The following is a 72,089-nucleotide window of genomic DNA, read 5'->3' on the forward strand; positions in this document are numbered from 1 at the left end:
CTGATTTTAACTCTCGGCCAGTTTTTGGTGTGTAAGCATTGGTGTGAGTTTCCAACTCACCCGCTGCTCCAGAAATGAGGCACAGGCTATTTTAACTCCCAGACCTCATTTAAATCGTGCTGGCCGACGTCCCACCCGTTCTGGCCTGAAGTTGACGGGCAGCAGCGAAAAATCGTGTGACAAGAGCTGGTAGGTGGTGGCATCGGCTGTCAGGGCTGTCCCACCTGGGTCTCCTGATCAGGAAGTGGAGGAGGGGGGGCGAGGCCTAAGCTTTCCTATTCAGTCCCAGAAGAGCGCTCCTGCTCCTCCTGGCCGACAAGGAAAGTAAAAATGACTTACCTATTTGGGTCTGTTCTGGCCCCGATCTTCTTCCCCACTACGTTTACCTGCTGGAAAACTCACTGGGGCTTCCCACTCAGGCCAGTGAATTAAAATTGCATTCAGCTTTGGGCAGGTGCCCATGGCACTAGCTCAGTTTAAATCAGGAACCATCAACTCCCATAGTAGGTAAATAACCTGGGCAATTTTTAACTGCTCATCTGCCCAGTTTCTGTCAGTAACCCTAGATGTTACACCCCACTCACAAAAACATTTTAGCTTAACTTTTGCCATCATTTTCAATCCACAGTTATAAGACAGTGCAGCATACAAAAGGAAGGAAGGAAGGGAGGAAGGATGGGAGGGTGGGAGGGAGGAAGGAAGGAAGGAAGGTGGGAGGGAGGAAGGGAGGAAAGGTGGGAGGGAGGAAGGAAGGATGGAAGGTGGGAGGGAGGAAGGGAGGAAAGGTGGGAGGGAGGAAGGAAGGATGGAAGGTGGGAGGGAGGAAGGGAGGAAGGAAGGAAGGACAGAAGGAAGGAAGGAAGGGTGGGAGGGAGGAAGGGAGGAAAGGTGGGAGGGAGGAAGGAAGGAAGGGAGGAAGGAAGGAAGGAAGAGTTGCATTTCTATAGCGCCTTACAGTCAATTAAGTACTTTTGAATTGTAGTCACTGTTATAATGTAGGAACATGACAGCCAATTTGCACACAGCAAGGTCCCACAAACAGCAGTGAGTTAAAATACCAGATCATCTGTTTATTAAAAGCTTTTTAATCTAGTCTTATTAGGACTGCTATCAGTTTTCCTAATTCTACCGGCTGCCTCTCCCTAACCCATACTCCCAACAAGAGTGCTGTTATTACTAAGTACAAGCCCACCTCATTCCTCACTGAGGATACCGCCAACTTTCCTGAAAATATTAACATCATCAAATAGTCTATAGCCACACTTGCTAAAAGCACTACTAATGTTCAGGAAATGCTTTATTCATGAGTTTTTAGGCCTGATCACAGTTCTACTACTTCATTGATTTATGAAGAAATGAATTATGATTAGGCAACACCTTTTGACCCATTATGGTTTTATAGGTACTGGTGCAAACACAGAAACTGCTCTGTTATGAAAATACTAATGAAAAGTAGAGAATAATCAAAACTCAATAGAACAGTAAACTATCCTGGAGACTAGGCTGCCTGCTGCAGGATTGGAAATTCTTATCCCAAATTTCCCACAGGTATACAACTAATCTTCAGGGCACATTAAAGATTAAATGGAACTGTTCTAGAGGCATCTTGTGAGAGGATGGGAGGGAGGAAGGAAGGAAGGCTTTAGCTGTCTGGTAATATTTTTATTTGGTAGTTCTTGGTGAATAGCTGCTGGATAATACCTTTTAAGACCACTACAGGACACCTTTCCAAAACAAAAAATAACAGTGATGAGACAAAATGCCCAAAGTACACAAATATAGACTCCAATTAAAAATGCAAAATCACATTTTCACAAACATGTCTTTGCTACAAATCTTCAATTTAGGTAGGGTATTTGTTTCATTGAGATATCATTCAAAGAAATTATTCATGTAACTTTGTCTCCAGGAAAGGCTATTAAAAAAAATGTCTTTGGTCATCCCAATACTTAATTGGAGGAAATTTCTGCTCATCCAGTATTGGATGTCGGACAAGTAATGTGACAAATCAGAGGCAGTGGAGGGGTCGAGAGAGGTGGTGGTGAGGTAGAGCTGGGTATCATCAGCGTACATGTGGAATCTGAAGTGTTTTCGGATGATGTTGTCAAGGAGCAGCATGTAGATGAGGAATAGGAGGGGGCCAAGGATAGATCCTTGGGGGATTCCAGAGGTAACGGTGCGGGAGGGGGAAGAGAAGCTATTGTAGGGGATTTTCTAGCTACAACTGGATAGATAAGTATGGAATCAGGTGAGTGCAGTCCCACTCAGCTGGACAATGAATGAGAGGCATGAGAGGAGGACATTGTGTTCAATCGTATCAAAGGCTGCAGACAGGTCGAGAAAGTGAGGGATGGTGCACCATGGTTTCAGTTACATAGGATGTCATTTGTGACTTTAATATCAGGGCAGTTTTAGTGCTGTGGCCGGGATGGAAACTTGATTGGAGAGGATCAAACATGGAGTTGCGGAAAAGATGAGAATGGATTTGGGAGGCAACAACATGTTCAAGGACTTTGAAGAGGAAAATGAGGTTGGAGATGGGGCGGTAGATTGCAAGGACAGAGGGGTCAAGGATGGGTTTTTTTGATGAGTAGGGTGATGATGGCAGATTTGAAAGGGAGAGGCACAATAGCAGAGGAGAGGAAACCATTTACAATATCAGCTAGCATGGGAACCAGGTAGGGAAGTTGGGTGGTCAGCAGTTTAGTCTCATGAAAATAAAGCATTGTGAAAATTCCTCCTAACCTTTCAATATGATGAAGCAAAACTCTGGGATATGCACCCAACATTATAATACATGCACAGGGAGCATTATACTCCACAGACCTGAAAGAGCATTTAATCATCTCTGTTTATTGTTCTGATAAGGGCTAATTCCCTAATCCCACGCTCCCACTGGGGAAGCCACACTCAAAGTGGATTGGAGATAGGTATTGTAGCCTTGATTCTCCGACCTGAGCTCCCTGGGCACATGAGACCATGGAATTAGCCTGATAATTCTTATTCTTAAACAAACATTTATTCAGGTCCTTTAAAGGAGTTAATTAACATACGTTAACTGCTTTTACTGAGAATCTATTTGCTACCCGACGTACTTTATGTGAAATGTATTCTTCTAATCTCCAGTCTCGCTTGACTTGTTAATATGCTTGTAAAATTTGTACTTTTGTCCTTCAGTTCTGTAATCACAATCCAGGTTAAGGAACCTGCTTTTACCTGCACTATTTCACCATTTTAAAGACATGCATCACTCTCAATCTTTTATTTAAGTGCATACCAAAAAGTATAGTAAGATGATTTTGTTAGGTATATTTGAAGTTAGTCTTCATTTATGTTGTGCTGATTATTTTGATCAATCACTGTTCATAAGATAATAAATATCGAGAAAGTTTAATCACTTATGTATTATCCTGCTAACCAAAAAATGCTGTATCACCGCTCCCACAAAATGCAACATGTTAAGGGTTTCATTTACTGCCTGGGTATATTTTCCACTACCTTTTCCGCCCGAACTGCCGTAGTGCTGATGCGGTCCTCATCATCAAATCACACCTCGGCCTCTTCCCCTACTCCTCTGGTACCTTTGGCTCCTTCGAGCAACTCACCTCATTCCACCCCGTTGTCTCTCCTTTAAAATCCTCAAAGTCTACAGACTCTCGAAGCCCCACCCCAAATTTATCACTCAGATATCCTCCCACTTTCATACCTCAGCCTCTGCACTGGGCCAAACCTCATCCTCAGTGATTTCAATCTCCATCTCAGCTCTCCTTGCCCTCCCTTCTATGAATGCACTGTCCTTCTGTCCTCCCTAAACCTCTCCCTCCATATACATGGCCACCTCCTTGACATTGCCATTGCTTGTGCTCTCTGTACTCCCAAGGTTTCGATTACTGACAAGGTCACCCCTGACCACTTCCTTGTATCCCTTACCACCCAATCCCCTACTCCTTTCTAACCCCATTTTCTTCTGCATCCACCTTGGAAGAAAATACTCTCCCCCAAGTCACTTACAACTTCACTTTCAAACTCCTAACTGCCTAGTCTATGGTCCTCATTCACCATGATACTTGCAAAGCTGTTATCAGTTCAACCACCCACTCACTTTCTTTGATAACCTTGTCCCCAGCAAAACCTTTATGCTACCCCATCCTGATCATTCCCCCTAGTATGTCCCCAACTTTGCTCCCACAAGGCCAAGGGTGCAGACTTGCGTGTATCTAGTACACGACTGGTTCAGCTATCCATCACCAGCTCAGGCTGGACCACATCAGAGAGCTATCGAACCTCACTCTCTGCAAAACTGTCCACTACGCCTGGATTATCCTGGAAAGCAAAGATAACCCCCAGCTTCTGTTCTCCACTACCAATCATCACTTTAAACCCCTCTCCCCTGCCCCCTCCACTCTCACTTCCAACAAGTGTGAGGAGCTCATGGACTTCTTTGTTACTAAAATTTGAACCATCTGTTCAGCCGCCTCTGCTTCTTCCCCCTTTCCCTTTGCCTACCGAACCAAACCTCCCCCAGGCTCCCCCTGGCCCTAGCCCCGAACCTATGTCTTCCTCTAATTTCTTTCCTATCTCCCATTGTTTCTTCTCCCAGTTCATCTTGTCCAAGATACACCCTGCTTCCTTGACCTTACTCCTGGCCTTACTGCTAGCTGACATTGTAAATGATTCATTCTCCTCAGGTACTGTACCCCTCCATTTCAAAACCACCTTCGTCAGCCTCCTCCAAAAAAAAACCTTGACCCCTGTGTCTTTTCAAACTCTAACCCCCTTTCCTCTCCAAAGTCTGTGTCTATCTTTTCCCGCAACTCCAAACAGGTTTCCGCTCCCTGTCACAGCATCGAAACAGCCCAAACCAAAGTCATAAATGATATCTTCTATGACAGTGACCATGGTGCATTATCCCTCTTCATCCTCCTCAAACTCTTTGCAGACCTTGACATGGTCGACTACACCATCCTCCTCCACAGCCTCTCCTCTGTTTTCCAGCTCAGTGGGACTCCCCGCACTTAATTCCACACATTCTTATCCCAATGTAGCCAGAGCATCTCCACCAAAGGCTTCTCTTGCAACCCCTGCACCATTACCTCTGGGGTCCTCCATGGATCTATCCTTCTCTCCCTCCTCTTCCTCATTGATATGCTGTCCTGTGATGACATTATCTGCAAATGTGGGGTCAGCATCCACATTAGCGCTGTAGACACCCAGCTTTACCTCTCCAGCACCTCTCTCAACCCCTCCACTGCTTGTCCCACATCCAGTCTTGGAGGAGCCGTAATTTCTACCAGACTCAACTATTCCAGTGACTGGCCTTCCATCCTCAAACCTTTGTAAAGTTCAGCACATCCAAAACTCTGCTGCTCATATTCTATCCCATACCAAGTCCCGTCCACCCAGCACCCCTGTTTTTGTAGACCTACATTGGCTGTCAGACCCCCAACACCTAAATTTTAAATTTTCATCACTTCATGGCCTTACCCCTCCTGATCTCTGTAACCTCCTCCAGCTCCCTGTTCTTCGAACTCTGGCCTCTTGTATATTCCCCCTCCATTTGTCCCACCATTTGTGGCCGTGCCTTCATCCACCTAAGCCCCATGCTCAGGAATTCTCTGTCTAAACCCCTCCACCTTCTCGCCTCCCTCTCCTCCTTTAAGACCCTCCTTAAAACCCATCTTATTGACCAAGCCTTTGCTCACTCCTCCCAATATCTCTTTCTTAGGCTTGATATTCATTTTTTTTTTATTACGCCTCTGTGGATGCACCTTGGGACATTTTTCCACATTAAAGGTGCTATATAAATGCAAGTTGTTGTTGGTGTTGCAAAGAAAGGATTAGTAATCCAAGACGCCTATTTATAAAATACAGAGAATATCTGTTCAAATCTCACCAAGGCAGTTTGAGAATTTGAATCCTTGAAAATAAAAAGCTGGCACCGGTAAAAGTGACCACAAAACCTAACCGGTTCACTAAAGTCCTTTAGGAAAGGAAACATACTCGGTGTGGTCTATATGTTACTCCAGTCCCAAAGCAATGTAGTTGACTCTTAACTACCCTCTGAAGTGGCTTAGAAAGCCATTCAGTTGTATGAAGTTGCTACAATGCAACGGTTCAAGAATAAGTTCCACCAACATCTTCTCAAGGGGAACTAGGAATGGGCAATAATTGTTGACCTTGCCAGTTACGCTCACATTAAAAAGCACAAAAAATGAAAATCATTTTATCTTAGCCAACACCTAGGTGTGAATGAAGAGAGACACCTAAGCCTGAAATTCAATGGTTCCAGACCTGTTTTTTGGCGCTAATTGGGAGCCTAAGTATCCAATATGGTGGGCAGGAAATGCACACTAATTACGAGATAGAAGTGTATTGGTACAGGCAAAAAAGTAGACATCCAGGGCCCACGCCTGAAACAGGAATTAGACCCTATGCATATGCAAATAAGGGGCCGAACGCCTGTTTCAGGCCCTCTTTGCAATATTGGTTTGCCCTGAGGCAGCTAAAGCCAGTGATAGCTGCATTCAGTAAAACTGGGTCTACATGAAGCCTAACAGGCGGACCTCGAAGTGGCCATGAAGCTATCGGATTGTCGTGAAAACCAACTGGTTCACTAATTTCCTTTAAGGAAGAAATCATACCGTCCTTACCTGGTCTGGTCTATATCTGACTGCAGTCCCACATCGGGAGAGGGGATCAACTGGGAAGACACGATTGGGAGGGCAGGTCGTGGTGACCAGGACCAGGGAGAGCGGCGGCGGCAATTTAAAATTGCAGTTAGTCAGATCGGGGTTGGAAAGCAGTGGGGAAGTCCCCCACTCCATCTTAACACCCTCCCAACTGGTTTCCTCCGTGGTTGTGGGGTGGGAGTTAAAATCAGGGCCTGTATGTTTGGTATGTCTCTCAGGCACCTGTTATTACCTACGATCTTCTAGTTAGTGGCAGTCTTGATGTAGAACTGGCAATAGCGAATAGTGGGCAGAAATCTCCGTTCATGATGTCACCAGAGGTTTGTGCAGAATTTACTAATATAAGGGGAGTTCTACATAAAATGTCTACTGGGGATGAGCAGTTCTAAAGCTGTGTAACAAGGGGGTGATTGAGAGATACTGATAGGGGTGCCTATACAGCATACAGGATTATACAACAGTTTAGTTAAAATACACTTCTGCTTTGATTAAAATTTGATCATATCAGGGTTGTTCCTTAGTGAGCTCCATTGTACATAGGAACATAGGAGGAGGAACATGGGAAGTATAATAACGCTACAAAGTCTGTCCTGTATAATTAGCAAACATATTACAGTTATACCCCATTTAGAGTACTGCGTTCAGTTCTGGGCACTGTACCTCAGGAAGGATATATTGGCCTTCAAAGGGATGCAGTGCAGATTCACCAGACTAAAAGGGTTAGGAGGAGGCCATTCAGCCCCTCGAGCCTGCTCCACCATTCAATTAGATCATGGCTGCTCTGTATCTTAAGTCCATCTACCTGCTTTGGTTCCATAACCCTTCATACCCTTTCCTAACAAAAATATTTCAATCTCAGTTTCAAAATTTTCAATTGACCTTTGCCTCAACAGCTTTTTTGGGAGAGGGTGCCAGACTTCCGCTACCCTTTTATGTGAAGAAGTGCTTCCTGATATCACCCCCGAATGGCCTAGCTCTAATTTGAAGGTTATGCCCCCTTGTTTTGGACTCCTCCACCAGAGGAAATAGTTTCTCTCTATCTAACTTATCCACTCCTTTAATCATCTTAAATATTTCAATTAGATCACTCCTTTGTCTTCTACACTCAAGGGAATACAAGCCGAATCTCTGCGACCTGTCCTCATAATTTAACCCTTTTAGTCTGGTGAATCTGCGCTGCATCTCCTTGAAGGCCAATATATCCTTCCTGAGGTACAGTGCCCAGAACTGAACGCAGTACTCTAAATGGGGTGTAACCAGAGCTTTTTATAAATGTAATATGTTTGCTAATTATACAGGACAGAGTTTGTAGCGTTATTATACTTCCCAGCATTACAGATTTGGGGGGAAAAAAATTGGATAGGGCCTGTTTTAGGGCATAGGTAGTGTGATTCGCTATTACCCCACGCCCAATGCCCCTGTACAGGCAGGACGAGAGTTTCGTCAGCCCTAAGGACTTACCTGCAATCTGTGTTAGAAATCAGCATTGAACGAGGATTCCATGCAAATCGCACTTTCCACCAGCAGGGGGAAGCTCCAATCTCTTAAAGGGAGGCTGTCTCTTAAAAATCTCTTAAAGGTAGCTGGTACCTGTTATTTGCTGAAAATAACAGTCTGCTGTCTGCACGGAGCCTGAACAGAGATCAGATGTCGCATATGCAAAACACAGATGCAGCTCCCATCCCTATGTTTACAAACTGATGAGTTATGTTAAAACATTGAATAAAGGTTGCGCACTACTAAATCCCACATCCTCCAATCTGCATGCCAGACCTCACCAATCTGCCGATCTAAGTTTGTACCAGGCCTGCGAGAGTGCGTGCACCAAGGTTCGCTGATGATGCACTAGAGGCCTTGGTGCAAGAGGGGGACAGAAGGAGGGACATCCTATATCCACGGTGGGGGTGGGGGTGGGGCAATTAGCCGTCCAGACATATACCCAAAAGGAAGTGGGAGGCAGTGGGAGACGAAGTCAATGCCAGGCGCACAGCATCATGAACATGGATGCAGTGCAGGAAGAAGTTCAATGTTTTGACACGAGTGGGCAAGGTGAGTGAGGTCAACTGTCAAGTGGTGTCTCCTACCAACTGCATCACTAGCTACATCCACTGCTCCACGCACTACACCCCCCCATCACCCACATACCAACAAACTCTTTCCATTATCACTCAACTCTTCCAACCAGATGCTTCCTTTCACCCTTACATATTACCACTATTGCAAGCCGCACACCCACAACTCACAGGCCACAAACACTGGTAGCTATTCAACCATGACAGGCACATCACCCAAACATGTCTCGCTTTCTTGCAGGAGAAGGTGGCGCTTATCAAGAGGCAGCAAGTGGCAGTGGCATTTAGCCCCTTGAGCCTGTTCCGCCATTCAATGAGGTCATGGTGGACCTATACCTAACTCCATATACCCGCCTTAGCCCCATATCCCTTAATACCCTTGGTTCACAGAAGTCTATCAATCTCAGATTTAGAATTCACAATTGAGCTAGCATCAACTGCCGTTTGCAGATGAGCGTTCCAAACGTCTCCCACCCTTTGTGTGTAACAGCGTTTCCTAACTTCACTCCTGCACGTCCTGGCTCTAAATGTTAGGCTATGTCCCCGCGTCTTAGTATTCAAGTGTGGGAGACCTCCAAAATCTGTTACAAATGTTTCGGCAGCCAGAAGCAATAATCCAGCCACTAGCCTGTAAATCCTGCATGGTCCCTTTAAATAGCGCTGGTGATGGTCCTCCAAGCACTCTAAGCCACGTTCAGATGGTCAGAGTTAAGACTGTGCGTTGAGTTGAGCGTTAAGTCCCAAAATGGTGTCTATCACTTTAAATCAGCATTGCACACTGATTGTATCCATTTTCTCCTTACTTTACATGATTCCAGCGTTCATTATCTGCATCCGGCGCACGTCACACTGGAAACGTGCATGCGCAGTCAAGACGCCATCTTGGCACTTCGGGATGCCGCGTAATGCCGAAACAACGGGCACTACACGGCCCAAATTAGAGCCCATATTGACTAACAAACCTTTGAAATGTATAACCAGTTTCCACCACTCCATCTGTTAGCATTCTTTATTATTGCTTTTTTAATGAAACTCAATGAAATCCTAAAATCCCACCTGAGGCTCTTATTAAAAATCCATCTTAAAGTTTTCACTTCCCCAGTACTGTTTGAAGGAATTGGATGGTGACTGAACATTATTCATTTGGTTTTCTAAAAGACCAAAAAAAATATTCCATGTGGGACAGCCAAGACAGTTCATGATTTGCATGGAGGTCTCTACATCAAAAGTAGCGGGTGCACTCTCTCAAATATTAATGAGAGTCTCATCTCAAGTATCCTGTTGGCTGTCTGCCATGCTTTATCAAAGGAGGGGAAGAGTTAGATTTACATGAGGATCTTCGCAGCAGTCACTGTTAATAATGTCTTTCCATTTGTAGTCTCAATCTTCCAATGATTTCGTATAGTACAGCAACTGTTCAGAGATATCGTGCATTACATATATTTAGAAGACCTGTAGGCACATTTGTTCACTGTGGAGGAGTATTGATTTGTAGGGTGATAAATAACAGAGGGTCAGTGGCCAAACAGTTCAATGGAAGACTAATATTGGTAGTAAATGCAATTATGCTGCTGCAAACATTTTGTTTTTCAATAAGTGAGAAGAACACTTTTAACATATGTCAGTTTTCTTGAGGGCCATACGTCATTGTATCCATTGGGATCAAAGATCTAACACTGCAGTGAGCACATTTACATCATTTACACAGAGCTTAGGGGCTGGGAACTGCTCTAAATATGTAATGCATCTGTTGAGTAAACAGGGATTAGGGAAATTTGCTTCTGCTTCAAGTCTGTCTCGTATTCAGAGGTCGTGATGATCAGAAATCCAGGTCCAAGATCTAAAATTAAACAGGCAGATTCTGTACAAACAAAATGGGACAAGACTGGTTGGAACAGGCTGGTAAGGAGTATGTGAACTGAGTGTTGAAATGAAAGTTGTGTACAGTAATTCAGGGATGGGAGAAGAACAAGCATGCAATGAAAGTTGAATGTCTCAGTTCGGGTTAATAGCTAATAGTACAGTTATAGAAACCTCAGATTTCAATATCTTTTGTGTAGGACTATAAAGACCAGATTTTGAGGAAATGCTTTTATTATTCTATTATATTAGTGTGTGCTACAAGAGTATGATGTGCAGAAGATTTTATACCTTCAACTGAATTAATTCTTTACAAGCCAAGTTAATTTTCTTAGTTTTGAACAAAATTGTAAAAATACATTGTTTGAGTATTATATCACATTTTTTACTTTGTTTTCTTCTTATGTTATCTCAATATATCATCAACATTTGCGTAGCAAATATGGCTTATAAATAGAGGAACTCAGTAACTATGGGCAGACTGGAGTTGGCAGCAGTCAAGGTGTGAGACAGACTGCATATATAAGTAAGAAACTGAGAGAAGCTGAAGAAGACACCTTACTGGCATTTCGATAGAAATGTTTATAGACAGGCTGCACTGCAAGTAGTCACAAGATTGGCTTCAAAGTGAGATAGACTCAAAGTTACCTGTCACTCGTGCCTACCTGTCACAACTGGGACAAGTAATATCTTGCTCGTACACATTTTCCTATAGGTTCCCACAGAACGCCTCACTTCCATGTGCCTACCCATCCAGCAACTCATCTGAAGTGATAAAATTCAACTAACCAAGGTGAATGAGTTTGACTGACAGTCAGATGGACTAACACTCATGACCATCTGATTGGGAGCAAATACTCAACCATATGTTGTTGTATCTCTAATCGGTGCAAGAATAATTTGTTCCCTAAAAATAATGTTGGAATACTAGCAGCACAAAAAACCTCTCACTCCCTATGGCTGAAAGTTGCTGATATCAAGGTGACAATGTCAGATATATTGTAATCTTAGTGAATGTCCAACATTTGGGTAGCAGTGATTATCAGTAAACACCTTATAGTAAGTAACTTGTTACATTAAATATTAGCTCAATTATCAAGTAACTTATCACTCGAAAACAGGCTACTTGAAATTTTGTAAGTTCCTCACTATTGATTCATAACCCAGGGATCTATGTGTCTTTAATTGGGGTTATATTGTATTGATCTGTCTCGAGTTGTTTTCAGGGTTATCATGTTTCTGTGCCAGAAAGCAGGCAGCAACTTTACTTGGGCCATTGATCAGACACTTGTTGAAACGACTCACGGTTTGCTGAACATTGAGTAATTTGTGGTGTCGTGATTACCTGGTTCAATGGATAACAATCCCTGCAGCCTGTAATCATTTTTAAAACATTATCAAAAAGTAAACATCTACCATGTTAGATTATAACATTTCTCTGTTGTCAAATTAACAAATAATGATCTCTCTGCTATTTCTCCATCCCTTGCCTGTGCTTAGTCTATACATGCTCATGTGCATATCTGGACAAAATACTTCAAGAGGACTTAGAACCATTTAAAGCAAAATACACCTCCAGCAACCAAAGTTTGAATTTGCACAGCGTGAAATACTAAAACACAGACTGCGCTCTTCTAGTAAGTTGGTCTGTTGCTGTTGTGTTCAGAGTATCTGTGCATTGTTAGTTCAAACCACAGAGCTCCTTTTGGTAATCGTCAGTTGTAAGCCATTCATGCAATAAGGCGTTGCACAGGGGCAACAACTATGCAGGAAGGATCTTGCTTGATAAACAGTTCATGGATGTGTGGTTGTTCAATTTGGAATAAGTGAACCTTCATTGCCTGCCACATTGATCTGCACGTAAGTGGGCCCAGTCACTTCTGGGGCAGCAGCAGTAGCCATCCAATGGAGCACTTAATAAAAATTTCTGTCAGAATTAGTTTCATGCTTCCTATTGGATTTTCAGAGATTTTTTTAGCATGACACCATTATATGTCAGGTGCCTGAGTTGGTTGTCTTCTGGAAAAGCATTAAAATGGCAGCAACACCAAATGTAGTGAACCTATATCAATACTTACTCGGGGACTTCTTCATTAATCCCTCTGGGTTTTTACCTATCGACTTAACTAGGAAATAAGCAGGCTAGTAAATAGGATTTTTATTGAAAACAAATATACATCACTGGCTAAGAAATCTATTTCAGGGAATCTAATGCACTATCTATTGATTACAAAATATCCACCACCAACGAAATGGGCATAATTCAGGCATTCTATTTATTAAAACAGATACCAATAATCCAGGAAGCTAAATGAGGAATCTCTATTTCCCCAAGAATTATGTATTGATACACTTACTCCTAACAATGAGATTCTTTGTTATTCCTCATTGACGCATGTGATAATTACACATCACTATCCTAAAGTAGGAAGAATGCCTTTATTTTTCCAAAGTAGGTCATGTGTACACATAGCGATGCTAATTAAGCTAACTAACAATGGAGGAAGATTTGAGCAAACCAAATTTCACTCAGTACAGTAACAACTTAGCTAGCTAAAAAAAAATTCAAGGAGGAAGTTGTAAATTATATCTAAAGCAATCAAGTCCTGGGTTCTACACCCTTTCAAAACAAAGAGCAAGAATATGTGAATTCTGACCTCTTGATTACTCTGTCAGTGTTGTGGTCATCTTTTCATTTCAGTTTTAATTTTATTCTATTCCTATGTTTCTTTTTCCATCTTTTCCCATAAGGAACAATAGAGGAGCTATTACATTACTAGGTGTCGACTACAGGCCACCAAATAGTGGGAAGGAGATAGAGGAGCAAATTACAGAAAGAAGCAAGAACTATAGAGATGGAATAATGGAGTACTTCAATTATCCCAATATATGCTGGTATATGCTGGGATAGGAACAGTGTAAAGGATAAAGAAGTGGAGGAATTCCTGAAATGTATACAAGAGAACTTTCTTGATTTCCTGCCCGATGAGGAAAGAAGCTGTGCTGGATCTAGTTCTGGGGAATGAAGTAGGGCAGATGGAGAATGTTTCAGGGGGGAGCATTTGGGGAACAGTGATCATATCATCAGGTTTAGAATAATTATGAATAAAGGAACAATCAAGCCTAAAAATACTTAACTGGAGGAGGGCTAATTTCAAAGCGTTAAAAAGGGATCTTGCCTAGGTGGATTGGAATCAGAAATTGTTAGGCAAAACAGTAATTGAGCAATGGGAAGCCTTCAAGGGGAAGAAAATTCGGGTGCCGATTAGACACATTCCCATGAGGAAAGGAATCCAAAGCTGGATGACTAAAGATATGGTGATTAAAATGAAACAGAAAAAGGAGGCTTATGATAAATGTAAGATTCATAATATATTTGAGAACCAAGATGAATACAGAAAGTACAGAGGAGATGTAAAGAAGGAAATAAGAGGGGCAAAGACTGAGTGTGAGAATTGATTAGTGCCTCACATAAAAGGGAAACCAAAAGTCTTTTATAAAAATATAAATAGTAAAAGGGTAGTCAGAGAAGGGGTGGGCCGATTAGGGACAAAAAAGGAGATCTTCTTGTGGAAGCAGAGGGTATGGAAAAGTCACCCGGTCCTGATGGGATGCATCCTAGGTCATTGAGGGAAGTAAGGGAGGAAATTGAGCATGCTGTGGCTACAATCTTCCAGTCCTCCTTAGATATGGAAGCAGTGCCAGAGGACTGGAGGATTGCAAATGTTACACCCCTGTTCAAAAAAGGGGAGAAGGATAATTACAGGCCAGTGAGCCTAATGTCAGTGGTGGGGAAACTTTTAGAGACAATAATCCTGGACAAAATTAAATGGCACTCGGAAAAGTATGGGCTAATAAATGAAAGTGGGTATGGTTTTGTTAAAGGAAAAGCATGTTTGACTAACCTGATTAAGTTCTTTGATGAAGTAATGGAGAGGGTTGATGAGGGTAGTACGGTTGATGTTGTGTATATGGACTTTCAAAAGATATTTGATAAAGTACCACATAATAGACTTGTTAGCAAAATTGAAGCCCATGGGATTAAAGGGACAATGGAAGCGTGGACACAAAATTGGCTAAGGGTCAGAAAGCAGAGTAGTGGTGAATGTTTGTTTTTCGGACTGAAGGGAAGTATATGGTGGTGTTCCCCAGGGTTCGGTATTAGGACCACTGCTCTTTTTGATATATATTAATGACCTGGACTTGGATGTACAGGGTATAATTTCAAAGTTTGCAGATGATACAAAACTCAGAAATGTAGTAAACAATGTGGAGGATAGTAACAGACTTCAGGAGGACATAGACAGACTGGTGAAATGGAGAGACACATGGCAGATGAAATTTAATGCAGAGAAGTGTAAAGTAATACATTTTGGTAGGAAGAATGAGGAGATGCAATATAAACCAAATGGTACAATTTTAAATCAGGTGCAGGAACAGAGAGAACTGGGGCGTATGTATACAAATCTTTGAAAGTGGCAGGGCAAGTTGAGAAGGCTCTTAAAAAAGCATATGGGATCCTTGGCTTTATTAATAAAGGCATAGAGCACAAAAGCAAGGAAGTAATGCTAAACCTTTATAAAACACTGGTTAGGTCACAGCTGGAGTATTGTGTTCAATTCTGGGTACCACACTTTAGGAAGGATATCAAGGCCTTAGAGAGTGTGCAGAAGAGATTTACTAGAATGGTACCAGGGATGAGGGACTTCAGTTATGCGGAGAGACTGGAGAAGCTGGGTTGTTCTGCTTAGAGCAGAGAAGGTTAAGAGAACATTTGATAGAGGTGTTCAAAATCATGAAGGGTTTTGATAGAGCGAATAAGGAAAAACAGTTTCCATTGGCTGAAGGGTCAGTAACCAGAGGACATAGATTTAAGGTGATCAGCAAAAGAACCAGAGGCAACATGAGGAAACATTATTTTACGCATAAAGTTGTTATGATCTGGAATGCACTGCCTGAAAGGGTGGTGGAAACAGATTCAATAATAACTTTCAAAAGGGAATTGGATAAATACTTAAAGGGAAAAAAAATACAGGACTATGGAGAAAGAACAAGGGAATGGGACTCATTGGATAGCTCTGTCAAAGAGCCGGTATAGACACGATGGGCTGAATGGCCTCCTTCTGTGCTGTACCATACTATGATACTATAATTCTATGATCTTGGTCTCTCTTTCCCTTTTGATGTCTTGTTCGCTCTTGATCTGCCTCTTTCTTTTCCTCTTGATCTCAGTATCTCTATTTCCCCCTCTTGATCACTGTGGGTCTTTTGATAACTGTTTCTGTCACTTTCCTTGTCTGTTACGGTCCCTATTTACTCTTTTAATCAATCTACATTTCGATATATTTTATTTGTTTCTCTTTAAGCTCTTTTTCTTTTCTGTATTACTTCTTCATCTCCATTTCTGTTTACTTTCCATTCTATTATATTCAAGCTGAGGTAGACAGATTTCTGGACTCTAGGGGAATCAGGAGATATGGGGATCAGGCAGGAAAGTGGAGTTGAGGTCGAAGATCAGCCATGATCTGATTGAATGGTGGAGCAGGCTCGAGGGGCCATGTGGCCTACTCCCGCTTCTATTTCTTATGTTCTTATGTTCTTATTCCCACTAATATCGAATATGCACAATTCTCATCGGTGATATTGTGACTAAAGCTGAGCTCAATGAAGGACTGGCCCAGTAGGGGGCCATGTTGGAATCCCAATAAGCTATACCACAAAGTGATATAATGCAGGTTCCTTTTATAGGGTAATAATGATTATTAACAGACAACTTGCATTAAACAGTATATATATATCAGACCTTCCAAACCATCCTCAGTCTGAGTCTGATATCTTCATTTCTGAAAAATCACAACATATTTTTAATATATTTACACTTGGCTCTTAGTTTATCTCTTATCCCTTATCTCTTATGTAATTTACTGACATATTTTGTGTCAGACAGAATATGTGTCAGGTTTGTGACAAGCTAAAGCAGCCCCTAAATCCCCAGCAAATTTAGCTACGCCTCAGACCTTCACACATGGCTGAGTGCTCACCCTTATAAAGTTCCTTTCAGGTTAGGTCTGTTAAACATGAAATATTAATTGTGGTTCTAATTCCCTTCACAGTAATTCCCTCATTTATCTCTGTCATCATGTGGAGTTGTAGAATGGAGTCTGAACACTTTACTCCAGGAAGAGGGAGGAAATCAGAGGGAAAGTCATTGTCACATATATTCAGTGGCTGGTTACAGAGCACCATTAATACAGGCCTGGAAACTGGTCATCAGCCTTGTGTTTCTTCTGGGCATGGCTTGAGATCAAAAGAGGGAAGAAAAGAAAAAAAACTAAATATATATCTTTTTAAAAATGCCACATCAAACGAAGAAGAAACTCCCAAGACTGACTTTGAATCAAGTGTCATAACCTCCTTTACCAAAAGGAGCTTTTGTGGGATCCTAGTAATTTTAGCAAGATGAAATTGCTGGTGATTGAGGGAGCTGCAGTACTACACCAGATTAATACATGCTGCATTAATATGCAGTACATCAGATTAATGCAGAGAACTCTGAGTCAGTATGAGCTTTCCTTATTCTTAATATTGCAAGAGGCAGAAAGGAAAGATGTTGCAAGTTGTAAAAATGTAAACATACAAATAGAGGTTTCAGAGGTAGTCTTTTATGGAGCAAGTAAGATCAATTGAGAGTTCATTGTATGACTGTAACTAGAGGTAAAGCTAATTGTTTCACGGTTGAAAGGAGGCTCCAGCAGTTGCAATATTTATTAGGTGAGAAGAAAGTGTGAGCTTCAAGGCTGTTATCCTTCAATCAAACTTATTTTATTAGACGTTTATAGCAGGTATCACAGGACCGTAGAGGATAGTGATGTTAATGACATTTAACACAATGCAGGAATAAAGGATGGCATCACAGTGCTACATAGGCAAGCCTAGGCAGGGATAATATTCGAATAAATTCAGTGATACTGCACTCTGAGTACAGAGCGACACTCAAAGAGAAGTCGATGGGACATCGAGCGACAGTGATTTTCCAACCTTTGCTCCCTTCGAGTGTGCTTCCCCACTGACAGCAAAGCATCACTGCATTTATCCTCTTATGTAACTATATACAGTCTCCAGAATTTTACCATTATCTACTGACAATTATTTTTCTGATAAAACTCAGTAATAGTATTATGAAGAAATGTAATACCTAAAATTAAGTGGGCTGATGTAGGGGCTCTGGGGCTGATGTAGGGGCTCTGGGGCTGATGTTGGGGCTCTGTGGGCTGATGTTGGGGCTCTGGGGCTGATATTGGGGCTCTGGGGCTGATGTAGGGACTCTGGGGCTGATGTTGGGGCTCTGGGGCTGATGTTGGGGCTCTGGGGCTGATGTTGGGGCTCTGGGGCTGATGTTGGGGCTCTGGGGCTGATGAAGCAGCTCTGGGGCTGATGTTGGGGCTCTGGGGCAGATGTTGGGGCTCTGGGGCTGATGTTGGGGCTCTGGGGCTGATGTTGGGGCTCTGTGGGCTGATGTTGGGGCTCTGGGGCTGATGTTGGGGCTCTGTGGGCTGATGTTGGGGCTCTGGGGCTGATGTAGGGACTCTGGGGCTGATGTTGGGGCTCTGGGGCTGATGTAGGGACTCTGGGGCTGATGTTGGGGCTCTGGGGCTGATGTAGGGGCTCTGGGGCTGATATTGGGGCTCTGGGGCTGATGTTGGGGCTCTGGGGCTGATGAAGCAGCTCTGGGGCTGATGTTGGGGCTCTGGGGCAGATGTTGGGGCTCTGGGGCTGATGTTGGGGCTCTGGGGCTGATGTTGGGGCTCTGGGGCTGATGTTGGGGCTCTGGGGCTGATGTTGGGGCTCTGGGGCTGATGAAGCAGCTCTGGGGCTGATGTAGGGACTCTGGGGCTGATGTTGGGGCTCTGGGGCTGATGTTGGGGCTCTGGGGCTGATGAAGCAGCTCTGGGGCTGATGTAGGGACTCTGGGGCTGATGTTGGGGCTCTGGGGCTGATGTAGGGGCTCTGGGGCTGATATTGGGGCTCTGGGGCTGATGTTGGGGCTCTGGGGCTGATGAAGCAGCTCTGGGGCTGATGTTGGGGCTCTGGGGCTGATGTTGGGGCTCTGGGGCTGATGTTGGGGCTCTGGGGCTGATGAAGCAGCTCTGGGGCTGATGTTGGGGCTCTGGGGCTGATGTAGGGGCTCTGGGGCTGATGTAGGGACTCTGGGGCTGATGTAGGGACTCTGGGGCTGATGTTGGGGCTCTGGGGCTGATGTAGGGGCTCTGGGGCTGATATTGGGGCTCTGGGGCAGATGTAGGGGCTCTGGGGCTGATGTAGGGGCTCTGGGGCTGATGTTGGGGCTCTGGGGCTGATGTTGGGGCTCTGGGGCGGATGTTGGGGCTCTGTGGGCTGATGTAGGGGCTCTGGGGCTGATGTTGGGGCTCTGTGGGCTGATGTAGGGGCTCTGGGGCTGATGTTGGGGCTCTGGGGCTGATGTTGGGGCTCTGGGGCAGATGAAGCAGCTCTGGGGCTGATGTTGGGGCTCTGGGGCTGATGTTGGGGCTCTGGGGCAGATGAAGCAGCTCTGGGGCTGATGTTGGGGCTCTGGGGCTGATGTTGGGGCTCTGGGGCTGATGTTGGGGCTCTGGGGCTGATGTTGGGGCTCTGGGGCAGATGAAGCAGCTCTGGGGCTGATGTAGGGTCTCTGGGGCGGATGTTGGGGCTCTGTGGGCTGATGTAGGGGCTCTGGGGCTGATGTTGGGGCTCTGTGGGCTGATGTAGGGGCTCTGGGGCTGATGTTGGGGCTCTGGGGCTGATGTTGGGGCTCTGGGGCAGATGAAGCAGCTCTGGGGCTGATGTTGGGGCTCTGGGGCTGATGTTGGGGCTCTGGGGCAGATGAAGCAGCTCTGGGGCTGATGTTGGGGCTCTGGGGCTGATGTTGGGGCTCTGGGGCTGATGTTGGGGCTCTGGGGCTGATGTTGGGGCTCTGGGGCAGATGAAGCAGCTCTGGGGCTGATGTAGGGGCTCTGTGGGCTGATGTTGGGGCTCTGGGGCTGATGTAGGGGCTCTGGGGCTGATGTTGGGGCTCTGGGGCTGATGTTGGGGCTCTGGGGCCAATGTAGGGGCTCTGGGGCTGATGTTGGGGCTCTGTGGGCTGATGTAGAGGCTCTGTGGGCTGATGTAGGGGCTCTGGGGCTGATGTAGGGGCTCTGTGGGCTGATGTTGGGGCTCTGGGGCTGATGTTGGGGCTCTGAGGCTGATGTTGGGGCTCTGTGGGCTGATGTTGGGGCTCTGTGGGCTGATGTAGGGGCTCTGTGGGCTGATGTTGGGGCTCTGGGGCTGATGTTGGGGCTCTGAGGCTGATGTTGGGGCTCTGGGGCTGATGTTGGGGCTCTGTGGGCTGATGTTGGGGCTCTGGGGCTGATGTTGGGGCTCTGTGGGCTGATGTTGGGGCTCTGGGGCTGATGTTGGGGCTCTGGGGCTGATGTTGGGGCTCTGAGGCTGATGTTGGGGCTCTGGGGCTGATGTTGGGGCTCTGTGGGCTGATGTTGGGGCTCTGTGGGCTGATGTTGGGGCTCTGGGGCGGATGAAGCAGCTCTGGGGCTGATTTAGGGGCTCTGTGGGCTGATGTTGGGGCTCTGGGGCTGATGTTGGGGCTCTGGGGCTGATGTTGGGGCTCTGGGGCTGATGTTGGGGCTCTGTGGGCTGATGTAGAGGCTCTGTGGGCTGATGTTGGGGCTCTGTGGGCTGATGTTGGGGCTCTGGGGCTGATGTTGGGGCTCTGGGGCTGATGTTGGGGCTCTGGGGCTGATGTTGGGGCTCTGGGGCTGATGTAGAGGCTCTGTGGGCTGATGTAGGGGCTCTGGGGCTGATGTTGGGGCTCTGGGGCTGATGTTGGGGCTCTGTGGGCTGATGTAGGGACTCTGGGGCTGATGTTGGGGCTCTGGGGCTGATGTTGGGGCTCTGGGGCTGATGTTGGGGCTCTGTGGGCTGATGTTGGGGCTCTGTGGGCTGATGTTGGGGCTCTGTGGGCTGATGTTGGGGCTCTGGGGCTGATGTTGGGGCTCTGGGGCTGATGTTGGGGCTCTGGGGCTGATGTTGGGGCTCTGTGGGCTGATGTAGAGGCTCTGTGGGCTGATGTAGGGGCTCTGGGGCTGATGTTGGGGCTCTGGGGCAGATGTAGGGGCTCTGGGGCTGATGTTGGGGCTCTGTGGGCTGATGTTGGGGCTCTGAGGCTGATGTTGGGGCTCTGGGGCTGATGTTGGGGCTCTGTGGGCTGATGTTGGGGCTCTGGGGCGGATGAAGCAGCTCTGGGGCTGATTTAGGGGCTCTGTGGGCTGATGTAGGGGCTCTGTGGGCTGATGTAGGGGCTCTGGGGCTGATGTAGGGGCTCTGTGGGCTGATGTAGGGGCTCTGTGCACTCAGTACTCAGATCGTTAGGATCTGTGTACCATTGTGATTAGTGGATGTTCAAGGCAGCTTTCAGCTTGGAGGTTGCTTCCTTCTGATTTTTTTCCCCAATGTCTATGTCAGTATATAGGGACCATATGATGGGTCCCTGAGAAGGCCAAGGGTCTAGGAACTCTGATGTTCGGAGTCCCCACCACTGGCACTGACCCCTGTTATGTCAATGGCCTTGGAAAGACTCCACCTCCACAATTTCATCCCAGAAATCTCAGCACTAGGCCAGGACCCGGCCTTATGGCAGGAGTTTGCTGGAACAGCCTGCCGATTTTGGGGACCCTTGTTTTTATGTCTGGTATGGTGAACTCACCCAGCAGGCAGCCCTGGGAATTAAATGACTTTCTGGTGTGGAATCAAGTACATGAATTATTGGGTCATCCTGAATCTCAATCTATGTGTGTCTTCAGAACTGAATTCAGGGCAGGTCCGTTCAATAGTTTCATGTTCGGCTTAGTTAAACTGGTGATGGGCTGGCATAGTGAATGTGCTGCTGCATGAGGTGGGTATGAGTTGGCTTGCCCTTTTTGGTACTCCAAGGCAACTTCCAGGGGACAGAGGCATTCCTTTCTTGAGTAACCCACTTCTTTTGTTATGTTTTCTTCATGAATGGAGGTGAACTTTTGATTGATAAATCATTGGTTGTTAAATTGTTTTTTTTTCTCGCAACTTATACAACCTTTTGTAAAGATTAGCTTCACCACTCCGCAAAGATGAGAACATTAATTAGATGGAGTACGTGCTCTACCATTTATTTGTTCAAATCATTTTATGTGATTGTTCTTCTTTGTGTAGACAGTTAATCGAGCTGAAACAGCCAGGACATTTTTGCAAAGGTATTATAGTTGCAAATGCCTAATATGACAAATCAGCTTTAAATCATTTTGCTTGAGGAAACAGTTCCATGGTTCACAACGTGTCATTTTATTGTTTTACACAAAAATGAAGTTGTACGCATAATTAGAATCAATTAAAACATCAATTTGCATCACATTGTTCATTGAAAATCATTACATTCTCTCTACGCCATTTGTTAGTACATGTAGTTATATTTTTATATTGTCTGACAATAAGCTTTCTCAGCTGTTTTCCTTACTTTAATTTTTCTTTTCTCACCAACTTTTGCCACTGATTTTTTCCCCTTCATTTCCCCTCTCCTGAAAGCACTGACTATTTCTGATGCATGGTTCCATGGACACCGACCACCCTTCGGTACCTCACCCACGTGGCTACTTTTCATGTGTAAGCCTTGATGGTGAATTTCCACTGACTATCCAATGGTGCCATTTTGTCCTCATCTGATGACAGATTTTCTAAGTACATGCTCCCATAAATGGGAAATTGGCCTCTGTTATCCACTTGCTGGAAAACAATCAGGAGTAGGAGCTCTAACTGACTTTTCTCCCAGGGGTGCTGAGGCCAATTACAATGCCCTATCGCTACCTGACCTGAGATTAGCTAACTCAGTGCAGACCTGGGATCATATCCGGAACCTTCCCGGTGCTCAGTAAGTAACTATATGGCTCAGTTACTCACCGATAAACTCGTGAATCATTGGGGGAGACTTATTTTACCTCCTATTGAACTCAACCCTCTAGGAAAATTAGAAATAAGAGTTTCCTTTCAGGTCATTGCATTAAATCTGGGGCAACATTTTTATTTAATTTTCTTTCAACTTGATCCAAAGAATTGTACAGAGGATTAATGACATACATCATGCAATTGCTTTAGGGTTTTTTAATTTAAATTTCCATTTCCTTCTGTAGATATGTAAAATGGGTTTATGGAGTCATCTTTATCTGAATGTGACAAGAAAGCCATTTACTGGATAGCAATTCCACCTTGGTAGTTCTCTTGTTTCTCTGGAAAGTTGTGGGTTCAGGCCCCAGCTGAGGGAATTGAGATGATATACCTTATATAGGATCCAGCAGGGTATTAGTAGGTGCAGAGCTACTGAAGGTGGGTAGATGGGTAGAGGTTCTGGCTTCAAAATAAATACCTTCAGTGAAAAACAAAATGGACAAACAGTCTGTCAAATTACTGCTGGTTCTGTGTAGGACTGTGAAACATGCAGATTCTGTGCTGAAATAGAGGACAAATGAAAGCACAAATAGATAAGTGTTACATTTTAGACCTTTATCAGATAACTCATGCTCAGCATCAAGAACCATTCTTGTAAGCAAGCCCTTGTTCCCTGCGAACTGAAGTATAAGTTTAATGTACCATATCTGGTATTGTAGCGTTGCCCAGGAGTCAAACAGAAACGCTTGTTACTGTATTTGATTTATTGGATATGATCATAGCCTTCTGATGATGATCTAGATTTCAGAAACCAGTAGAATAAACCTTCCATCAGAATGTGGTTTAGGCTATAAACTACAAACAGGTTTGTTGAAAGTAATAGATAAGCTGAAGACAGTTCAGCAGCTTGCACTATTTTTACAGAATTTTTAACTGACATTTCCTCCTCGCTTACAAAAATAGCTAAATATGAGACACTTTGCTAACTCTACTGATAATACTAATCCTGAACTAATGTCCATACTGTACATCCTACACTGAGATTTATAATAGCCCACAGAACTCCAAGAGCTGTGATACAGTGATACAGGAAGATCCATGCTTCCCCTTCTAATCGTAGAAGACCAGATGGTGATTTACCAATAACTGTCATACATATTTGAACACGGCTATCCAGAATGAAAGATTCCTACATTGATCAATGTTGATGGGTGCCTCTGACTCAATTGACAGTTCATTGAATAAAACCATTAAACAAGGTTGCAAGTAGTACATTAGCATACGAAGATTCTGGGTAGATCTTGACATTGTATGATAGTGTAAAACGGGTGATAGCAAATCAGCAGCCCATTTTACATATCTCCCGATTTTTATTTCCATTGACTTTCAAAAACAAAAAGCAGGAAACACATATCAGGTCAGTTAGTATCAGTAGAGAGAAGAAGAAAAAGGAGGACAACAACAATAACAATTACCTTTAATGTAGAAAAATGTCCCAAAATGCTTCATAGACGTGTAATCAAAAAATGGTCGCCAAGACAAAGTAGGAGATATTAAGAGGGGTGACCAAAAACTTGGTCAAAGATATGGGTTTTATGGCGGGTCTTAAAGGAATAGACCGGGTAATTTTCATTTTGCATGCGGGAGGAAAACTGGCGGTTGTTGATCATCGTCCATTATCCACCCTGCCTGATTTTCCTTTCCTTTAACTTCCACGGAAAGGAAAATTGGTCATTGCATAGAATGGGTGGCTGATCCGCAACTGCCAGTTTTCTGGCCGTGCCCATAGAGGTTGCAGAGAAGGGTAGGGATAAGGCCACAGAGGAATGTAAACACAGGAATGAGAATTTTTAATTTGGGGGGGTCAGGGGAGCAGGAGCCAGTGTAGGACAGCAAGGATTGAGGTGATGGAAGATCAAGACTTTGAATGGTATAGGATATGGGCAGCAGAGCTTTGGATGAGCTTAAGTTTACAGAGAGTGCAGGGAATTTCCTTGGATCTTCTCCCATTCCGTTGCCATAATGTTCCAAAAGAACTTCCAACAAAGTTACGGCAGTGAATCGGGAACAACTCTGAGGAAATTCATGGCCGTAGACTTTCTCATGATTTGAAATGTGATGAAGCTCCCCTTTTGTCACGATAAAAGCATGAGGAGATCAGTAATCCAAATGTTTCAATTAGTTCAAGGTCTCTGCTTCCAGTTTAGAAGCTGTGGGTTCACAAACCATAACATTTAGTATTTTGTCATGAGCTTGGTTCTTGTAACCTTTATCCTGCTATATTTGATTCCAATCTGTATATTCAAATAAAAGTTTAGATTTTCAGTAAGAAAAGATTAATAAGCCACCCTGTGAGACTTTACCAATCAATAGAGCTGCTAAGCAGGTAATCAGATTACATCATTGTAATAATCTATTTCCCAATGAAATTAAACAACAATCTCTTTTGCAGATTCTAAGCAGGAACAGTGGTCAAGGGATTTGACTCAGCTCAACGCCCCCAATTCCAGAACATAACCTCCTGCATACCTTGGATTACAACATAACCAGGTTGTACACTTGTGGTACCACTTTCAAATGTAAATAGTCTCATTCTCTTTTCAGGCACTCCTGACGAGGAGCAGTGCTGGTCGGGAAATTACATGTCCATTACCCCTGATTTCCATCCATTAATTTAAGTATGATGTGGAGATGCCGGTGATGGACTGGGGTTGACAATTGTAAACAATTTTACAACACCAAGTTATAGTCCAGCAATTTTATTTTAAATTCACAAGCTTTCGGAGATTTTCTCCTTCCTCAGGCAAATGTTTCAAGATCTCCTTGAAGCCTACGCATTTATACATATTGAACAATAATAAATGGTGTTTACAGACTGCCTCTGCAACTGCCCGCTGCCTTGGCAACGGGCAGTTGCAGAGGCAGTCTGTAAACACCATTTATTATTGTTCAATATGTATAAATGCGTAGGCTTCAAGGAGATCTTGAAACATTTGCCTGAGGAAGGAGAAAATCTCCGAAAGCTTGTGAATTTAAAATAAAATTGCTGGACTATAACTTAATTTAAGTAGATGGAAAATCAGGGCTGCAGACCTACGATTTCCTGACCAGTGCTCCCTGCCAGTGTTGCTCCTTGTCTGAATGGAGAAACATCCCTCTAATGTAGGACTCTAATCAAGGTCAGTGCCCAATGGATTGTAATGTGTATCAAGGAGAAAAGCTATATTAACAACATACTAAAGAATGGAGAATGTGCCTGCTTTGTTTGTTAACAGGGATATTTTTAATTCTCTGGCATGATGTTAATATATTTGGGATATAAAATAGCTCTTCTCCCTGACAGATTTTATTACTCTTATTCTGATGAATTAGCAGGAATGCCATATGACTAGAACAATGAATGCTGTAAGCACTTTGAGGATCTAAATGTAAGAAAGAACTCCTAGCACAGTCTTCCTTTTCCAGCATCAATAACTTTAGAAAGAGACTTTGGGTTGCAAGCTTTTTTTCCAATTTTCTCCCTATATTTTGTTTGATAACTGCCCTGTGACGCCCAATGGGACATCTTACTACGTTAAAGACACTATATAAATGGGAGTTGTTGTTGTTGTTGTTGTTGTTGTTGTTCCTCCTCCTCCTCCTCATGAAGGCAATGATTCACACTGGGGCTCAGTTCCATGAGTAGTGGCAGCCTTCTAGTGATTACTCTTCATATGTGAGCGAGCCTGGGTAGTGTTGGCAGATATTCATCCTTGGGATCATCACAGCCAAGTTTGATCCCGCCCTCCTCTAACATCCAAACTTATACAATTTCCTGCAAGCGTCACCGAATAGTGATCAACAACGGGAACCCAGGATGATTTTTACCTTCCTAGCCGGGGTGCCCCTTTACTGCTGCCTGGATGAGATCAGCTAACACACCACAGCTAATTTAAACCCACTAAAGATATACTTTGAAGGGACACAAGATGAGAGGAGATCTGAACCAGCGATGGAATGATATTCCCATGTATAGGTTCAATGCCCATATGTTTAAGACTCACAGATCAAATGCCAAAACAAAATACTGACTCCGTTGATCGAAGTAGCTGGAAAAAATGAATGGAAAGTAGATTTGGGCCTCATGCTTATAATCAGGACTGCTGTGGAAGTCCAGTGTTATTTTCATATAAGGCAGCAGGGTGACAGATGATGTCATGGTCCTATTTGAAGATAATAACAAAGCACTTGAGAAGGCTGCTGCTGGAAAAGGTCAAAAATACGAGCATCTGAGAGATAACATCAAAGCTTTCGCTGGCTGCTCCGAAATTGAATTCTTTGGCTTTGTCCTCAGCACTTGAGGTAAATGGCACATTGGTAACAAATCCTTCATTTCATATTGCAGGATTAAATCATTCTATCCTCTTCTCACATTTTTCTCTGTGCCTTAGCTGGCACCTAGATTCTAGTCTGCATGCCCTCAACTGGGCCATTTGATGTTTAGACGGGAGTGCCAGAATTGGGCTCCTGCAGAGTTTCAGAGCCCTCCTCATTCTGCCTTGAAACAGAAAAATAGTGCTGAATTATCCTTACCCTAATGATAAATTAATCCTATTTAAATCTGTATGTTTTGTTGTATAACTGGAGAAGGGTTGAATACTTCTGTTGGCATGAGCTAGACATGGTACCAGAATCAAGTTTGAGGATCTAACTAGTACTATTTATAATCTCTACAGAGTGAAGAAATCAGGTTTAGATGGAAAACAGACATATTATAATCAATGTGTGTCTATTAATCACACCCTGCAATATCTTGGAAGAATTCTTCAATCATTTATCTCTCCCTCCCTCGTTGGTTTCATTTGTTCCAAACCATTAACTGTTCACAGCCCAGCTATTCAATCTCTTGTTAAAATTGGCTAATCTTTGCTCATAAACTAGTATATATATATTAATGACCAATGTGGGTAAAAGCACTGCCTGGTGTTGCATTAAGTCATATAGGCTGAAGCTCCAGGTTCAATATCCAGCCTGTACTGAATTAACTGATCTCAGAGGGTTTAGCAGCTGTAACACTGTAATTTGCCTCAACGCCCTGGATTACAAAGGGGAAAAAAAATCAGTCTTGGTTCCACTTCTGATTACTATCCAGAGACTCTTGCTGGAAAATGTGTGTGTGTGGACGTCGAATGATTTCTGCGGTACAAAAAGGGGTACAAGTATTAGTCAGAAACCTGTTCAGATAAGCTGTTGTAATGTTGAGCGTGTACGATACATTAATTAAATCATAGTTGGAGTATTGTGTACAGTTTTGGGCAATAGGAGAGGTGAATTATAGATTCAATAGGATGAGGGGTTACAGTTTTGGAGAGACTTGGGAATTTTTTTTTTACAAGAGCTAAGGTTAATGGGGAACCTGATAGTGGTATTTAGATTATGATAGGTTGTGATAAATAGCAATAGATTGTTTCCACTGGCCACCCAAATAGTAACGAGAGAGCACAAATTTAAGATAATTGTAATATTTTTGGGACTTTTCTAACCCTAGATTATTTTGGCCCCATATCACAGATTACTATCATTGGTGTATCCCATTTCCCCATACCTATAAGAATGCTGGCCCTTGCCTTGAGATCTAGGTAAACCTTTGACAACAGGCCTGGGTAAATTACTTTTAGGTACTGGATTTTCTTATGCCTCCATAACATCTCACTTTAATCTTCAAAATTGGTGCGTGTCGCAACAGAATAACAATTCATCTCTTCTGAGATTTAAAAAGGTGTCCCTCTCATGGGATTTTCCAATCGCCACCTGATCATTTGAACAGTTCAGTTCTTTGTTATCATCATTCATAGTATCATAGTAGGTACAGTACAGGAGGAAGTGGTTCAGCCCATGGTGCCTGTGCCAGCTCTTTGAAAGAGCTATCCAATTAGTCCCATTCCCCTGCTCTTTCCCCATTGCCCTGTAAATTTTTTCCCTTCAAGTATTTATCCAATTCCCTTTTGAAAGTTACCACTGAACCTGCTTCCACCACCCTTTCAGGCAGTGCATTCCAGATCATTACAACTCGCTGCGTAAAAAATTGTTTCCTCATGTCGCCTCTGGCTCTTTTGTCAATCACTTTAAATCTGTGTCCTCTGGTTAAACTCTGTAAAAAAGGACGTCTTGGATTTTAAATGCTTTACCTCAAATTCAAATACAGTCAAATACAAACTGAACCAATCCCAAAATATGCATATATTTGAAAATTGTATATTTGCTATGTTCTCAAGCCTGTTACTAGGAGCAATATAATAACAAACTTTGCAACATTGTATCGGGATAAACCTGGGACAAGATTTTGGCTTGGTTGCCTGTTAAACTGCCTAAGCACAATGATTGAATTTTAAAGAGACGGACAGGAAATTCCTAGGGCCAGGGAGGTTTTGTGTTGTTGCAGCAGCCAGTGGGAGGACGGAGGGGGTGGGGGGGAGGGGGAGGTGGGTGCGCAATTTGGGCAGGAAGCCAAATCCAGCAGGGTTGGGCCCCTTTGTACTCTGTCAAAAATCCTGCTTCATAATGAAGCTGCCCGCAAATGGATGGATGTAAATGAGGAAAATACATCTTACAGCACATTTTCCCTGGGTGCCAGAAGTGGCTGAGCCCTTGACATCCATCATTGCTCGGGCCATGGTGGGGAGGAGGGAGGGAGGGAGATGTTGAATTAAAAAGAAGTTGCCAGACCAACATAAGGAAATAGAATGAGCTTGTTAGTTCTTTCTTCCTCTATCTCGGAGCCCCATGGAACTGTGAATACTGCAGTAAGGTGCCACAGAGAAATGTCCCTCTCCCCTCAGGTGTCCAAAGTGTATCAGAAATGGCATGGCACCCCGACATTAGATTCAAATTACCCTGATCCAAAGATGTCAGATGGGGTTAGGGATGTCAGCACTGGGTGGGGTGAGGTTCCATTCCACCCCAGATCCATCACACACCCACCCCCCCCCAACCCACAGGACTTTTTCATTACTTTTGGTAATGGAAAATTATCCACTAAATCAAAACTTAGACAATCTACATAATTTTTATCACAATGACCATCGAAAGAATGAAAGGAAAGGCTAGAAATAATCCCACCACCTTCCATTTTAACCTGCTTTTTGAGCAGGTGGCAAGGTCATCCACCTGAAGCCAGTGGGGTCCTTCTTTAAATGTGCAAGTCGGGGTCCAATGATGTCACCGGGCCCAGACTGCCATTTTAACTGTGGCCTGAGCAGGGAAGTCAGTGGTTTTCCCACCAGGTGATGACAGCGGGCAGGGGATCTGCGACCTGGGAAATTGGACAGGGAATTTGGGAAAGGAGGAGGAGTAGCAGAATTGATAAAAGACCCAATTTACAGCAATAGAAAGAAAGGATTTCAGTAAGGTTGATCAGGCAATGGGAATACTATGTTTAGAACAGAGGAACAGCCGAGGTTGCAAGAATCTGGTGGGAGTTGTCTACAGACCTCCTGACAGTAGTGATATAGTGGGGAATGTATAAATGCAGAGATCAGGGAAGCATGTAGCAGAAAGAATGTGGTTATAATAGGAGATTTTAATTTCCACATAGACTGGGAGAAGCAGAACAACTCAAGTAGTAAAGGCAATGAATTTCTAGAATGTATTCAGGAGAATATGTTTCAGAACTGCTCTGGGAACAGGCCATACTAGATTTAGTGAGAGGTAATGAACCAGTAATAGTTAACAATCTGATGGTGTGGGAATTGCTTGCACATAGTAAATATGCTATGATTGAGTTTGATATTAGGTATGAGATGGAGAAGGAATAGTCACAAACTAAGATTTTAAATTTAAGTAAGGCAAACTCTGAAGAGTTAAGAAATAAATCGACCACAGTAAATTAATGGGTAAACCTACAGACAAACATATTCAAGGAAACATTTGGCACAATACAAAACCAATACATACCCCTAAACAGCAAAAGTGCCACTTGTGCAGTTAAGCAACCATGTGAATAAATGAGGTAAAACACAGTATCAAAGTAAGAACATAAGAAAGACCATAAGAAATAGGAGCAGGAGTAGGCCATCCGGCCCCTCGAGCCTGCTTCACCATTCAATAAGATCATGGCTGATCTTCTACCTCAACGCCATTTTCCTGCACTATCCCCATATTCTTTTTTATTCGTTCATGGGATGTGGGCGTCGCTGGCGAGGCCAGCATTTATTGCCCATCCCTAATTGCCCTTGAGAAGGTGGTGGTGGTGAGCCGCCTTCTTGAACCGCTGCAGTCCGTGTGGTGAAGGTTCTCCCACAGTGCTGTTAGGTAGGAAGTTCCAGGATTTTGACCCAGCGACGATGAAGGAACGGCGATATATTTCCAAGTCGGGATGGTTTGTGACTTGGAGGGGAACATGCAGGTGGTGTTGTTCTCATGTGCCTGCTGCCCTTGTCCTTCTAGGTGGTAGAGGTCGCGGGTTTGGGAGGTGCTGTCGAAGAAGCCTTGGCGAGCTGCTGCAGTGCATCCTGTGGATGGTACACACTGCAGCCACTGTGTGCTGGTGGTGAAGGGAGTGAATGTTTAGGGTGGTGGATGGAATCCTCCTCGGTCATGTTGAGGTAAGAGAACTGATCCCGGAAGGCCCTCATGGGTAGGGCCTCCTGCTCAGTGCCCTGCGCCTCCTTGTCCTCAGTCTCCTCACAGCTTGACCTGCTATGCATGGCCTCTCTGCATGCTTCCAGTCATGCTCAATGCCCAGCGGGAGCCCTAGCAGACTGCCCATGGTTGGCAGGAATGTTGTTCCACCAGGGTTGTAACTTTGCGACCCGTAAGGCAGTACCTGCCAAAGCACTCTCAAAAGTAGTGTAGGAACTCTCAGTAAGAATAGGGAGCTTCAAAAAACACTTCCTCCTTCTTCAGCAGCCAGAAGCAATAATCCAGCAACTAGCCTGCAACACCTGCATGGCCCCTTTAAATAGCGTTGGTGGGGTGGTCCTTCAGGCACTGTAAGAAACGTTTAGATCGTCAGGGATAAGACTGTGCGTTGAGTTGAGCATTAAGGTCGAAAATGGTGTGTATCACTTTAAATCAGCGTTGCACACTGATTGCACCCATTTTCTCCTTAATTTACATGCTTCCAGAGTCCGGTATTAGCACATGCGCTAACTCCTCTACCAAGGTGGCGTCTGGCGCATATCACGCAGGAAACCATCTTGGATGTCGGAGAGACCGTGTAGCGCCAAAACAACGGGCGTTACTTGGCCCAATTTAGCGACCAATGTATTTGTTTAATTTCTGTGCCATTTCCTTATTCCTCGTTATAAATACTGAAAAAGACTAAAAGAAAAAAGGCTTATACAATTCAAGGAAAAGTGGAAATCCAGCAGACTGAGAGAGCTATGAAAAGTAACAAAGTGTTACAAAGTCTTAAAAATTGCAAAAAGAGAATATGAAGAAAACTTGCAAGGGATGTCAAAGCTAACAGTAAGAGTTTTTATAAATATACTGAGTGGTAAGGGAGAATGTGGACCCACTAAAGACAGATACAGGTGAAACTATAACAGACAATAAGGAAAGGGCAGACTTGCTCTATATCCTTTTGCACAGTAGAGGAAGAGGACAAAATATCAGCAGTACAAGGGAACCTAAAAATAAGTCAAAGGAAGGAACTCATTGGATTTAATATAAGTTAAACAAAATAGTCATGGAAAAAATAATGGGGCTTAATATAGACGGGTATTAAAAGAGCTAGGTGAGCAAATTTCAGATGCTTTAGTCATTATTTTCCAAAGCTTCCTAGATTCTGGGATTGTGCCTTTTATTTAAGAAGGGAATGAGGGAAAAGTTAGGGAACTTCAGTTTAACATCAGTTGTGAGGAAGTTACTGGAATCTATCATCAGGGACAGAGTGATAGAGCACTTGGACAAGTATTAGCTAATCAAAGAGTGTAATAATGGATTTCTGATCAATCGAGATTAACTTTTTGAGGAGATCATTAACATCGTAGGTAGGGGAGTACATATGAATTTTGTCTATTTGGACTTTCAGATGGCATTTGATAAGGTTCCGCACAAGAGATTATTAGCAAAACTAAGAGTGCACAGAATTTGGAGGTAACTTGTGACATGGGCAAAACAGTGGCAGATGAGTTTCAATGTGGGGAGGTGTGAGGTCATACACTTTGGATCCAAGCAAGACAAATCAGAATGTTTTATTAATCGCGAGAGACTAGGAACTGTGGATTTTGTTGTCCGTATACACAAATTACTAATAGCTAGTGCACAGGTATATAAATAAATCAAAAAGACTGCCTTTATCTTAAGGGGGCCCTAAAGACAAGAGGAGGAAGTTATGCTTCAATTGTAGACAGCCTTGGTCAGATCCCATCTGGATTACTATGTTCAGTTTTGGGCACCGCATCTACGGAAGGGTATATACAACGCAGATTTACCAGAATGATACCAAGGCTTAAAAAGTTAAATCATGAGGACAGGTTGCATAAATGTTAAGGATATCAAGGCATATGGATTAAAGGTGGGTGATTGGAGCTGAGGTACAGATTAGCCATTATCTAATTAAATGGTGGAACAGACTCGAAGAGCTGAATGTCCTACTCTTGTTTCTATGGAAGATGCTCAAATAGGTAAGGTTTTTACTTTCCTTTTAGCAGGTGAATTCCTCTGGGCCCCATAAGAAAAGTTGTGGCCTTTCCATCCACTGGACTCCTTCCACTCTCACCCACGAGACCCTCCCAAAACTCCCTCCCCATGACTTATCTGCTTGCCAGCAAGCTTTCCTTTGGTACCAGCCTGCAGCCTCCTGCCACCTGAAATTCCGCTCCCACCCGCTGGCTAGATGTTGATTTCTACACCTTTCGAGCGGGCAGCTGACCGGCGGCATGCTGATAAGGCCCGGGGGTTAAAATTGCCCAGACTACACACTGCTGATTCATGGGGGCTGAGGGCTGGCGCTCGGAGCTTGGGTGGCAGGGGAACTCACTTCTGCAAAGGGCAACCTCTGCGAACACTCAAGCACCTTCTTTATTCAAAACTACACTGCCAACGCACATTGCCTACTACAACGGCTACAGAACTCTGCATTTAATGGGGCAATGCATTTCCACATCTCATTATGGGATGCATGCACTCATATGGGGCAAAGTGTCTGTGGCACTCACATGTCCTAACATTGTTTTCTCTTCCTCCAATGAAAAAGGCAACTAGAGCCAAAGAAATACAATCAGGGAGGAGCAGCCGCGCTGAAAACATTGAATGTACATGAAGTGGAGGTGCTGCACATCATGGACAGGCAGACAAATTGTAAAGATTTGAGTTGTCCTAGCAAAGAAGACATTGGTGACTTCCCTTATAGAGAAGTGCATTGCAAATTGACTGATCTGTCAAAAGTACCCTGTAGCTCACTGGAATGAGCCTGTGGCATATAAATTGAGAGCTGTCGTCACTTTCTCTGCCACAGGTAGAGCTGTCTGTGTTGTGGACCTTGGTTGCAGATCTGGCTGCAACAACAAACAGAGCTTCTCCAAAGCATTATAACTGAATCACAACCTCCTGATTGAGATTAATTAGCTCAGGCTCCTGAAACAGACCTTCTGGGAAAGGTCTCAGAAAGTGATCCTGGATCTATACATCCTACTGGATGGGTACTGCCAGGATGATTTGGCTCTCTTCTGGTGTCTGATAAATCTGGCTTTCCTTACAGCCTCCTGCTGCTCCTCTTCCTTTAGCACGTAGATCATATAAAGTGGGATTCCCGTTGAGCAGTCCACTGTGCAGCCCAGTAGCTGTGTTGAAATAGGATGCTTTTCAAGGACAACACAGAATATAAGAGTAAGCTTTTTGAGTAAAATTGTGATTTCTTTTCCCAATACCTGCAGTGAGTCCCAAGATATGGCCAAAATTCTCCACCCATAGTTGAGCAGTGTCCTTTCAACCAAGTACTTTCACATCGATGAATGGATCCTGGCAAAATGTGACTTGTAAACAGTGGTGCACATTCTAAAGGGCAGATTGGAAAGTGGAAGTTATAGAATGTAGTTTAGGTGATATCATCCCATCCTAACTCCATCATTTGCATGTGGCTGCCACTGGGAGGGCAGATGCTTTATCAGAAGACCCTGAAACCCAGAGAACATCAGCCCTATCAGAAAATTCTTGGCCTCACAAAGGCACAATTGCTGACATATGCCCTCCCCTGAGCCAGGAAGTTTGGGACGTAAGTATGGCACTAACATGTTTATTCCCATTGATTTTGTTTCTTAGATAAATATTCCAAAATGTATTAATTAATTAAAAAGAACTCTTCTTCGTGTAGTTCCCCATTATGGCCTAGTTGGTAAATGCACAACCTGGTTTACTGAGCCATACAGACCAGGAATGTCTCAGGTGTGATCCTGTTTGTAGCCTGAGCTAACCAATCTCAGCTGAGCTGGTGGTGGGAAACTACAATTAGCCTCAGTATTCCTGGGATAAGAAGGGAAAACATTAGCCAGGATTTTAATTCCTGATTGCTGGAACCTCTGTTGGAGAGTATATGCATGTGGATATGAGCAGGGATAAGACCAGCCTTTGGCGTGATCCCCCCATGATTGAATAGATTGCCAACATTCACTCTCTGGCTGCACACATGAAGGCCAGTGATTTTGGTGAGGTGCTGTAGGAAGCATACCTCGCATAAGTCAACAGCTTCAGGAAAGAAAGGGAGAAAATTGGAGTGGGAAGAAATGAACCCTTGCTTATCAGTTATTTAGCATGCGAGTCACAATTACTTACATGAAATCTATCCAGTGTGATTTATTTGCTGACATAAAGTACAAGATGGAAAAAACACAGCCATTTTTTTATGATTTTAAATTTACCAGCAAGACTTCAGAAACTGTCAATAGTGTCAACAAATTCCCCAAAAGTTTCAACAAAATAGTCGAAAGTAATGAAATATTTTGCTTGTGGCATGCCATTAATTTGGTATGACTTTACTGACAGTACAACAAACCCAGTGAATTACAATTCTAAGACCACAAAAACTAGGAATAGAGCTATTTTTCCAGAAATTACTGTAGCCATGTTAAATATTAATAACAGTATGTCAAATTTAGTCTTAATTTATATTCTGGTGTCATTCCTATGCTAGCTGCCATTATTAACCATTTTAAGATTATTTTAAATTAGTTTCTAGCTGCTTTAGCAACTCCTCAACTGATGGAGCAAATTACAGATTCAAATTTTATACTGTCCTTATCTATAAACCCTTAGATTATTGGAAGGCCCAGAGGAAGTCCAATCTCAATCAGATGGCCTTTTTTTAAAAAAGATTTGCAGCTTCCAATGTGTGATATTGAAATAACCTCTAATATTACAATTATAAAAGGATCTGTAGTAAGGAAAGCAAGGATGAGAAGAGCATCCCAAAAAACAATTCAAAAGAACAGTAAAGTATTCCACAAATATATCAGTAAAAAGAGAATTGTTAAGTGTGAGGTGGGAAAGGACATGGTCGTGGTCCATGTGGGAACCAGTGACATTGGAAGGAAAAAGGTTGAGGTCCTGCAGTCAGAGTTTCCGGAACTAGGGGGATGTTAAAAAGCAGGACCTCAAAGGTAGTAATCTCTGGATTATTCCCAGTGCCACGCGCTAGTGAGTATAGGAATAGTAGGATAAGACTGGTTAACGTGTGGCTGGAGAAATGCTGCAGGAGGGAGGGTTTCAGATTCCTGGGACTTTGGGGCCAGCTTTGGGGCAGGAGGGACCTGTTCAAGATGGACGGGTTGCGCCTCAACAGAGCTGGGACCAATGTCCTGTTGGGGAGATTAACTAGTGCTGTGGGAGAGGGTTTAATCTAATTTGGCAGGGGCGTGGGCTCCAGGATGAAACATTAGAGAGGAGAAACAAGGTGTATAGAGGACTGGGAAAGACAAATAGCACTAGAATAAAGAATAGTTCAGAAATAGGAGGGATCGGACAGAGGGCATATGCGAGGCAATCTAAGATGAGTTTGGAGTGCATGTGCGTAAATGCACATAACATGGTAAATAAGGTTGGTGAGCTGCAGGCACAAGTCACCACACAGTACTTTGATATAGTGGTAATAACAGAGACCTGGCTCAGAGAAGGAGAGGATTGGGTACTTAATATTCCTGGCTACAAGATATTCAGGAAAGATCGGGAAAGGAAAAAAGGAGGCGTGAGGTGGCAATATTTGATCAAAGAAACTATTATAGCACTGGAAAAGGATGATGTAGTTGAGGGGTCAAAGACAGAATCTATTTCATTAGAATTAAGGAACAATAGAGGAGCTATTACATTACTGGGTGTACACTGCCGGCCACCAAATGCTGGGAAAGTGATAGAGGAGCAAATTTACAGGCAAATTCCAGAAAGATGCATGAACTATAGCATAGTGATAATGGGGGACTTAAATTATCCTATTATAGTCTGGGATAGTAACAGTGTAAAGAGTAAAGAGGGGGAGGAATTCCTGAAATGTGTACAAGAGAATTTTCTTGATCAGTGTGCTTCCAGTCGAGGAAGGAAGCAGTGCTGGATCTAGTTCTGTGGAATGAAGTGGGGCAAATGGAGCATGTTTCAGTGGGGGAGCATTTGGGGTAAAATGATCATAATATCATTAGATTTAGAATAATTATGGAAGAGGACCAGGAACAATCAAGCATAAAAATCCTTAATTGGAGGAGGGCAAATTTCAATGAGTTGAGAAGGTTCAGGTGGATTGGAATCAAAAATTGGTAGGCAAAACAGGAATTAAACAATGGGAGGACTTCAAAGAAGAGATGGTTCGGGTACAGAGTAGACATTACCAAGAGGGGGAAAGGAGGGGGAAAGGAAGGGGATCCAAAGCTAGAGCTCCCTGGATGACTAAAGATATGGCGATTAAAATGAAACAGAAAAAGGAGGCTTATGTAAGGTTCATAATACAGTAGAGAACTAAGCTGATTACAGAAAGTTGTCAATTGTCAACCCCAGTCCATCACCGGCATCTCCACATCCTGATTACAGAAAGTACAGAGGAGATCTAAAAAAGGAAATAAGAGGAGCAAAGAGAGTGTATGAGAATACATTAGCGGCTAACATAAAAGGGACCCCCAAAGTCTTTTATAAACATATTAAAGTAAATAGTTAAAGTAATAGTAAAAGGGTAGTCAGAAGAGGGATGGGGCTGCTCAGGGACCAAGAAGGAAGTCTTCTTGTGGATTGTAAACAATTTTACAACACCAAGTTATAGTCCAGCAATTTTATTTTAAATTCACAAGCTTTCGGAGGCTACCTCCTTCCTCAGGTGAACGATTTGGAAATGAAATCCTCGAAATGAAGTCGCATTTATAATTCACAGAACAATGCTTGGTGAGTACAGACAGTTTTTTCAACTGCCCGTTGCCAAGGCAATCAGTGTGCAGACAGACAGGTGTTACCTGCCAGGTCTCAGAATATACAAATCACCAAAAAAAAAACAACAAACACACAAAAAAAACAGAGATAGAGAGGTAGAAACATCTTCTTGTGGAGACAGAGGGTATGGCTGAGGTACTAAATGAATACTTAGTATCTGTCTTCACTAAAGAGGATGCTGCCAATGTCATAGTAAAGGAGGAGGTAGTAGCGCTATTGGAAACTATAAAAATAGATAAAGAGGAAGTACTTAAAAGGTTGGCAGTGCTCAAAGTACAAGACACCCGGTCCAGATGGGATGCATCCTAAGTTACTGAAGGAAGTAAGGGTGGAAATTGCAGAGGCTCTGGCCACAATCTGCCAATCCTCCTTAGATATGGGGGCGGTGCCACAGGACTGAAGCATTGCGAATGTTACACCCCTGTTCAAAAAAGGGGAGAGAGATAAAGTCGGTAATTACAGGCCAGTCAGTCTAACGTCAGTGGTGGGGAAACTTTTAGAGACAATAATCTGGGACAAAATTAATTGGCACTTGGAAAAGTATGGACTAATAAATGAAAGTCAGCACGGATTTGATAGAGGTGTTCAAGATCATGAATGGTTTTGATAGAGGAGAGGCAATATAAACTAAATGGTACAATTTTAAATCTGGTGCAGGAACAGAGAGAGCTGGGGGTGTATGTGCACAAATCTTTGAAGGTGGCAGGACAAATTGAGAAGGCTGTTAAAAAAAAGCATATGGGATCCTGGGCTTTATAAATAGAGACATAGGGCCCGATTTTAGCACCCGCTACCGGGTGCGTTCTCAGCGGGGGGGCCCCGAAAATCCCGAAATCCCGGAGCGGGACCGGATCGCGCCTCGATCCCGCCCACTTCCGGGTTCCGCACTGACGTGCGGGGGTGCGTGCGCAGCCCCCGCTGGTGGGAACCCCGCAGGCAATTAAAGCCAGCGGGATGCCATTTGAGTGTATTTACTTTGGTTGTTCAGGTCATTAACTGACCTGATTAAGGGACTGTGTGTGATTTTGGATAAACATGGGACTGTTTCACACACTGGGGGAAACAGTCCCAGTTGAAATGGACGTGTTGCAGCCGTCAGCCTGTGGCAGCTGCAAAGGTCCATTTGACAGGTGGGGGTGGGGGAGACCCTCAGCCATTGCAGGAGGCCGCTCTGTCACTTGGGACAAAGTTTGGCCTCCACCACCCTCCTCCTGATGGTCGAAGTCACCAACCTGCACACTTACCCCTGGGTCCGGAGACATTGCGGACCCCCTCAGATGTACATCTTGCGGATGGGGGCCGCCGTAGCTGCAGTCATGACCTCCTCGGAGGGCGAACAGCATCACCAGCCTCACCAGCCTTGCCATCCACGCCGTCCACCTCTGACACGTGGAGCTCCACAACAGAGTGCTGTGACACATCCACCTGTACAGCAGGAGGGAGGGCTACCGCAGAGAGAGATGCGTCGCAGAGGGCACTACCCTCGCCACACGTTCCACAGACCGAGGCTCAGCCTCCTGGACCTCTCTGAGCAGCAGTGCACACGGAGGCTCAGAGTCACTCAACATGTAGCCGTGGACATCTGCAGCCTCTTTCATGCCGAGCTGCACCTGGCTGGCCCTTGCACCATCTTCCTACCTGTCGCTGTCAAAGTCACCACTGCCATCCCGAACTTCTGCTCCACAGCCTTCCAGGCTGCAACCGGGGACATCCCCGATGTCTCTCAGTCGTCTGCGCAGAAGAGCCCTGCAAATACACCTACACCCACTCTGCAGTGATACACTGGGTGGCATCAGTGGTGGGTCCTCATAGGGATACCCAGGAGCGGGCATTATTGCACAAACCGGACAGGATTCGCGAAGACATGGCAGTAGTGGTGCCAATATAATGTAAGAACCATGACAATCCCTCAAACACCCTTGTGCATCCCCTTCATGCTCACGACACGTTTCCCTTACGCTGCCTACTGCACATATGTGATGCATGCCCTGTGGCTGCAGCACAAGTGGTGGCAGGTTGAGTGAGGCTGGCCGTGAGAGAGATGCACGAGAGGGTGAGTATGGGATAGAGCCATGAGACTGTATGAGGATTGGGTTGAGTGGTAGTGGCGGGGTAAGTATCCGCGAGGTGAGTAGGTGCAGGTAAGTTGAGGATGAGGTTTGAGTGGGTATGAGGGGTCATGTGACAGATTAGTGTTGGCAGTGCCGAAGGAGATGTGGGGTGGGGGCAGTGTTGTGTCAGGCGGAGTGCAGGGGAAAGACTACGTGTTCTCACTGTGGCTGACCTACTGAGGTCATTGGAGCGCCTCCTGCACTGTATGCAGGTGGGCGATATGTTGGTGGCGCAGGTGACCCCCTCTGCCACCTCGAGCCAGGCCTTCTTGGTGGCAGAGGTGGGCCGCTTCCTCCCGCCCGCCGGGGGGAAGATCTCTGTCCTCCCCCTCCTCCTCACCCCATCTAATGATACCTGGGGTGAGGCATCATTAAACTGGGAGCAGCCTTCCCCCTGGGCTGCTCCATGCTGTAATTTTTGCTGTTTGTGGCAGCATCTGTCAGTGGAGGACTGCCCCTTTAAATAGAGCGCCTCCAGCTGACAGTTCTTACTGCGCATGCGCAGCCCGCCCGACGCGCAGATCAGCATCGGGGAACCCGGAGGAGCAAGTAAGTGGATCCAATTAGTGTGTTGCCTGCTACGATCGTGCGGGCAACCCACTAATTTCACCGGGCGCGTTTTCAACGCGCCCGCTGGCCTACCCGCCGAGAACCCACACCCCTGGTAAAATCGGGCCCATAGAGTACAAAAGCAAGGAAGTTATGTTAAACCTTCATAAAACAATAGTTAGGCCTCAGCTGGAGTATTGTGTTCAATCCCGGGCACCATACTTTAGGAAGGATGTCAAGGCCTTAGAGAGGATCTAGAAGAGATTTACTAGAATGTGCCAGGGATGAGGGTTTTCAGTTATGTGGAGAGATTGGAGAATCTGGGGTTATTATCCTTAGAGCAGGGAAGGTTAAGAGGAGATCTGATAGAGGTGTTCAAAATCATGAATAGTTTTTACGGAGTAAATAAGGAAAAACTTCTTGCAGTGGCAGAAGGGTCGGTAACTAAAGGACACCTATGGGTGTAAGATGGGTATAGAGGGATATGGGCCAAGTGCAGGAAATTGGGACTAGCTTAGTGGTATAAATTGGGCGACATGGACATGTTGGGCCGAAGGGCCTGTTTCCATGTTGTAACTTCTATGATTCTATGACACAGATTAAAGGTGATTGGCAAAAGAACCAGAGATGACATGAGGGGAAAAAAAATAAGCAGCGAGTTGTTGTGATCTGGAATGCACTGCCTGAAAGGATAGTGGAAGCAGGTTCAATAATAACTTTCAAAAGAAAATTGGATAAATATTTGAAGGGAAAAAAATTACAGGGCTATGGGGAAAGAGCATGGGAGTGGGACTAATTGGATAGCTCTACCAAAGATCCAGCACAGGCACCCTGGGCCGTATGGCCTCCTTCTGTGCTGTACCATTCTATGATTCTATGGGCCTGATATTAGAAGGGAGGCGGGTTGCCAGCGGGGGGTCGACTGAGCGCGTGGGTAACCTGCCCAGTAAAATCGGTGGGTTCAACACGCGATCGTAAGTAAATTGAAGCCACTTACCTTGGCTTCCGGGTTTCAAGCTGGAAAGCTGCGCAGCGGGCGGACTGCACACTCGCATCATAGGCTGTCAGCTGGAGGAGCTCTATTTAAAGGGGCAGTCCTCCACTGACTGATGCTGCAGAAAAGAGCCAAAATTACAGCATGGAGCAGCCCAGGGGGAAGGCTGCTCCCAGTTTAATGATGCCTCACTCCAGGTCCGACTGGATGGGGTGAGGAGGAGGGGGAGGACAGAGATCTTCTCCCCGGCGGACGGGAGGAAGTGGCCTGCCTCTGCCACCATGATGGCCTGGCTCGAGGTGGCAGAGGAGGTCACCAGCACCAACATATCACGGACCTGCATACAGTGCAGGAGGTGCTTCAATGACCTAAGTAGGTCAGCCGAAGTGAGTACACTTACTCATTCCCCTGCACTCCGTCTGCCACATCACCGCCCCCACCCCACATCTCCTTCTGCACTGCCAACACTACTCTGTCACATCACTCCTCACACCCACTCAAACCTCATCCTCATCTTACCTGCACTTACTCACCTCGCCAATTCTCATCCCGCCACTACCACTCAACACAATCCTCATACAATCTCATGGCTCTATCTCATACTCACCCTCTCGTGCATCTCTTTCACGGTCAGCCTCATCCCACCTGCCACTACCTGTGCTGCAGCCACAGAGCATGCATCACGTATGTGTAGTAGGAAGCGTAAGGCAAACGTGTTGTGAGCATGAAGGGGATGCACAAGGGTGTATGAGGGTTTGTCATGGTTTTTACTTATATTTGCTTTCTGATCAACTCACATTACATATTATTGTCACCACTACTGCCACGTCTTGGCCATTCTTGACTGGCTTGTGCAATAATGCCCTTTCACGAGGTTCTCCATTGGGTCACCCTACAGTGGATGTATGTGTAGTTGCACGACTACTTTGTGCAGGCACCTGTTGCGCAGCACTGTGTGGAGGTGGACGGCATGCCTGGTGAAGCTGGTGATGTTGCTCGTCCTCCAATGGAGTGATGAATGCAGCAATGGAACCCTGCCCCCATCCTGACGGTGTGAGTGTGAGGGGGTCCACAAAGTAGCTAAATGTGTTTGGACAGCAGAGTTTAGGGTATGATGTAATAATTGTGAGTGCGGAGACAACGGTGTGGCAGGCAAAACTTTGTCTGAGGTGACAGAGTGCCCTGCTGAAATGAATGAGGGTTTACCCCGTACCTGTTAAATGGACCTTTGCAGCTGCCACTGGCTGCTGGCTGCAACACATCTGTTTAAATAGGGAGTGTTTCCCCCAGCATGGGAAACACACTCTGGGTAGTCCAAAATCCGAATCCTCCCAAAATCTCCAACTAATGAGGTCTGAAAACGACCTCAAATACCTAGATAATGATCTTAAGTGGGATCCCACCGGCTTTGATTGCCAGTGGGAGTCCCACATGCGGGGGCTGCGCGCGCACCGATTCGCGTCATTGGGGGACCCGAAAGTGGGCGGGTTGGAGCCGGGCTCTGGACCCGCTCCGGGAATCCCCAATTTTAGGAGCCCCTCGCCACCAACGCACCCACTCGGCCATCCGAAAATTGACCCCTATGATTCTATGACAGTGAATTAGTGGAGGAGGAGTGGGAATTTGCTGGCATACTTTACAAGTACTTTGCTCAGTGTTCACAAAAGAGGAGGATAATGGCGTGGAAGTAAATCCTGAATTGGTTAAACACGAGATGAGAGATATTATAAATAATAAAAGAAAATATTAGAAAATTTCATTAAGATAAAGAAGGAAAAGGTGCAAGGGTTGGATGGGATACATCCAGGAATTCTGAAGGAAATATGGGGAAGAAATTGCAGAGGTCCTGAAAAATATATTTCATAGTTTTATTGAGAATGGATATGTGCTGGGGGTCTTGCAACATCCCAATAGTTACAGCCTGCCAACCTGAAAATGACCCGTTTATCCTTACTCTCTGTTTTCTGTCCATTAACCAATCTTCTATCCATGCAAATATATTACCTCCAATCCCATGAACCCTTATCTTGTGTAACAACCTTGTGTGTGGCACCTTTTGAAAATCCAAATATACTACATCCACTAGTTCCCCTTTATCTACCCTGCTAGTTATATTCTCAAAAAACTCTAATAAATTTGTCAAACATGATTTCCCTTTCATAAAACCATGTTGACTCTGCCTAGTCTTATTTTGAATTTCTAAGTGCCCTGTTATCACTTCCTTAATAATGGATTCCAGCATTCTACAGACGACTGATGTCAGGCCAACTGGCCTATAGTTCCCTGTTTTCTCTCTCCCTCTGTTTATGAATAACGGTATTACATTTGCCAACTACCAATCTGCTGGGACCATTCCAGAATCAAGGGAATTTTGGAAGATCACAACCAATGCATCCACTATCTCTGCAGCTACCTCTTTTAGAACCCTAGGATGTAGGCCATCACGTCCAGGGAATTTGTTGGCTTTTAGTCCCATTAGTTTTTCTCTACTGATTTTTTTTAAAATTATTCGTTCATGGGATGTGGGCGTCGCTGGCGAGGCCGGCATTTATTGCCCATCCCTAATTGCCCTTGAGAAGGTGGTGGTGAGCCGACTTCTTGAACCGCTGCAGTCCATGTGGTGACGGTTCTCCCACAGTGCTGTTAGGAAGGTAATTCCAGGATTTTGACCCAGCGACGATGAAGGAATGGTGATATATTTCCAAGTCGGGATGGTGCGTGACTTGGGGGGGAAACGTGCAGGTGGTGTTGTTCCCATGTGCCTGCTGCTCTTGTCCTTCTAGATGGTAGAGGTCGCGGGTTTGGGAGGTGCTGTCGAAGAAGCCTTGGCGAGTTGCTGCAGTGCATCCTGTGGATGGTACACACTGCAGCCACTGTGTGCCGGTGGTGAAGGGAGTGAATGTTTAGGGTGGTTGATGGGGTGCCAATCAAGCGGGCTGCTTTATCTTGGATGGTGTCGAGCTTCTTGAGTGTTGTTGGAGCTGCACTCATCCAAGCAAGTGGAGAGTATTCCATCACACTCCTGACTTGTGCCTTGTAGATGGTGGAAAGGCTTTGGGGAGTCAGGCGAGTCACTCGCCGCAGAATACCCAGCCTCTGACCTGCTCTCGTAGCCACAGTATTTATATGGCTGGTCCAGTTAAGTTTCTGGTCAATGGTGACCCCCAGGATGTTGATGGTGGGGGATTCGGCGATGGTAGTGCCGTTGAATGTCAAGGGGAGATGGTTAGACTCTCTCTTGTTGGAGATGGTCATTGCCTGGCACTTATCTGGCTCGAATGTTACTTGCCACTTATGAGCCCAAGCCTGGATGTTGTCCAGGTCTTGCTGCATGCAGGCTCGGACTGCTTCATTATTTGAGGGGTTGCGAATGGAACTGAACACTGTGCAATCATCAGCGAACATCCCCATTTCTGACCTTATGATGGAGGGAAGGTCATTGACGAAGCAGCTGAAGATGGTTGGGCCTAGGACACTGCCCTGAGGAACTCCTGCAGCAATGCCCAGGGGCTGAGATGATTGGCCCCCAACAACCACTACCATCTTCCTTTGTGCTTGGTATGACTCCAGCCACTGGAGAGTTTTCCCCCTGATTCCCATTGACTTCAATTTTACTAGGGCTCCTTGGTGCCACACTCGGTCAAATGCTGCCTTGATGTCAAGGGCAGTCACTCTCACCTCACCTCTGGAATTCAGCTCTTTTGACCATGTTTGGACCAAGGCTGTAATGAGGTCTGGAGCCGAGTGGTCCTGGCGGAACCCAAACTGAGCATCGGTGAGCAGGTTATTGGAGAGTAAGTGCCGCTTGATAGCACTGTCGACGACACCTTCCATCACTTTGCTGATGATTGAGAGTAGACTGATAGGGCGGTAATTGGCCGGATTGGATTTGTCCTGCTTTTTGTGGACAGGACATACCTGGGCAATTTTCCACATTGTCGGGTAGATGCCAGTGTTGTAGCTGTACTGGAACAGCTTGGCTAGAGGGGCAGTTAGTTCTGGTATTAATAACTTTAAGTTCCTCACTCTCATTAGACCCTTGGTTCCCCATTATTTCTGGTATGCTTTTGTGTCTTCTACTGTGAATACAGATACAAAATATTTGTTTAATGTCTGCTATTTCCTTATTCCCCATTATAATTTCTCCTGTCTCAGCCTCTAAGAGACCAACGTTCACTTTGCTACTCTCTTCCTTTTTACATACTTGTAGAAGCTCTTACAATCTGTCTTTATATTTCTTGCTAGTTTATTCTCATATTCTATTTTCTCCCTTTTTATCAATTTTTTGGTCATCCTTTGCTGGTTTCCAAAACTTTCCCAATCCTCAGGCTTACCACTCTTCTTCGCAACATTATAAGCCTCTTCTTTTAATCCAAAACTATCCTTAACTTCTTTAGAACCATAGAACCATAGAAAAGATACAGCACAGAAGGGGGCCATTTGGCCCATCGTGTCCGTGCCAGCTCGAAGAACAACCAGGTGCCCATTCCAATCCCACCTTCCAGCACCCGGTCCATAGTCCTGCAGCATACAGCACTTTAGGTGCAGGTCCAGGTACTTTTTAAAAAGAGTTGAGGGTCCCTGCCTCTACCACCAATTTGGGCTGCGAATTCCATACACCCACCACCCTCTGGATAAAAACGTTTTTCCTCATGTCCCCTCTAATTCTTCCGCCAATCAGTTTAAATCTATGTCATCTCGTTCTTGAACTCTCCGCTAGGGGAACAGGTACTTCCTGTCTACTCTATCTAGGCCCCTCATAATTTTGTACACCTCAATCAAGTCTCCCCTCAGCCTCCTCTACTCCAAGGAAAACAACCCCAGCCTATCCAATCTCTCCTCGTAGCTGCAATTTTCAAGCCCTGGCAACATTCTTGTAAATCTTCTCTGCACTCTCTCCAGAGCAATTACGTCCTTCCTGTAATGTGGTGACCAGAACAGTGCACAATACTTCAGCTGTGGCCTTACCAGCGTTTTATACAGTTCCATCATTACATCCCTGCTTTTGTATTCTATACCTCGGCTAATAATGGAGAGCATTCCGTATACCTTCTTCACAACCTTATCTACCTGTACTGCCACCTTCAGAGACCTGTGCACATGCACTCCAAGGTCTCTTACTTCCTCTACCCCTCTCAATATATTCCCGTTTACTGCGTATTCCTCCCTAACTGCATTACCTCACACTTCTCCGGGTTGAACTCCATTTGCCACTTTTCCAACCACTCCACCAACCCATTGATATCTTCTTGGAGTCTACAGCTATCCTCTTCACTATCAACTACACAGTCAATTTTTGTGTCGTCTGCAAATTTGCCAATCATGCCCCCTACGTTCAAGTCCAAATCATTAATATATACCACAAACAGCAAGGGACCCAACACTGAGCCCTGTGGCACACCACTGGAAACGGATTTCCATTCGCAAAGACATCCATCGACTTTTACCCTTTGCTTCCTGTTACTGAGCCAATTTTGGATCCAATTTGCCATATTATCCCATGGGCTTTTACCTTTCTGACCAGTCTGCCATGTGGGACCTTGTCAAATGCCTTACTAAAATCCATGTAGACATCATCCACTACACCACCCTCATCAATCCTCCTTGTCACTTCTTCAAAGAATTTAATCAGATTTGTAAGGCATGACCTTCCCTGAACAATTCCATGCTGACTATCCCCGATTAAACCATGCCTTTCCAAGGGCCCGATTTTAGCAGGCCTGCGGGTTCCCAGCGGGTGGTCCTTCGGGAGCGTGGAAAACGTGGACGGCTAAATGAGTGCGCCCCCCGCGCGATCGCGGGACAATTGAATCAATTAAGCCGTGGTTCCGGGTTCTTCGCTCCCCAGCTGCGCGCCGGCGGGCTGCGCATGCGCATTAACGTTATCGCGATGGAGGAGCTCCACTTAAAGGGGCAGTCCCCCAAAGCCCCTCCTGCTGCAAACAAGAGGCATCACAGTATGGCGCACCCCAGGGGCAAGGCTGCGCCACGGTTCTCCGACTTCGCGCTGCAGCTGCTTCTGGAGGGTGTGAGGAGGAGGAGGGACACGCTGTTCCCGACGGACGGACGCAAGTGCCCTGGCTCCGTCACCAGGAAGGCATGGGCAGAGGTGGCGGTGGAGGTCAGCAGCAGGGCCAACACCCCCAGGACATGGGTGCAGTGCCGCAAGCGGTTCAATTACCTCACTAGGTCCGGCAAAGTGAGTACACTAACGCACCCTCCCACAACCCGTCTCCAACATCACGCTAAACACCTCACAACCCCTTCTGCACAGCCACCACAGCGCTCCCGCAGCAATCCTCACAGCCACTCACTCGCCATCCTCGCCATGCCCGCAAGTACCCACCGTCCCTGTCCCCACTCGAACACTACCACACACCCCAATCCCCATGCAATGGGATGGGCATGTGGCACACGCATCCTCCCATCCATCTGCCCCACGCTCAACCCACCCACACCGAAGCTTGAGGCGTCTCACTATGCAATCATCACTCAATCACGCATCTGTGTTTTGCCTTTACAGGAGAAGAGATGCAAGAACGACCGAGAAAGGGCCCGCACCGGAGGGGGCCCGCCGCACGTGCTGGAACTCATGGATGCAGAGGTGGAGGCGTTCGACATCAGCGGAACGCAACATTGCCTCTCCGTTGCGGATGGCGAGTCTGGCGCTGCAGAAATGGCCGGTAAGGGAAAGCTGACACTCAACACTCAAGATCGCGAATGACCGTATCATCACCTGGCATCTGGCGCACCGCAACGTTTGTGCACATGCCTCATAGTGCCCTCTGTTCTCTTGCAGGGCCGTCTGCGAGCGCAGTGTGTGAGGAGGGCGATTCCTCAGAGGACATGCCGGTCTCTGAGGGTGCATTGTCACGTATGAGCCAACAATCCACCAGCGCAGAGACACGCACCTCGGTGGGTCCCCCTCGCCAACTAGTTGGGGTTGCACATGGTGAGTCACCGCGCACGAATGAGCATGAGCAGACCCTGGTGGCAGGGGCAGCCACGGAGGGTCCGCGTCAGTGGGAGCACTCATCTCCAGGCTCTGCTCAGCCGGACCCAGATGCTGAACCCAGGGGGCCACCAGTCAAAAGGAGAGTTGTCGAGGGGCACCAGCACATTGCCGAGGTACTGGGAGAGGTGCCACGCGCATTGTCCACGATCGCGCAGGTGATGGAGGAGTCCAACTCCTGCATGAGGGCAATGGTGGCACAAGTACAGGAGGGTATTCGCGAGATAGTGTCGCGGGTAGGTGCGGGAACGTCTGCGGTGGAGGAAAGGCTAGCCTCCCTCGAGCGTCACGCACAGCTCAACATTGAGTCCATCCAGACCCTGACAACGGCTGTTCGGATTCAGGGTGAGCAACATTCCGCCGCCATAAACAGGCTGACGGATACACTAGGGGTGGCCTTGCAAGGCCTCACACATGCCATCCAAACTGCCGTCCAGCAGGGTGGAAGGGGTGATGTGGGCCGAGGCCACGAGAGGGATGATTGTGAACGGGGACATGGAAGCGGGGACACTTCTCAAGGTGCCCCCACGTCCCACCCGTTGCCCCCCTCTCAACCAGTACCCGCAATGGTGCCTCCTCTCCAGGTGGCCGAGTCTGCCCCTGCACAGGTGCAGGAGGAGCAGTCTGTGGAGGTGCCCTCACGGGCACTGAAACCCAGGGGCCGTCAGCCCAAAGCATCTACCCGGTCAGGGCACGAACAGGAGCAACCTGCCACTACCTCTGCTGGAGCCACAGGGGTAGCACCACGTAGGGGTTCCCGTAAACGAAAGCCTAGGGCGTTATCAGCACAAAGGGAATGCACCAGGGTGTCTGTTCATTTATACACTTTTTGTTTATAGTCGTTCACCATGTACATATTAAACACAATCGTTCTCACCACTCCTGCCACCTCTCGTCCATTCTTCTGCGGCCTGTGCAATAGGTGCGTTCCGTGCGGCCCATCATGACGACGAACACCTGCTGCCGCCCATTGGGCACACTGCTGTGGGTGCAGGAGTACTGGCGACACTCTTCTGTGGAGGGGGCTGGTATGGCCCCTCGTATGTGCAGGTGATGAGATGTGAACGCCTCAGACTGTCTGACTCTAGGAGAACCGTTGACGTATGAGTGCCTCCCTGGCCTGGCGAGCATCCCGGTGAGCCGGTGTTCGGTGCATGGGTCGTACATCATCCTCTCGCGCGGCCTCCCCCTCCTCCGCGGCCTCCCCCTCCTCCGCCTCCCCCTCCTCCGCCTCCCCCTCCTCCGCCTCCCCCTCCTCCGCCTCCCCCTCCTCCGCCTCCCCCTCCTCCGCCTCCCCCCCTCCCCCTCCCCCTCCTCCTCCCCCCCTCCTCCCCCCCTCCTCCTCCTCCTTCCCCCCCCCCTCATCGTCGTCCTCGGTGTGGGTGGCGGGTGTGGATGGGGCCTCCTCCAGCGGCACCCCTCTCTGTTGGGCCATGTTGTGATTCATCCCACTCTGAATGGTGTGTATTGGAGTGCTCCCCCAGTACGATCGAGGCACCTGAAGCACATCTTGAGCACTCCTATAGCCTGCTCAATTGTAGACCTGGTAGCAATGTGGCTGTCATTGTATCGACGCTGTGGCTCGGTGATGGGGTTCCTCAGAGGTGTCATGAGCCACGTGTGCAGGGGATACCCCTTGTCGCCGAGGAGCCAGCCGTTGCCGGCATTGGGTGCGTGGAAGAGGGGCGGGACGGTGGACTCCCTGAGGACGAAGGCATCGTGGCAGCTGCCGGGGTATCTGGCGCACACGTGTAGGAATCTCTGGCGGTGGTCACAGATGAGCTGGGCGTTCATGGAGTGATACCCCTTCCTGTTGATGAACAGCCCTGGCTCATGCGGAGGTGCCCGTATTGCTATATGGGTGCAGTCGATTACACCCTGCACCCGTGGGAAGCCAGCCATGGCATGGAATCCAACCGCCCTCTCCGTCTGGCAGCGCTCGTCCGGCAGCGCTCGTCCATGGCGAAGTTGATGTAGTGCGAGGCCCTGTGGAACAAACCATCGGTGACCTGCCTTATGCACTTGTGTGCAGACGACTGACAGACCCCGGTGATGTCCCCGGTGGCACCCTGGAAGGATCCTGATGCGAAGAAGTTGAGGGCAGTGGTGACTTTGACGGCGACGGGTAGGAAGATGCTGCTTGGTCCATCCGGGAGCAGCTCGTCATTAAGGAGGCTGCAGATGTCAGCGACTACCTGGCGAGTGACTCTGAGCCTCCGTATGCACTGCTCCTCGGAGAGGTCCATGAAGCTGAGCCTCGGTCTGTAGACCCTGTGCCGAGGGTAGTGCCTCCTGCGACGCAGCTCTCTCTGCGGTTGCCCTCCCTCCTGCTGTGCAGGTGGATGTGCCGCAGCACCGTGTTGGGGGGCTCCACGTCGATGAGGCGGACGGCATGGACTGCGAGGCTGCTGGGGCTGGTCATGCTGTTCGTCCTCCGAGGATGTCAAAGCGGCCCCCATCTGGCAGGTGTTGGTCTGAGGGGTTGTGCACGGGAGGTAAGTGTGTCCTCGCACCGGGGTTGCGGTTCCACGTCGGTGTTTCTTCTGGCTTGGAGGGGGGTGGTGGAGGGCAGGCGTTGCCCTATGTGACGGAGTGGCCTCCTGCGTTGGTGAAGGGTCTCCCCCCCCCCACCTGTGGAATGCACCTTGGCAGCTGCCATAGGCTGCTGGCTGCAACACGTCCGTTTGGAGTGAGACTGTTTCCCCCAGTATGTGAAACAGTCTGGGTTGAAGGTAAAATCCCACACTTCCTAATAAGACAGCTGAATCAGGTCATTTAATGACCTGAACAAGCAAAGTAAATACACTCAAGTGGCATCCCGCTGGCTTTAATTGCCTGCGGGATTCCCACCAGCGGGGGCTGCGCACGCACCCCCGCACGTCAGCGCGGAACCCGGAAGTGGCCGGGATCGCGGCGCGATCCGGTCACGGACCTGGAGATCGGGATTTTCGAGGCCCCCCCCGCCGGGAACGCACCAGAAACCCGATGCTAAAATCGGGCCCCAAGTGACAGTTTATCCTATCTCTCAGTATTGATTCTAATAGTTTGCCCACCACCGAGGTAAGACTGACCGGCCTATAATTGTTCAGCCTTTCCCTCGTACCCTTTTTAAACAATGGTATTAGGTTTGCAGTCTTCCATTCCTCCGGTACCTCCCCTGTATCTAGTGAGGATTGGAAAATAATCCTCAGAGCATCCGCTATTTCTTCCCTGGCTTCCTTCAATAACCTAGGAAACAATCCATGGTTAGCCACGGATGGATCACTTTTCCCGTGGAGATTTTATTTCTCAATGGAATGTATATTCGTTGATAATTTTGAAATATTTCTTGCAATCGTACCTTTAAATGTAATTTCCCAATCTACCATAGCCAACTTGCCCATCATACCTATGTAATTGGCTTTACCAGGATGATACCAGGGATGAGGGACTTCAGTTACGTGGAGAGATTGGAGAAGCTTCTCCTTAGAGCAGAAAAGGTTAAGGGGAGATCTAATAGAGGTATTCAAAATTATGAGGGTTTTAGATAGAGCAAGTAGAGAGAAGCTGTTTCCTCTAGCAAGTGGGTCAGTAATCAAAGGTCACAGATTTTAAATAATTGGCAAAAGAACTAGAGGGGAAATGAGGATTTTTTTTTTTCACACTGAGGGTTGTTAAGATTTGGAATGCACTATCTGAAAGGGTGGTGGAAGCAGATTCCATAGGAACTTTCAAAAGGCATTTGGACATGTACTTAAAGAGGACTAATTTGCAAGGTTATGGGGAAAAGCCGGGGTGTGTGACTAACTTGGACAGCTCTTTCAAAGAGCCAGCAAAGGCACAATGGTCTAAATGGCCTCCTTCTGTGCTGTAAGATTCTATGATTCTATGATTGCAAAAGAGCAAACTAACAAAATAACATCAGGTTTAGGAATGAATAGGAACCTCACTATATGTTATCCTCCAATTCTAGGACTACCTAAAGACTACAAAAGACCATACCACATTAGGTATATATAGAATCATAGAAAGGTTACAGCACGGAAGGAGGCCATTTGACCCATTGAGTCCACGCTGGCTGAATGCAAGAGCAATCCAGCTAGTCCCACTCCCCCACCCTATCCCCATAGCCCTGCAATTTTTTTTCCTTTCAAGTACTTATCCAGTTCCCTTTTGAATGCTGTGATTGAATCTGCCTCCACCACCCCCTCGGGCAGTGCATTCCAGATCCTAACCACTCACTGTGTAAAAATGTTTTTCAAGTCACCTTTGGTTCTTTTGCCAATCTCCTTAAATCTATGTCCTATGGATCTTGACCCTTCCGCCAATGGGAACAGTTTCTCTCAATCTACTCTGTCTAAACCCTTCATGATTTTGAATACCTCTATCAAATCTCCTCGCAACCGTCTTTGTACCAAGGAGAACAACCCCAGCTTCTCCAGTCTATCCATGTAACTAAAGTCCCTCATCCCTGGAATCATTCTAGTAAATCTCTTCTGCACCCTCTCTAGGGCCTTCACATCTTTCTTAAAGTACGGTGCCCAGAACTGGACGCAATACTCCAGTTATGGCCGAACCAGTGCTTTATAAAGGTTCATCATGACTTCATACTTTTGTACTCTATTCCTCTATTTATAAAGCCCAAGATCCCGTATGCTTTTTTAACCGCTTTCTCAACCTGCCCTGCCACCTTCAACGATTTGTGCACATATAACCCCAGATCTCTCTGTTCCTGTACCCCTTTTTGAGTTGTGCCCTCTAGTTTATATTGCCTCTCTTCGTTCTTCCTACAAAAATGGTATCACTTTGCATTTTTCTGCGTTAAATTTCATCTGCCACGTGTCCGCCCATGCCACCAGCCTGTCTATATCCTCTTGAAGTCTATCACTATCCTCCCCACTGTTTACTACCCTTCCAAGTTTTGTGTCATCTGCAAATTTTGAAATTGGCCCTGTACAGCCAAGTCCAAGTCATTAATATATATTAAGAAAACAAGTGGTCCCAGCATTGACCCCTGGGGAACGTCACTGTACACCTCCCTCCATTCCGAAAAACAACAGTTCACCATTATGTTAACCAATTCTGTATCCATGTTGCTAGTACCCCCTTTATTCTATGGGCCGTAATCTTGATGATAAGCCTACCAAGCGGCACTTTATCAAACGCCTTTTGAAAGTCCATATACGCCACATCAACTGCATTACCCTCATCGACCCTCTCTATTACCTCATCAAAAATCTCTATTGGGTTAGTTAAACAGGACTTGCCTTTAACAAATCCGTGCTGGCTTTCTCTAATCATCCAAGTGACTGTTAATTCTGTCCCAGATTATTGTTTCTAAAAGTTTCCCCACCACTGAAGTTAAACTGACTGGCCTGTAATTGCTGGGTTTATCCATACACCCTTTTTTGAACAAGGGTGTAACATTTGCAATTCTCCAGTCCTCTGTCACCACCCCCGTTTCTAAGGGTGATTGGAAGATTATGGCCAGTACCTCCGCAATTTCCACCCTTACTTCCCTCAGCAACTTAGGATGCATCCCATCCAGACCAGGTGACTTATCTACTTTAAGTACAGCTAGCCTTTCTAGTACCACTTCTTTATCAATTTTTAGCCCATCCAGTATCTCAACTATATCTTCTTTTACTGAGACACTGGCAGCATCCTTGGTAAAGACAGATGCAAAGTACTCATTTAGTACCTTGGCCAACCCTTGGCCTCCATGAGTAGTTCTCCTTTATGGACCCTAATCAGCCCCACCCCTCCTCTTACTACCCGTTTACTGTTTACATGCCTGAAGAAGACTTTTGGATTCCCTTTTATGTTGGCAGGCTATTCTCATACTCTCTCTTTGCCCCTCTTATTTCCTTTTTTACTTCCCCTCTGAACTTAACTTACCATTACTTTTTGTTCTATTCTGTTCTAAAAATAAAATCAATTCCAAGTTTTAATGCCATCTGTGCAGAGAGGCCACAAGTAGCTGATCCCAGTGCACAGAGTATGTGTATCGTCATATTAAATATTAATCAGATACATTAGTACTTGACATATTTGAACATGCATTGTCCCTGTGGCTATAGTTATTTGATTTCAGAATTTTGTTATCACTTGTTAACATGTTTAAACGTATCAGTTGAGCAAAAAAAACCCTGCGGTACACTGAGATGGAAAATGGGAAGTCATTAATAAAAAGGCTTTGCATTAACAGTACCTAGTGTAGATGATGCTTGTTGATATGTTTGTCATGAGGAGCAGGGGAGGCTCTCTTGCCCAAACACTCTATTGTTTGCATCAGTGTGAAAGATGAAAAAGAATTGCTGTCTATCCTGACTCCACACTATGCGATGTGAAACTAACAGCAGAATATAAGAGATAAAAACAAATGTTACACAATGGAAATCAGACTGGACTTTCAGCTATCAAAGTAAATTAACTTAAATCATGAGGCAAACAAATAAATAGTGATAGTTTTAACCCAAGAATATTAATGACTTAAAAAAGGGGTTATATTTTCCTCTATTCATTAACATTTGCAAAAAAGTAGATGTGTGTGTACAATTGTTATAGATTGAAATTCATCCATTTTCAGCAGTGCTCTGGGAATATTCAAAAATCAGGACAATCAGTAAACAGAGAAACAAAGGTTTTTACTTGTTTAATCCCCGTTAAAGGTTAAGTCCTTGTTAAAGATCAATCATGAGAAACTTATGTAGATTTACATATTAGGTGTGGGGCATGTAAAGAAAAACACGTCACAACTGGTGTTATCAGTTGATAGGTGTTGTCTGCTGTAATGCGGCCATAGCCTTAGTACAGCAGGAACAGGATCACTGAGAAAGTCATCAAATTTTTCAGATTTGCCAGATTCCCCAGAGTTGTGGGGGCTACTGATTGAAAGTATGTGGCACTGCATGCCTCAAATATAGATCCCCATGTTTATATGAACCACAAAAGCTTCGATTCTCTAAATGTGTAGGCACAAGCTTCTTGCACATAAATTCACAAAACCCTTCCATCATATGAGTGAATAAAGTCAGATGAACAATGCTGTCTCATGAACCTAGTCATTTAGAACCTACAACCAACTTGGATTGCCATTGATACCGAGACAAATATATATAATTTTTTTTTAAATCAGCTTACTATGTCGTTCAGAAACTTCTCAAAACACTTCACAGGAAATGTAATACTTTGAAGTGCACTAACTGTTGTTATTTGGCAAACAATTCCCTGCTTTTCTTCAATTAGTGTTATAGAATCTTTAATATTGTCTGAATCAACTGCAATAGGCAGATGGGACTTCAATTTGATATTTTCTGCAAAGTGCAGCATGTCTAATAATGTAGCCCTCCTTCAGTGCTTTACTGGAGTGTTAGCGTAGATTGCATGCCTTGAACCCCCATCCTTCCATCTCAGAGGCAAGAGTACAACCAACTGAGCCAAATAAAGTCCATGCATGTATGATAATTGCAACTCAGCTTCATATAATGCCTGGTAAAGTCACTGTCCTTCAGACTATAATTTACCAGGCAGGATAACTCCATATTTAACTGTTCAAGATTATTGACACTCATCCTTCTTACTTTGTCACTTTTCATTAAATTGGATACTTTCTTCCTTACATCTTCCCGTGTACGACAAGTGTGAGATTCTGCATGGACCCTGGTGGTAACTGACTTCCATACCTGCTGAACCTATTGGTTATTTGTTAGATGCTCTTCAGGCCCATAAAGCACATTCAGTTTCCCCCTTGCATTGGCAACGATCATCTGCAGGGCAGTATCAGTAAACCTGGCCTTTCTACACTTTGCCTTCTTTATTGCACTACACTTTTCTCACTCCACTGCTGTTTTTATTTACTATTTGTAACCCTACATGTCAATTGTGGTAGTTGAAAAGTGATCAAATAACTTTACAGCAGGCGTGACCAGATTGGCTGGTCTGTCCTTTGTGAGTGTTGACAAAATCAGAGCTGAAACTCATTGAGCAAAGTTGACAGGAAATATCAGTGCACTAAAGAAAAATGGGAATAACAATGAACTATTATTTAACACACTCAAAGATATAAGAGTAAATTAGATCCCAAAGCTTGTTTCTGCTATAAAACAGGAAGATTGAGCACAATGGCTATTTCTAATGTCCAGTGCAAAAGCAACGAAAAAGAAAAACCAGGAATGTGGAAATGAAAGACAGTTAATTTAGAACCTATGGAAAAATTCCACACTAGAGACAAGCACCAGTCTTCATTGCGTTAACAATACGTCATACAAGTAAATCATCTAAATAAAAGTTCTTTGCTTTTGTTGACATTTCCCAGTACATGACACACTGTGAAGAGACGTTTTATAATGGATCTGAAGAAGTTGCTGCTTTACATGAGATATCTTCCATTCCAGAAACCAGTAATGTTTCACATTCGATAAATGTCAACTTCACAATAATGGGAAGAGACTTTTCAGCTCAGCCATAACTTTAATTTGGGTCAAGTTGTCATTTAAAGAGGGCATTGCTTTGCCTTTAGGTAAGATAATGAGACGAGCAATTTTGGAAACAATTTAGAGCCATTCGACTCCAAGCTATGGTTTGTATCCATGGCAATCTCCAATAGAGTGTGAATATGCCAGGAGATGAAATTTTTAACAGCCCTATTTGTGAAGAGTGAAATATATGAAGACTACACAGTTTAAAGTCTTCAAACGCTGTGTTATTAAAAAGATTTCAATACAATCACCACTCCTCTCACTCTATTGGAGATGATATACTATGCAGTTTGATCAGATCAGACATTTTTAACAATGAAAATAGAAACATAGAAACATAGAAAATAGGAGCAGGAGTAGGCCATTCGGCCCTTCGAACCTGCTCCCTCATTCAATATGATCATGGCTGATCCCTTATGTCAATATCATATTCCCGCACTCTCCCCATACCCCTTGATGCCTTTTGTGTCCAGAATTCTGTCTAGCCCCTTCTTAAATATATTCAGTCACTTGGTCTCCACAGACTTCTGTGGTAGAGAATTCCACAGGTTCACTACCCTCTGAGTGAAGAAATTTCTCCGCATCTCAGTCCTAAATGTCCTACCCCGTATCCTGAGACTGTGACCCCTCATTCTGGAACCCCCAGCTAGGGGAAACGTCCTCCCTGTATCCAGTCTGTCTAGCCCTGTCAGAATTTTATAAGTTTCAATGAGATCCCCTCTCATTTTTCTAAACTCGAGTGAATACAGGCCGAGTTGACCCAATCTCTTCTCATACAATAGTGCTGCCATCCCAGGAATCAGTCTGGAGAACCTTCGCTGAACTCCCTCTATGGCAAGTATATCCTTTCTTAGGTAAGGAGACCAAAACTGCACACAATACTCCAGGAGTGGTCTCACCAAGGCCATGTATAACTGCAGTAAGACATCCTTGCTCATGTACTCAAATCCTCTTGCAATGAAAGCCAACATATCATTTGCCTTCCTAACTGCTTGCTGCACTGCATGTTTGCTTTCAGTGATTGGTGTACAAGGACACCCAGGTCCCTTTGTACATCAACATTTCCCAATCTATCACCATTTAAATAATACTCTGCCTTTCTGTTTTTCCTAACAAAGCGGATAACTTCACATTTATTCACATTATACTGCATCTGCCATGTATTTGCCCACCCACTCAACTTGTCTAAATCACCTTGAAGCCTCTTTGCATCCTCCTCACAACTCATGATCCCACCTAGTTTGGTGTCATCAGTAAACTTGGAAATATTACATTTGGTTCCCTCATCCAAATCATTGATATATATTGTGAATAGCTGGGGCCCAAGCACTGATCCCTGCGGTACCCCACTAGTCACTGCCTGCCATCATGAAAAAGACCCATTTATTCCTACTCTGTTTCCTGTCTGTTAACCAATTTTCAATCCATGCCAGTATATTACCACCAATCCCATGTGCTTTAATTTTGCACTAACCTCTTATGTGGAACTTTATCAAAGGCTTTCTGAAAATCCAAATAAACTGCATCCATTGGTTCTCCCTTATCTATTCTACCAATTACATCCTCAAAAAACTCCCGTAGGTTTATCAAACATGATTTCCCTTTCATAAATCCATGTTGACTTTGTCTAATCCCGTTGATATTTTCTAAGTGTCCTGTTATCACATTCTTTATAATAGCCTCTAGCATTTTCCCTACTACTGATGTTAGGCTAACCGGTCTGTAGTTCCTTGTTTTCTCTCTCCCTCCTTTTTTAAATAGTGGGGTTACATTTGCCACCCTCCAATCTGCAGGAACTGTTCCATAATCTATAGAATTTTGGAAGATGACAACTAATGCATCCACTATTTCTATGGCTACCTCTTTAGTACTCTGGGATGCAGATCATCAGGCCCTGGGGATTTATTGGCTTTCAGTCCCATTAATTTCTCTAGCACTATTTTTTTGCTAATACTAATTTCCTTTAATTCCTCCTTCTCACTAGTCCCTTGGTTCCCTAGCATTTCTGGGAAGTTATTTGTGTCCTCTTCTGTGAAGACGGAACCAAAGTATTTGTTTAATTGCTCTGCCATTTCCTTGTTCCCCATTATAAATTCTCCTGTTTCTGACAGTAAGGAACGTACGTTTGTCTTCACTAATCTTTTTTTTTACATACTTGTAGAAGCTTTTACAGTCCACTTTTATGTTCCTTGCAAGTTTACTCTCATACTCTATTTTTCCCCTCTTAAATCAATCTCTTGGTCCTTTTTTGATGAATTCTAAGCTGCTCCCAATCCTCAGGCTTGCTACTTTATCTGGCAACTTTATATGACTCCTCTTTGGATCTAATACTATCCTTAATTTCTTTTGTTAACCATGGTTGGGCCACTTTTCCTTTTGTGTTTTTGCGCCAGAAAGGAATGTATAATTGTTGCAATTCATGCATTCGTTTCTTAAATGTTAGCCATTGCCTATCCACCGTCATGCCTTTTAATGAATCTTCCCAACCTATCATAGCCAACTCACTCCTCATACCTTCGTAGTTTCCTTTCTATAGATTTAGGACCCTAGTTTCGGATTGGACTACTTCGCTTTCTATCTTAATGAAGAATTCTATCATGTTATGGTCACTCTTCCCTAAAGGACCCCGCACAACAAGATTATTAATTAACCCCTTCTCATTGCACAATACCCAATCTAGGATAGCTTGTTCCCTGTTTGGCTCCTCAATGTACTGGTCTAAAAAACCATCTTGTACACACTCCAGGAATTCATCCTCCACAGTATTATTGCTGATTTGGTTTGGCCAGTCTATATGTAGATTAAAGTCACCCATGATTACAGTAGTATCCTTGTTACATGCATCTCTAATTTCCTGTTTGATGCCATCCCCTACATTACCACTACTGTTTGGAGGCCTATAGACAACTCCCACCAGTGTTTTCTGCCCCTTGGTGCTTCTTAACTCCACCCAGGCTGATTCTACATCTTGATTTTCTGAGCCAATATCCTTTCTCACTATTGCTCTGATTTCATCCTTTACTAACAAAGCCCGTCCTTCCTAAATATCGAATACCCTTGGATATTTAGCTCCCAGCCTTGGTCACCTTGCAGCCATGTCTCCGTTATCACAATTATATCCTATCCGTTTACATCTATTTACGCTGTTAATTCATCTACCTTATTATGAATGCTTCGTGCATTCAGATACAATGCCTTTAGATCTGTCTTTTTAACATTTTTAGACATCTTAACATTTTTTTGTACTATGGCCCTATTTGTCTTATTACCATTTTATCTTACCCGGACCCTATTTGTTAGTGCACTATTTTGTTTGTACACTCTGTCCCTTCCTGACACAATCTGGTTATCCTTACCCCAATCATTTTCCTGCACTGCTTCTTTGTCTTTTCTCTTTAGCATTCTAGATTTCTCTCCACTGGGACCCTCCCCTCCCCCCTTATTTAGTTTAAAGTATTATCTACCTCCCTAGTTTTTCGATTCGCTAGAACTCTGGTCCAGAGATTATTACCTTTGTGGTTCTGCTTTTTAATTTAGTCCCTAGCTGCTCAAACTCTCTCAGCAGAACCTTTCTCTTAGTCTTACCTATGTTGTTGGTACCTACGTGGACCACGACAACTGGATCCTCCCCCTCCCTCTCCAAGTTCCTCTCCAGCCCGAAGGAGATGTCCTTAACCCTGGCACCGGGTAGGCAACATAGCCTTCGGTACGCATGCTCCTGGCTGCAGAGAACAGTGTCTATCCCCCTAACTATACTGTCGCCTGCTACAACCACCTTTCTTTTCATTCCCCACACTTGAAAGGCTTCCTGTAACACCTGCCGTGGTCAGTTTGCTCATCCTCCCTGCAGTCCCCACACCTGTCCACAAGGTTTGCAAGAACCTCAAATCTATTGGACAAGTGCAGGGACTGAGGTTCCTGCAATACTATCTCCTGGATCCCCGTACCTGCCTCACTCGCAGTCACACCCTTCTGTCCCTGACCACGTGTCAATTCTAAAGTATTTAATCTAAGGAGTGTGTCTGCCTCCAGGAGCAAAATGTCCAGGTAGCTTTCTCCCTCCCTGACGACTCGCGATGTCCGCAGCTCAGACTCCAGCTCCTCAACTCGGAGCCGAAGTTCCTTGAGCTGCAGACACTTACTGCAGATGTAGTCGCCCTGGATAAAAATGTCCACGAGCTCCCACATATTGCAGCTGCAACACATCTCCTGTTCTCCCATTATTTTATTTATTTAATTAAGTAATTTAGTGTTAATCAAATTATTTACCTCGTTTCATTTATTAGATTAATTAAATTAAGTTTAGTTTTTAACATTTCGTTATATGCTATATGTTAACTTAAAACTTAGCCCACAGTCGCTACCAATCACTTACCTGTCTCACCTGTGACGTCACACTGCAGTTTTCTCTTGTTGCAGGTCTGCTGCTTTTATCCCCGCTCTCGGTCTGCTGCTTTTATCCCCGCTCTCGGTCTGCTGCTTTTATCCCCGCTCTCGGTCTGCTGCTTTTATCCCCGCTCTCGGTCTGCTGCTTTTATCCCCGCTCTCGGTCTGCTGCTTTTATCCCCGCTCTCGGTCTGCTGCTTTTATCCCCGCTCTCGGTCTGCTGCTTTTATCCCCGCTCTCGGTCTGCTGCTTTTATCCCCGCTCTCGGTCTGCTGCTTTTATCCCCGCTCTCGGTCTGCTGCTTTTATCCCCGCTCTCGGTCTGCTGCTGCTCAGGTCCGCCACTGCTCTGCGGAAAAAGTTAGGAAAACAAGAAAATGTCCTTTTAGCAGATAAGTTATTGACAAAACAACTGTTGTGAAGAATGTGCATATCCTGTAAAAAGCATCTGAGGTCATGTTCTACTTTAAAAACTGCTTTTGTGAGTTTGTACATATTAAGGTAAAAGATGTTAATTCTGGAAATTAGAAGCTTTCATACTTTTCCACTTTCCCATACATTACATACTCCCAGGTCATGTAGGTGCAAAGTAAATCGTCTATACTTTACCCCAGCAATGTGTTTCAGCACCAATCTTAGAAGCACACTCCCTGAGATTGTGATTAACTGTTCCTTTATTTTATTTCTTTAACTTAATAATATTGTTCTTTCTATGTATTATTATCTGCACTAACAAACAGAATAACATTGATTGCCAAAAAAGTACTTTACAAAAACTTTTCCATAATTTTACAAATCCTTTCAACAGTATATCACAAATTGAAAATCACTGAAGGACGCTGAAAGCCTTCACCATTTTACTGTTATGTTATGATAAAATGGCAGGGCTGTTGACTGAAGCTACCCCAGCTCGATTTTACCAGCCCAGCCAGGTTTTTCAAACCACTGCCAGTTAACAGTTTTAATCGGCGATACATTGCGAGTTGAAGCCTTCACCGTGTCAGACTAGGAAAAGATCGACTATCACCAGTTAAAACCGTCAATCAGCAAAACTTCAAAACCCGACTGAGCCTGTGAAAATCCAGCCACCTTACTTTAACTCTAAAATTAAACAATACATAATTTAATTCTGTGATGTTAAATCACTACCAACAATTAACAATTATTGTCGTGAAGTAAATAAATGGGTTTTAAAAATGAGCTACTGTGTAACAAGCCATGAACTCCTGCCTATTAGCAGATGTAACTAAAAGACTTCTCATTACTTATGTAGCAGGATATGAATTGTAAATCTGGCCTGTAGCAAATTGCCAGTATATGAGAAAGACAAGGTAAGGATTATGTATGTAATGCCCATATATCAATTATTGTGAAGGTAACCCATTTCTCGTTAATATATTGCAGATAAAGCCAAGGAGAATTACCATCATTATCTGCCATCTGTGATGTTAAATCTATCCCAGCTCCAATACAGAGTTGCAAAAACCTAATTCTCCATGGAGTATTGCAAGTGCATTCAAACTGGCTTCAGCTGAGCAAGTAGCCCACTAATCCCCTTAGCACATGGGACAAGGCCACCAGCAGCCCTAATTGATTTAAAACAGACTGTGGCTGAGAGTGTATAGGAAATTAGAAAGTTCACATTCCCATGTGGACCTCAATAAAGAGGCAGGATGTAAGCCTGGTGCTAGAATGGATTTCAGAACAAAAATCTGATAAGCTGCTTAAAATTGTAGTTAAGTCAGAAAATGATATTAATGCCTCCGCTGCTGGTACATCATGTATTGTCACCTAGTTAATTATCTCTGGAGCAAAAGCAGGGGTGGCCTTTCATGCCTGATCTCATCACGTATTATTAAATCCCTTTTGGCAGAAAGAAAGGGCTTATAGGGGTTACGCTCATCTGTGTGTCCACTGTGCAGGGACTCCTGACAGCTTCACTGCATGACAGAAAAGGAAAATTCTAAGCTGATGGTGAGCTTACAGCCAACAAACAGCATACTGCCATCAGCTCACCGCAAACATGTATGAGTGCAGTGAACTTGCAATGTAAAACCTCATGTAACACAAGCCACAAAATAAAATCATTCCAAACCATCTGTACTGCACCTAAGAGGAAAGAATATACCACAGTTCTGAACCCATACCTACAGTACCGTAGAGGAAAGGCACCATCATTTTGAAAATCTAATCTGTTGCTTAAATAGGAATTGTCTCTATGAATAAGCTAAACATTTTATTCCTTGGGAAGGAAAAAGAATCAGAAAAGCTCTACACCATATAATATTTGAATTTTTTTTCCCTCAACTTTATTATTTTCAAAAATTACATAGGAGTATCGGAAGATAGATGCAAGAGTAGGCCGTGTAGCCCCTCGAGCCTGTTTCGCCATTCAATTAGATCACGGCTGATCTGTATCTCAACTCCATTAACCGCCTTTGTTCCATATCCCTTGATATCCTTACTTAACAAAAATCCATCGATCTCAATCTTGAAAATTTCAATTGACCCAGCATCCACAGCCTTTTGAAGGAGCGCGTCCCAGTTTTCTACTACCCTTTGTGTGAAAAAGTGCTGCCTAATTTCACAAGTAAATGGCCTAGGCCCTAATTTTAACATTATGTCCTCTTGTTCTAGATTCCCCCAGCAGAGGAAACAGTTTTTCTGTAATTACCCTATCAAATCCCTTGATTTTTTAAACACCTCGATTAGATTAGAACAGGACAGATGGAATATAATGTGGAAAAATGTGAAGTTATCCACTTTGGTAGGAAAAACAGAAATGCAGAGTATTATTTAAATGGTGAGAAATTGGGAAATGTTGATGTTCAAAGGGACCTGGGTGTCCTTGTACAAGAGTCACTGAAAGCTAACATGCAGGTGCAGCAAGCAATTAGGAAGGCAAATGGTATGTTGGCCTTTATTACAAGAGGATTTGAGTACAGGAATAAAGATGTCTTACTGCAATTATGTAGGACCTTGATGAGACCGCACCTGGAGTATTGTGTACAATTTTGGTCTCCTTACCTAAGAAAGGATATATTTGCCATAGAGGAAGTACAATGAAGGTTCACCAGACTGATTCCTGGGATGGTGGGATTGTCATATGAAGAGAGATTGAGTAGACTAGGCCTGTATTCTCTAGAGTTTAGAAGAATGAGAGGTGATCTCATTGAAACATACAAAATTCTTACAGGGCTCGAGATAAAGGCCAACATTCCATTAGCCTTTTTGATTGCTTTTTACAGCTGTACACTAGCTATTAGGATTTGTGTACATAGACACCTAAATCCCATTGCTCCTCCACAGTTCTTAGTTTCTCACCATTAATAAAACATTCAGATCTAAAGTCGTTAACATCACATACCCCACAATGAACTCCATCTGCCACAGTTTTGCCCACTCACGTAGTCAGGAGTGTGATGGAGTACTCTCCACTTGCCTGGATGAATGCAGCTCCAACAACACTCAAGAAGCTCGACACCATCCAGGACAAAGCAGCCTGCTTGATTAGCACCCCATCTACCACACTAAACATTCACTCACTTCACCAACGGCGCACTGTGGCTGCAGTGTGTACCATCCACAGGATGCACTGCAGCAACTCGCCAAGGCTTCTTCGACAGCACCTCCCAAACCCGCGACCTCCACCACCTAGAAGGACAAGAGCAGCAGGCACATAGGAACAACACCACCTGCACGTTCCCCTCCAAGTCACACACCATTCCGACTTGGAAATATATCGCCGTTCCTTCATCGTCGCTGGGTCAAAATCCTGGAACTCCCTTCCTAACAGCACTGTGGGAGAACCTTCACCACACGGACTGCAGCGGTTCAAGAAGGCGGCTCACCACCACCTTCTCAAGGGCAATTAGGGATGGGCAATAAATGCTGGCCTCGCCAGTGACGCCCACATCCCATGAACGAATTTTTTAAAAGTCTGTCTACGTTCCTTTGCAACTTCCTGCTCTCATCCACACCATTTACTCTGCCTCCTAACTTAGTGTCATCCACAAACTTGGATATACAACTCTCTAATCCTTCATCCAAGTCATTAATGTATATGGTGAAAAGCTAAGGCCCCAGAACAGATTCCTGGGGAACATCACGGGGTAAATTTTAACCCCCAAGAATGGGTGGATTGGGGGCAGTTGGGAGGTTAAAATAACAGATTTTTGGAGTGGGACCGCATCCCGGCTCCAACTTGCCCACTTCTGGGTTTAACCCAGGCAGGTTTGTCTACATATGGACAGCAGACACCAGGAAGCCCCGTCCCTACTTAAAGCCGATGGGACGATACTTAAAAGTGGAATGTACCTCATTGAGATCCTTGAAGTACATAGGGAATGATTTTAACTCGGGGTTGGGTGGGGGGGTGGAATTCCTGTCAGGAAACCCGTACTTCCGGGTAATTTTGGACAATTTTGACATAAGGACAGTGTTTTTTTCCTTTCTTGCCAGTTTCCTGCCTGACAGGCCAGCCTGATTGGCAGGCGGGCTCTCAGTCGAACAGGAGAAGAGCCAGGAAGAGGACTTGTTCAGGTAAGTGTTAGATGGCTGGTGGGAGTCAGGGGTCATGAAGGGGTCATGGGTCACCGGGAGTCGGGATTCACGGGTGGGTCGGGGGTCATGAGGAGGTCAGTCATCGGGGGGTCAGTCATCGGTGGGGTCAGTCATCTGGGGGGGTTGGGGTTCACCGGGGTGGGGGGGGGGTGAGTCATCTTGGGAGTGAGTCATTGGGGGCGTCAGTCAATGGGGGGGGGGTCAGTCATCGGGGAGTTGTCAGTAATCAGGAGGGGGAGGGGTTGGGGTAGGAGATCATGTGGGAGGGTCGGAGATCGTGGGTGTGGTCACTGCAGGTAGTCTTGTTGGGCCTGGGGGAAGCACTCCTGCTTCTCCGGGCCCACAAGCTGTGCTATAAAGGCACTTAACTGCAGTTTCGGGCCTTCTCGCCTCCTCTCACGTCGCGTGAAGAAGGCCCGAGAATCCCGGCCCCTAGGGGCTAAAATCAAAAAAGTTTTGAAAATGGAGGCCCGCAGCCTCCTTCAACTCTTTCAGTGACTGACCTGCCTCCGAAGAGTGGGTTGGTCACCCGCCCATCATCCCGCCTCCATGTAAACCAGAAATGGGTGGGTTGGACGCGGGTTGGGGGTGGGTTTTAGATTTTTGCAATTGTTACTGCCCCCCTCAGCCCCCAAACCACTCATTTTTCCAGGCTAAAATCACGCCCTTAATATTTTGTGTATTGGAGCACTAAAATGAATTTAACCTTTCCTGTTCGGGTTTCCCATCTTTTCCAAATCACGTCAGATGAAAGCAGACAGGAAGGGCCGGATCCATGAGGTGAGTGCCTTTATTGCACTGATGAGGGCTCGGTGGAGCACGAGTGCTTCATTCAGGCCCAACAAGCTCATCTGGCCGACAGGACCCGAACGATCGGCCGCCCCCCCACTCCCCCGCCCCCCCCACCGATGCTGAACCCCCCCGCCCACACCGATCTCCGTTGCTTACTGACACCCACCCCCCCAGATGTCGTCCACATCCCCCCCCCCCTCCGATTTTTCCAAGCCTGATGATCTGTCTCTCCCTCCCACCCCCCTTCCTGATCTGCAGCTCCTTTCAATGCCAACAGGCAGTCGTCGCCTGTCAATCTGGCTGACTGGCGCGTGGGAAACCCGGAAGCTCAAACACTTACCTCCAATTGAGTTACAATCGCAGATTACGACGCACTCAATTTGCTTCCGGGTTCCCCACGCGAATATCTGCGGACGAGTGGGGTACCCGGCTCGGAGTAAAAATCATCCCCCACCTGTCACATCCTGCAAATCAGAGAACATTCCCTTTATCCCACTGTTTGTCTCCTACCTCCCAACCAATTACCGACCCATGTCACAAGGTTACCTTCAATTCTGTGCACTCTTATTTTTGCTAATAATCTCTTGTGCTGAACCTTCTCAAATGCCTATTCAAAGTCCATATAGACAACATACATTGCTCCATCGACCATGCTGCTGAATTTCTCCAAAAAATTAACTAGATTAGTCAGACATGATCTACCCTTCACAAATTCATGCCGATTCTCTTTGATTAGCTAATACTTGTCCAAGAGCTCAGTCACTTTGGGGGAATTTTAACCCCCCCCAGGACAGGTGGGAGAAGGGTGGGGGGGTTAAATTCTGAAAAATCTGAAACCTGACCCCAACCCATTGCAAACGCGCCTGCTTCCGGTTGGAAGCCGCACACTCACAACTCGCAGGTCACACACACTGGCATCTATTCAATCATGATGGCCACATCACCCAAACATCATGCAGGACACTCACTGACGCACATCCCTCTTTCTTGCAGGAGAAGGTGGCACATAACAGAAGGCAGTAGGAAAGACCTGGGGAAGGACAGGCACGCTTACACGTCCTCACCCCATGGAGGAGACAGTGATGGCGATGATTGAGGAGTCCGTCGTTGCGGTCGTGGTCACTGGTGGTGCTGGAGGGATCGATGATGAGGGTCTCTGCATACCTAATCCTCCTTCTCACTTCCCATTTCTCCCTCATCCCACTATCTTTTCTGACTCACGTGCTGCAGGTGGTGTGAGCACGCACATCTTACTTTCTTCTCTCCCGTCATCTCAACTCAACCCGTGTCCCTTTGTCATTTCAGATACCCAAGATCTGGAACCGGCCCAGTCAGAGGAAGCAGAGGAAGATAACAGTGATGATGAAGGAACAACATCACTCGATTTCACACTCGCAGCGACCAGCTCAGATACTGACACTGCGTGTACTTTACAGACTAGGATAGAGGAGGGATCTGCACGTGTGAGAAACCGGGCACAAATGCGCATGAGCTGGGGCGGGGGGAGCAGATACCACAGGTGCCAACTCAGAGGGCGAGGTCACAAACTAATTCTGCTGCGAAGGAGTCAGATGATAATTTTGAAGGCTGATGGGCGTACATAACCAAATACTTGGTGCACTGGAAAGCCTGCGCACAATGTCAAGGGGCAAGGAGGAGTCCAGCTCCAATTTGGCACAGGGCTTTGTGCAGAGCTTGGAGCCCATCCTTTGCTACATGGAACGGGTGGTCACCTCCATCAGCACACCTGTGGAACCCACCATGATACAGCGTCTGATGGCCGATGTCACAGCTTCCATTGCATCTGCCGTCCAAGGTCTGACCGTTGCTTTGGAAGCTCAGACTACAGCTATCGTGACTCTGGGTTCCACAGTGGAACAGGGCTTCCAGGGCATCATGGCAGTCCAGTAATCTGTTTTCCAGCAAAGGCTCTGCCTCAGGAGAGTGGCAGTGGCGCCATGGGAGACAAACCTGCTGTCCTCTCTCAGGATGACAGCATTCCTGCTCCCACCCCTGCCACTCCGCCAGTGCCCTTGCTGTTGTCTGTCAGCCAGCCAGGCCAGACTGCTGCAGCCCAGGCTGAGATGTACAGTCTGAAGCCGGGCCAGAGCTGTCTAAGGTCATCCTCCAAGACTATCTGCACGCTCCTCAATTAAAGGTTGGCAGCCTTCCATCACCCATGCTCCAGCTACTGGGGAAGCACCTCATAAGAGCACTGGAAAGGTAAAGGTACATGAACGACAGGCACTAGGGGAATGCACAAGGGTGAATAGTATCAGTTTGTTTGCTTTATTGCATATGTTAATTGATAAATTTGGATTTAGATTTGCATTTGGTGCTGGTTTTCATTTCTGCGATGAGCTGGGGGAGGAAGCAATGCGTAATCATAAGGAGGACGATTTGATGATTATGTGGGAGCGGAAAGGTAAGGAGTGTAGGACTGTAGGTGAATGGGGAAGTGTCCTTGAGGTTACTGGTATCGCTCATTAATAATCCAATCACACAGAGCCCTGGCAGACAGGGCCTGTCTACCTTGTTGCCTCCCTGCCTCTTCTTCCACTTCCTGCTGCACTTCCTCCTCCTCCATGTCCTCCTCCGTCTTTTCCTCCTCCTCCTCCTCCCTCATCTGGCAGCTTGTCCTGCTCTGTGTGGCCTCTCTGCATGCTCTCAGTCATGTTTGATTCCCAGAGGAAGCCCTAGCCACCCATGTCTGTAAGCAACTTTGTTGAGCACACTATTTTAAATACCACTAACAGTACTGCAAGACCAGCCAGGCCAAGTATAGGAAACTTCCAAAAACGCATATAATTGTACAAACAGCCAGAATAACTAATCCAGCAACTAACCTGTAACTCCTGCATGATGTCTTGAAATAACGCTGGTGGTGGGGGGGGGGATGGTCCTTCATGCCCTTGAACTCTTGTTCAGCAGTGCGTGGACTGGACTGGGGAGTTTGAAAATGGAGCTGGCTGCTTCAAATCAGCTTTACACACTGATTTACGTCATAATCTCCCTACTCTACATGCTGCCGGCGTTCATTAGGTGCGCGCGCGCAGCCACCTTTACCAAGATGGCGTCCTGTGCATGTCATGCCAGAAGTGTGCCCAAGAATCACGGACATCTAGGCCCCGATATTACCAGGGAGGCAGGATGGCAGCGGGCGGGGGGGGCGATTGGGCGCGTGGGTAACCCGCCTAGTAAAATCCATCCGTTCCCCACCCGATCGCAGGTAAATTGAAGCCACTTACCGTGGCTTCCGGGTTTCCCGTCGTCAACCTGCGCAGCGGGCGAACTGCGCACCCGCATCACAGGCTGTCAGCTGGAGGAGCCCTATTTAAAGGGGCACTCCTCCAATGCTGCTCCTGCAGCAAACAACTAAAAGTACAGAATGGAGCAGACCAGGGGAAAGGCTGCTCCCAGATTTACCGATGCCTCACTCCAGGTCCTACTGGATGTGGTGAGGAGGAGGAGGGATATTTTCTACCCAGCGGACGGGAGGAAGTGGCCTGACTCTGCCACCAAGAAGGCCTGGATCGAGGTGGCAGAGGAGGTCACCAGCAGCAGCAACATCTCCCACAAATGGATCCAGTGCAGGAAGCACTTCAGTGACCTAATTAGGTCAGCCAAAGTGAGTACACTTACTCATTCTCCTGCACTCCATCTTCCACATCACCGCCCCACCCTACTCCTTCTGCACTGCCAACACTACTCTATCACATCACTCCTCACACCCAAAGCTCATCCTCAACTTACCTGCACTTACTCACCACTTACTCACCTCCCCATTACTTACCCCACCACTACCACTCAACCCAATCCTCGTACAATGTCATGGCTGTCTCATACTCACCCTCTGATGCATCTCTTTCACGGTCAGCCTCACCTAAACCAATGCATTCAGTGGTTGGCCACATCACTATCCCTCACTCATGCCTTTCTACTTTCTCCCTTATAGAAGAGAGCCCAGAATGCACAGGAGAGGGCGAAGGCCAGAGGGGGGCCGCAACATCTGGTCGTCCTCACTTGAACTAAGCCGCACCCTCGAGTGCCTGTCCATCGGGGACCCGACAAACAGCTGGCGACAGAACTTTAACATTCAGCACTCACAATAGCAAATTATGTTAACTTGCATTGCCATCTTCAGCACCTCAACATCTGTCATCATGCTTAATATTGCCTTCTGTTCTCTTACAGGGCTTTCAGTGACCGCCATAAATGCGGAGGGCGATTCCTCAGATGACCTGCCGACCTCTGAGGGGGCACCGTCACATCTAAGCGAGCCATCCACCAGCGCAGATACACACACCTCGGTGGGTCCCTGTCCGCAGTTAGTTGGGGTCGCACATGGTGAATCACCACACACATGTGAGCACGAGCAGACACTGGTGGCAGGGGCAGCTGCGGAGAGTCTGCGTCGGTGGGAGCACTCTTCTCCAGGCTCTGCTCAGCTGGACACAGATGCTGAACCCTGGGAGCCATCCATGAAGAGGAGGATGATCGAGGGGCAGCAGCACATTTGCAAGATGCTGGAACAGGTGCCACGCACACGTTCCACAATTGCGCAGAGAATGGAGGAGTTCAAATCCTGCATGAGTGGAATGGTGGCACAGGTACAGGAGGGAATCTCTGAGATAGTGTCACAAGGACATGAGGGCATCTCTGAGACAGTGTCACAAGGACATGAGGGCATCTCTGAGATAATGTTGCGGATAAGTGCGGGAATGTCTGCGATGGAGGGAAGGCTAGCCTCCATGGAGCTTCAAGCATGGCTCAACAATTGAGGCCCTGACAATGGCCCTTCGGACTCAGGGTGAGCAACTTTCTGCCGCCTTAAACAGGCAGGCAGATACTCCGGCACTGGCCTTACAAGGTTTCACACATGTCCTCCAAACTATCATCCAGCAGAGTGGTAGGAGTGATGTGGGCCTGGCCCAAGAGAGGGATGATGGCGAAAGGGGACATGGAAGTGGGGACACCGCTCAAAATGCTCCCACGTCTCACCCGTTGCTCCCCTCTCAACTAGTACTCGCAATGCTGCCTTCTCTCCAGGTGGCCGAGTCTGCCCCTGCACAGGTGCAGGTGGAGCAGTCTTTGGAGGGGCCTTCACGAGCACCGAAACCCAGATGGCATAGGCCCAAAGCATCGAATCAGTCAGGGCATGAACAAGAGCAACCTGCCACTACCTCTGCTGCAGCCACAGGGGAAGCACCACATAGGAGTACTCGTAAGCGTAGGGCGAAGGTTATGTGAGCACA

General features: G+C 45.7%; 1 protein-coding gene across 1 annotated transcript; it reads right to left on the reverse strand.

Moving 5' to 3' along the window:
- Window positions 1-17,797: 17,797 nt before the first annotated feature.
- Window positions 17,798-39,231, reverse strand: LOC137322174 (uncharacterized). Its single transcript, XM_067985289.1, has 3 exons — window positions 39,214-39,231; window positions 34,270-34,371; window positions 17,798-21,019 (listed from the first exon to the last, which is right to left on the reverse strand). Exons 1-3 carry the CDS (start codon window positions 39,229-39,231, stop codon window positions 17,798-17,800), a joined length of 3,342 nt encoding a protein of 1,113 aa, XP_067841390.1.
- Between the last annotated feature and the right edge of the window lie 32,858 nt (window positions 39,232-72,089).

This window comes from Heptranchias perlo, chromosome 5, assembly GCF_035084215.1.
Source record: "Heptranchias perlo isolate sHepPer1 chromosome 5, sHepPer1.hap1, whole genome shotgun sequence".
Classification (NCBI taxonomy): Eukaryota; Metazoa; Chordata; class Chondrichthyes; order Hexanchiformes; family Hexanchidae; genus Heptranchias; species Heptranchias perlo.

Excerpts from the sequence above, each read along its gene's own strand:
- LOC137322174 (XM_067985289.1), bottom strand. Across the intron at positions 21,020-34,269 it reads AAGAGGAGCAGCAGGAGGCT|AGCCCCTACATCAGCCCACA; the intron begins GTAAGGAAAGCC and ends CTGAGTGCACAG.